We start from the raw sequence: 72,089 nt of genomic DNA, 5'->3' as shown, positions 1-72,089 counted from the left end.
GTAAGGCTGATGTAAGTTCTCTGTAGATGGAGGGACCATTCATTTGATTCCGCGTATAAGCTTTCAATCGGGCTAGTTCTGAAAGCGCCAGTGGCTAAGCGGATACCTAGATGGTGGACAGGATCTAGGATCTTTAGTGCGCTCGGAGCAGCAGAGTTATATACGACGGCGCCATAGTCCAATCGTGATCGAATTAGGCTCTTATAAACATTCATCAAACACTTCCTGTCGCTACCCCATGTTGAGTGGGATAGAAATTTAAGTAGGTTCATTGTCCTTAGACATTTTTCTTTAAGATATTTAATGTGATGTATAAAAGTAAGCCTGGAGTCTAGTATAATACCTAGAAATTAGTGTTCTTTGTTGATAGGTATTTGATGTCGACAGACTTGAACACAAGGATCTGGAACCAGGCCTCTCTTTCTAGTAAAAAGAACACAGGAACTTTTGTGGGGGTTGATTTTAAATCCGTTTTCGTCTGCCCACTTGGAAACCTTGTTCAAGCCCTGCTGTACCTGTCTCTCGCATACTGTGAGGTTGTAGGATTTGAAGCCTATTTGTATATCGTCTACGTATACAGAATAAAAGATGGCCGGTGGCAGTGAAGCACGTAGTGTGTTCATCTTAACGATAAAGAGAGTGCAACTCAGCACGCCTCCCTGGGGTACACCAGTTTCCTGCGTAAAAGGACGTGACAGTGCATTGCCGACTTTTACTCGGAACGTACGATTTGACAAATAGCTTCCAATAGTGTTCAGCATATTTCCACGGATGCCCATTCTCGACAAGTCTCGCAGGATCCCGTAACGCCATGCTGTGTCATACGCCTTCTCCATGTCGAGGAATATTGATAGGAAAAACTGTTTATGAACAAATGCATCGCGGATATTTCCTTCAATGCGCACAAGGTGATCGGTAGTCGATCGTCCTTCTCTGAATCCACACTGATTGGGATCGAGCATATTGGCGAGTTCAAAGAAGTGTATAAGTCTGCGATTAATCATTTTTTCGAAAAGCTTACAGAGACAATTTGTAAGAGCTATCGGTCGGTAACTTGCCGCCAAGGAAGGGTCTTTACCCTGCTTAAGAACAGGGACCACAATCGCTTCTTTCCATGTGGATGGGAGGTATCCCGCAGCCCACATAGTGTTGAAAAGTGTGAGAAGTGTAAGTTGTGTGTCAGTATGTAAGTTTCTGATCATGTCATACATGACTCGGTCAGGTCCCGGTGCAGTGCTTTTGCATGTGTTCAATGCAGCTCTCAACTCGGCAATACTGGATGGCTGGTTATGCGGTTCGTTCTCTCTGGATTTTCGTAAGATTGGCTTACGTTCTTCTATTTCTTTAAGTTTCAAAAAGGATTGGGAATAGTGAATTGAGCTCGACACGTGCTCAAAGTGCTCCCCAAGTGAGTTTGCCTGAGCTTGCAGGGTATCGCCTTCTGTGTTTACCGAAGGCAGTGAACATGTTTGCCGCCCTCTTATTCTATTAACCCTGTCCCAGGCTTTGGCCTCATCAGTAAACGAGTTGATACGCGATAGAAACTTTTGCCAACTTTCTCGTCTGGCCTGTCGGCGGGTTCGCCTACCTTGGGATTTTACTTTTTTTAAATTGGTAAGATTCTCCGCAGTGGGAGAAGCGCGTAGCAACCCCCACGCCCTGTTCTGATTTTTACGAGCGATCCTACAATCGTCGTTCCACCACGGGACACGCCGTTTGCACGCCAAGCCATTTACTTCTGATATGCATTTAGATGCGACATCTAATATGAATGCTGTAAAGAACTCGACTGCAGCATCAATTCCTAACGAAGACAGGTCAGCCCATGAGATACTAGTAAGAGATCGAAATTTCTCCCAATCAGCTGTCTCAATCTTCCACCTAGGAGCGTGTGGTGGATATTGGTTTTCTCTCGGTGATCTTAGCAGTATAGGGAAGTGGTCGCTGCCGTAAGGGTTGTCGGTAACTTCCCATTCAAGTTCAGGCAGTACAGACGAGGAGACTATGCTAAGATCTATGGAAGAATAGGTTCTGTTTGCAAGAGAGTAATATGTGTGTTTCTTCTTATTCAACAGACACGCACCAGAAGAAAAAAGGAACTGTTCGACAAGACGTCCTCGCGCATCTATACGAGGGTCGCCCCACAGGTAGTTATGTGCATTGAAATCGCCAAGAACAACATAGGGTTCTGGCAATTCATCTATAAAGGTCTGAAATTCATGTTTGCTTAGTTTATAATTTGGGGGAATATAAAGCGACGAAATAGTGATAAGTTTGTTTAGCAGAATAACTCGAACCGCCACTGCCTCAAGGGCCGTTCGTAGCTCTAAACGTTGACAGGCTATGCTTTTCTTAATTAAAATTGCAACACCGCCCGATGATGCGACAGCATCATCGCGATCTTTGCGAAAAGTAGCATACTGTCGAAGAAAGCTTGTGTATTTTGATTTCAAGTGTGTTTCCTGTAAACACAGCACTTTTGGATTGTGTTTATGGATGAGTTCTTGCACATCATCAAGATTCCTAAGTAGACCTCTGACATTCCATTGAATGATTTGTGTATCCATATTTTAAATTAAATTGGTGCTGTGTTTACGGAAACGGAAGGGATGTCTTACATTACAGAGCCCTTTCGAGGCCCTGTAATAGGGGTTTTGCTCTTTCTGAAGCGCTCGAGCGAACCTCGGCGCTCCTTAGGCGCTTGGTGCGCCTTGAGGACAGGTGTAGTGTCCATTGCCTCCTGTGAGACGCCGGACAAGCGCTCTTGCGAGCGAGATGTTTTCTGAGAGAGTCCTGCCCCGGAAGGCAAGACCCCTGCGCCCCCCAGCCCGGAGGTCGATGGGGCTCCCTGAGGGACTTGGCTGCGCTGGCCGTTGCCAGCGCCGGAAGGGGCCTCGGAGGTTGGGGCAGCCTCGGCTGTGCCCACCTTCGCGATCGATGGCCCGGTCTGCTGGGTTGGCGGAGCAGCGCTAGCTGCAACCGCCGCGGGGGCAGATGGCGTAGCTGCCGACTCACTGCCTGTGGGTCGGACAGCCGCCGGAGGCCGTTGTGACGCTGCCCCCTGACGCGCCACTTCGGCAAAGCTTTTCTTTGGCTGGTATGCTACCCGCCTGCATGCCTCCTTGAATGAGATATTTTCTTTTACTTTGATCGTTACGATTTCTTTTTCTTTCTTCCAGGAGGGGCACGACCGCGAGTATGCGGCGTGCTCCCCGTCACAGTTTACACAATGGAGAGCGTTATCACAAGCATCAGAGGTGTGTTCTTGAGCACTGCATTTTGCACATGTTTGACGGCCTCGGCAGCTCTGCGAGCTGTGACCGAAGCGCTGGCATTTGAAACATCGGAGTGGATTTGGCACGTACGGCCTAACACGGAGCTTTATGTACCCGGCCTCGATTGACTCGGGCAAGATACTTGATCCAAAAGTAATTATTAGGTGCTTCGTCTGAATCTCTTTACCATCCCGCCTCATCTTAATTCTTCTGACATTGATCACATTTTGTTCGCTGAAGCCCTCCAGGAGTTCCGCTTCAGTCAGCTCAAGCAAATCATCATCTGACACAACACCACGGGTGGTGTTCATTGTACGGTGTGGGGTTACTGTTATGGGGGTCTCGCCAAATGACACTAGTTGCGGTAGTTTCTCATATTGTTTTACATCGCGGAGCTCCAAGAGGAGGTCGCCGCTTGACATCCTCGACACCTTGTAACCTGGACCAAAAACATCAGTCAGGGATTTTGAGACAAGGAATGGTGAAATGTTCGGACTACTTTGTTTGGCTTTTCAGAATGAATAACGTGAAAGCGGGGAAAATTCTGGGTTTGGCGTCCAATAAACTTGAAGACATCTTCGGTGCGCCCTCGTTTCTGAGGGCGATCAGCAAGGGAGGGGAAAGAAGTTTCCATGGAAGAAATGTATGTATTCCGCAACAGCGCCGACCGCCCACCACGGAGCCCAACGAGGGGACGCGGCAGAGCTTGCACCCAAGTCTGCACGACGCCAGTTGTACGCCGTCACTATAACCGAATATGGTGTACCCAAGGTTGGATAGCCACACAGGGTTAACCCTTGCCGCCAGGAGAAAAGAAGTAAACAGAAGAGAGAAGGAGACAGGAAAGGTCAAAAAGTGAGTGATAAAGACGAAGATTCGAGGAGGGAGAGACAGGAAAAGGCGACTGCCGATGTCCTCCAGGTGGGTCAGTCTGGAGGTGCCGTCTATGTGAAGCCGAGGCCGAAGAGGTGTGTTGCCTCCGCCGGGGGGCCTTAAAGGTCCAAACACCCAGCATCGGCTCAACCCCCAGGATCCCCTTTTCGCCAGACACGGCTAAGCCGCGCAAGGCTACACGCGGGAGGGTCCAACCCTCGTGTGCTCGGGTCCGTGGTGTCGCAACACACCAAACGCCTGCTGACGCAGACGCCCCTGCGGGGAGGCAAGGTGGTGCCGTTGTGGCACTACCCATTATGACACAATCAGAAATAAATTTAGCCCTACGCTCGGCCTTCAGAGGGGGCGTAGCTTGGCCGCACGTTTGTCGATCCAAGCGGGAGTGGTCACGTTTGAGAAAGCTCACTCAGGCATCCTGACTAATACATATACTAATGGCATATACTAATGGGCGACTTTAATGCCAAGGTAGGCAAGAAGCAGGCTGGAGACAATGCAGTGGGGGAATATGGCATAGGCACTAGGAATAGCAGGGGAGAGTTATTAGTAGAGTTTGCAGAACCGAATAATATGTGGATAATGAATACCTTCTTCCGCAAGCGGGATAGCTGAAAGTGTACGTGGAGGAGCCCTAACGGCGAGACTAGAAATGAAATAGACTTCATACTCTGCGCTAACCCTGACATAATACAAGATGTGGACGTGCTCAGCAAGGTGCGCTGCAGTGACCATAGGATATTAAGAACTCGAATTAGCCTAGAGCTGAGGAGGGAACGGAAGAAACCCGTACATAAGAAGCCGATCAATGGGTTAGCGGTAAGAGGGAAAATGGAGGAATTCCAGATCAAGCTAACGAACAAGTATTCGGCTTTAACTCAGGAAGAGGACCTTAGTGTTGAAGTAATGAACCACAATCTTGTGGGCATCATTAAGTATTGTGCAATGGAAGTCGGTGGTAACTCCGTTAGGCAGGATACCAGTAAACTATCGCAGGAGACGAAAGATCTGATCAAGAAACGCCAATGTCTGAAAGCCTCTAACCCTACAGCTAGAATAGAACTGGCAGAACTTTCGAAGTTAATCAACAAGCGTAAGACAGCTGACATAAGGAAGTATAATATGGATAGAATTGAACATGCTCTCAGGAACGGAGGAAGCCCAAAGCAGTGAAGAAACTAGGAATCGGCAAGAATCAGATGTATGCGTTAAGAGGCAAAGCCGGCAATATCAGTACTAATATGGATGAGATATTTGAAGTGGCTGAGGAGTTCTATAGAGATTTATACAGTACCTGTGGCACCCACGACGATAATGGAAGAGAAAATTGTCTAGAGGAATTCGAAACCCCACAGGTAACGCCGAAAGAAGTAAAGAAAGCCTTGGGAGATAAACAAAGGGGGAAGGCAGCTGGGGAGGATCAGGTAACGGCAGATTTGTTGAAGGATGGTGGGCACATTGTTCTAGAGAAACTGGCCACCCTGTATACGCAATGCCTCATGACCTCGAGCGTACCGGAATCTTGGAAGAACGCTAATATAATCCTAATCCATAAGAAAGGAGACGCCAAAGACATGAAAAATTATAGACCGATCAGCTTACTTTCAGTTAGCTACAAACTATTTACTAAGGTAATCGCAAATAGAATCAGGAACACCTTAGACTTCTGTCAAGCAAAGAACCAGGCAGGATTCCGTAAAGGCTACTCAACTGTAGACCATATTCACACTATCAATCAGGTGATAGAGAAATGTGCGGAATATAACCAACCCTTATATATAGCTTTCATTGATTACGAGAAAGCGTTTGATTCTGTCGAAACCTTAGCAGTCATGGAGGCATTACGGAATCAGGGTGTAGACGAGCCGTATGTAAAAATACTGAAAGATATCTATAGCGGCTCCACAGCCACCGTAGTCCACCATAAAGAAAGCAACAAAATCCCGATAAAGAAAGGCGTCAGGCAGGGAGATACGATCTCTCCAATGCTATTCACAGCGTGTTTACAGGAGGTATTCAGAGACCTGGATTGGGAAGAATTGGCGATAAAAGTTAATGGAGAATACCTTAGTAACTTGCGATTCGCTGATGATATTGCCTTGCTTAGTAACTCAGGGGACCAATTGCAATGCATGCTCACTGACCTGGAGAGGCAAAGCGGAAGAGTGGGCCTAAACATTAATCTGCAGAAAACTAAAGTAATGTTTAACAGTCTCGGAAGAGAACAGCAATTTACAATAGGTAGCGAGGCACTGGAAGTGGTAAGGGAATACATCTACTTAGGGCAGGTAGTGACGGTGGATCCGGATCATGAGACGGAAATAATCAGAAGAATAAGAATGGGCTGGGGTGCGTTTGGCAGGCATTCTCAGATCATGAACAGCAGGTTGCCATTATCCCTCAAGAGAAAAGTGTATAATAGCTGTGCCTTACCAGTGCTCACCTACGGGGCAGAAACTTTGAGGCTTACGAAAAGGGTTCTACTCAAATTGAGGACGACGCAACGAGCTATGGAAAAAAGAATGATGGGTGTAACGTTAACAGATAAGAAGAGAGCCGATTGGGTGAGGGAACAAACGCGAGTTAATGACATCTTAGTTGAAATCAAGAAAAAGATATGGGGCATGGGCAGGACATGTAATGAGGAGGGAAGATAACCGATGGTCAATAAGGGTTACGGACTGGATTCCAAGGGAAGGGAAGCGTAGAAGGGGGCGGCAGAAAGTTAGGTGGGCGGATGAGATTAAGAAGTTTGCAGGGACGACATGGCGACAATAAGTACATGACCGGGGTTGTTGGAATAGTATAGGAGAGGCCTTTGCCCTGCAGTGGGCGTAACCAGGCTAATGATGATGATGACTCAGGCATACTATAGTTAATCGACATGAGATCGAGGCAGCACCGTCGCCGCCTGAATGTGGATAAGTGGCTGGCGGCATGCATTGAAATGTACATACAGTGTTTCGCTGTGACCAGAGAAGCGCGATATTATGGTAATCAAACGCGGTGGCTGCAGTGAACTGATAGTGCTCTGCCATTCAATTCCACATTTCAATCAATTCCGCCAAAATTCAATTTTGCCAAAAGAATCTTTTTGCTTGAAAGAAGCGTGACGGCCGTTCATCGAGGAAGTAGCATTCAGCCGAACAACGTTTGTTTCGGCACTTCTTTTACGGCTTTTCATGCGTGTTTCGCTGGTCTTCCGCCAGCTCTGCTAAAATTGTTCTGCAACCTATATATCACAGCATCCTCTGCGAATCTTGTACTGGTAATAAAGGAGTTAGCATCCATGTACAACGAAGTTAAAGTAGCAAGTAAATGCACATTTCCGGTTTTCTTTGTTTTTAATTCTCTACTAAACGCAAACGGTGAATGAGTTTAAATAACCAAGCTCGACCACTGCAAGTGACAGCGCGCAAGCAAGATTGCCATGTAGCTTCGGTCGAGAATATCTTCACCGCAGTAACACTAAAAACGCAAATTTTAAACACAAAGCTGCCTTTTAATGGTTACACGCAAAACTGTAATGTTTTGAGAGGCTAAGCGACTCAATTTCTCTATTGCATCTAGTAATGGCCGCTGTTTTTCGTCCAGCTAACAATTCCACACTGGAGAGCGAAAGGAAATTACAGTATCCGCCTTTCCACTCAATGTTCTGACATCCTGTGCCTAGATACTGCTGCTACCCCTTGCTCCTCACTAATGCCGTATGTTAGCTTTGCTTTTGTAGCATCGAGTGAAAACCCACAATTTACTTGCAAGGAGAAATTAACTCAACCTCGTGGGATCATAACCACATAATTAAAGGGCACCTCAGGCTGCCGCGCATCCACTAAGAGACAGTTTTGCAGTTATCATAGTTATAATGACGCAGTAATCTTAATATAAAGTGAATGAATCAATAATAAATGCGTAATGTTTTTTTTTTCTTGCTGAGTGATATTCACGCCATGTCGTGCCCGTTGCGTAGTATCACAAAGATTGCAGCGTGACCAACACGTCAGCAACAAGTCGCTGAAGCACGGCATTCGCGCACTACCGCAACGACTCAATTTCTTTAAAAAGAGGGGAACATGTGTTCTGTTGTTTGCTCGAGACAGATTGAAAATTAAATTGGTAAAATTGGGGCAAACGGTTGGCGTGACGGCCACACATCGCGCGCTTGACATGAACAGTCACTAATCTTACCACAGGGCAAAGACGACTGCGCAAGGCTAAACACTTCTGGGGCGCTATAACGTAAAGCTATTCCAAACTTTTCTATTTCAATTCTGCAATCAGCCCTCCGCGATTGGTCAAAAAATTTTTGCGCCACCCCCATTCGCCTGTATCTCACATGACGTCACGAAAACCGCCCTAGCTCCCCATCTGATATGACGTGTACACACTGAGTATGCATCATTGGAAGGAACAAAAGAAAAATAGTTATTTCTGATTCGACGCCTTTTTGCCATTAGCCATCGGCTATTGGTCAAAAGTTTTCAGGCGACACCCACTTCACCTGCCTGTCACGCGAAATAAAAAAAAACACGAAAACTCACCACGTCAAAGTGACGTGTAAACTGAATTTTCTTCTGAATAGCCGCAGGCTACCCCATCCCAAAAGGAATAAAAGATGGCTGCCGCCGATCGCTCAGGCACTGGTAACTCGCACCTGCCGGAGAGCACTGGTTTATTCGCATACAATAAAGTTTGTGGGGTTCTCGCCCTTGCTCTTGGGACAAAGGAACGACCACACAGTAGTGCAAACAATCACAGGGACATTTCTTACTCCTTTCATAGATCAGTGCCTGCTAGCCCATTGCTACCCACAAGATATGCCGATGGGTGCGCGACAAATCGCGGAAGTCCGACTCACCGCGACCGGATAACGAGCGAACATGTCCGCCTCATGCTGGACACCACCGCCTGGTCGTTCGCGCGTACGGTCACGCTAACGGTGGCACGTTCGAACGAGGCCTCGCGAGACGGGTCTCGCAGAAGCATGGACCAGCGCACGCGCGGGACGTCCGCGCCACTTGCCGAGCTCAAGCCAAAGAGGAAGAGCCTTCTCCTTTCCGCGTCCAAGTAACCCCGCCGTTAGGTTGCGCTAGCAGCACAACACTCGCGCCATCTCTCGTATTGCGCTGCAACCATACCGACTGCCTAGGGCACCAGGCAACGCGGCGAAGCCGGATTACAGGAGACGGGAGCTATGCGGGAAAACATTATATCAGGGGACGCGTGAGAGACGCGCAGCACCAGAAGTATTTGCGTGGCCGTGTAACGTTTTCGAGCACTTTCGGCACGTTTACGACTTCGTTCTGGCAACTCTTCTTTGCTAAGTATCCGTTTTAGCTGCATTCTTCACCTTCCGTTGCATGCCGCCGTGATTTTAGGCGAGCCACTACAAGTTAAGTAAGGGAAATAGGATCAATCACACACGCCGGCACCACCCTCTTCACCCGGTTATCAATTTTCAGTACACTGGTCAGCCCCAACGAATCCCCCTCCACTTGAGCGTGCTCCTCGCCTTTTCTCAGCCAATTAGATCAGACAAGCCGCTGAGTGTAGGCAATATTACTTGTTTTAAAAGCAAACAAAAGTGACCTCTTGCAAACGAGGAGAGCGTTTGATTGGACTGTTCCGACGACCTTGCTGCTCACCGCCCGATGCTTGCGTAGGCTGTTGCGCATATTTGACATCAGGAGATTGGAATAAACGCATATTGGAATAGTTTTACGTTATAGGGCCCCAGCACTGCACATCGTGGAAAAATGCTAACCAGCTTATACGGCAGTGCTGCAACCACCGAAGAAATTTCCTTTAAAAATGCGCACCCCGTACGCGTCCATGGAAACAGGCAGGGCGTAGTAGAGAACATGTAATAGAGGTCATGCGGTTACTTTGGTATCATTGTGTAGCTGCGCCCTGTGCCCGGCACCCCTGCCCCTCCTCGCTGGCTCGGCCTCTGATCAACGAATGATATAGCAAGAAATAGACATCAGTCAAGCAGTAGAAGGAACCCGATGGCGGCGCATTCATGTTTCGAAAATGACAGCGTCCGCACAGCACCTCTGAACTGGGCCCTTCGCCATGAGGCTCCTCCATCGGACTACTACGTTCGGTCCCTTCCGTATCACCGGGCGTAAACCTTTCAGTCGACGTGCTTCCAACGAGGTTTGGCATTGTATATTTGCACGAATGCTTACCCCCTATTATTTGCGTGAGATTCCAGGCACGTGGAACCATGCGGTACTTGAATGGTCATATTTTAAAACATCTAATGAAGAACGAAAGACAATACCAGGGGAAAGTGAGTTGGCAGGCAGACTCAGGAAAGTGAAGACGTTCGGCCAGAGACGACAACGGCCTGTTTTTCTAAAATCAGGTTGCGTAAAATTAACAGCAAGATTATTACACGCATGTATGATAAAATGTTCGATAGCAAGATAAATACTCAGCGCCTTAGGTCATGGATGTGCGTCTGGTGCGCACACTTCTATCTGGCGAGCAAAATTCAGTTGACACGACGCCAGATGCAATAGTTGGGCCTGGTTATTCTACACATTTCCCAGGCGTATGATAGTGAAGAATGCTCAACTTTATTAGACAAAAAGGCGGGGAGGAAGGAAAGGCAGGAAGTTTAAGTATACTTTAGCCACTCGGCTCTCTTACATGTGCTTATATCTTCTCACGGTAAAATGAGATCAACAACAAATGAAAGCTTGCTTCGTCGCCTACGTCACTGAGCAGACAGTACGGCAAATTTCGCAGAATGTCCGTCCGAGTGAGGGCACAGTAAAAATAATAAACTGAATTCTGAAGTTTTGTGTGCCAAAGCCATGATCAGATTATGAGGCACACCAACATGGTAGCATCCAGAATTATTTCGACACCCCATATGGTTCCGTAAAAGGAACCTGAACTGTTATTTGTGACATATTTGTGGCATTTTAGGATGCTGGTCACAGTCAAATTCCATTCTTGAAATAATTTGGTCAACCGTGCATGCCGCTGCGCGGCAATCGGCGATCGTATTTCCGTCGAGGCTGGGTCCCTTTCGCGCGGTGAGCGCAGTGGAGGAGGTCACGCGGTAAGAACAACCACCGGAAGTCTACGGAGGTGACGTGGGCCTCCGGCCCAGATCGCCGGTTTGGGAGCCGCCAGTTTGGCATATTTTGCGGGCCGCTGCACTAATCTATGACAAAAAGAAGTACGTGCCTAACGAACATACATATTTCTCAGTAATCTAACGCTCCACTCACATCGCAAGGTTGTGATGATGGCGTTTTACGCAGTATTCCGCTATGCACTTACCGGTGGTCGTCACTGCACGCTTCTTAATTAGACAATTTGAATAGTTACTTCGCTGAGGTGAAAAAGAGTGAAGTTAAAAACTAATAAAAGAGTAGGTCGTTGAAAGTACTTCGTTTACAGCTATTACCACCAAAGCTTACAGCTTGTGTAACAAAGGAGCACGACCGCAATTCAGCTTGGTCACAAATGGAGCCCGCGCAGCAATGCAGTGTGTCGTTACATTTTTTCAATCCTAATTGCTTTACTGACGACATTCAACGTGAGATGGGCTCTGTGGTGTTTTGCTATGACGTCATCATTTACGGAATTATTATTTCAGGTCCGGAAAGAAACACACAAATACTTTTATTTGCAAAAGTTCCAGTACATTTGCCCTATTTTATTTAGCTATATACAGAGTCTACAGATGTGAGCAGTGTATGCACTTTTATGAGCCCTGCACATTCGCTGTGTTTCATTTTCTATTTTTTCGGGGATTTTGTATGCGCGACAGATGTTCAGGGACTACTTAAAATATTTGCCAATTGGACCAAAGCGTTCAATACTTTTTTGCCTTTCTATCAGTAGAGTTTCTGAAATGTCACGCACCTGTCCACATTGTTCGTCAACTTGGCATGAATGTTTCTGAGTACAGTCAAGTTCTGGTAAGTTCGCGCAGGCTGTGAAGAACAATGCCAACACAGTGTGCTTTTCATAGACTTCATTCATACGCAATTACGAGAATAAACCGCAAGTGCGCATAAGATTTAGAACACTTGAGAATTTTCATGCTCTCGTCTCCTAATTCCCACTGTGATGTCCTTCGCTGTTAGGAATGCGCTTCGGTGGAATTCCAGGGGCACCTGTGCAAGGAAAATAAGAAAACGTAAGCTACTGGTCTCACGCATTTCCTGTCTGCAGTACTGCGTGCAGAAGCAGTAATCCGCTCCTTTTTTATTCAGCACACAAGGGAAAGAAATCTGTAGCAAGATATACGTTGCGTGCGTGCGGACATTTGCTTTGAAGTGCACAAGTCATATGCAAAATCTGTATACATAGGCTCATCCTGCGACAAACTCTAGAATGTGTAGCAGACTACAGTGAGTTAACGAAGACTGCGCAAGACCTTGTGCGAATTCATACGCATTCCCATGTCTCCGGAGCGGCCGCGCGCTTGTCCCACGTCGATCACGTGCCCGCTTGCGCAGGGAAGTGGGGAGAGGGAACGTTCCGCGGGGGCTCCCGCTGTGTTTCGCGCCTGGCCGCGACCGCCGACAAGGCACCCCGTTCCCTCCTTTGCCCTTTCTTTAAAACGGGGAGACTCCCTCTCCGTCGCACGGGAGGAGCGCTATTCCCCCGATGCGTTCTTGTCTTTCGACTGATAGTAATTTATTGTGTTGTTTAACGGCGCACGGGCTAGGTATGGCCAGAGTCCTTCCATTTTTTTTTCTGGTCACAAAACTACCGCCTCAGTTTCATATAGAGCCAGCGCCCGCCACTAGAGGCGCAACCGTGCATGAGAGGGCATGCGAACGCCGCTACCGCTGTGGTTGTGTGTGGGGCAGCCTCGATATTCTAGCTTTCTCAACTTCCTCAACCGCTGATTTAGTTTCACGTAACTATTTTTAACATTAAATATGCTTACATTACTGCCTGAGTGCGTCTTCTGCCATGATATGAGCGCCCGGGACGAAAAAAAAGCCGCTCATAACATGGAGCTTGCGGCGGTCTCAGACCAAAATTTTTTTTTTTTTTAATCTGGAATTTTAAGAGCCAGAACCGCGATACGATTATGAGGCACGCCGTAGTGGGGGACTCCGGATTAATTTTGACCACAGCTGGAATCCTTTAAAATGCACCTAAATTTAAATAAACGTAAATAAATTCCTGAATGAGATTTAGGTAGGATTAATGCAAGACAAACTTCGCTACTAAATGTCTTTAAATGCACCTAAAGGTCTGCAAAGCGATGCCATTTCTGAATGAGATTTAGGTAGGATTATTGCAAGACAAACTTCGCTACTAAATGTCTTTAAAATGTACCTAAATTTAAATAAAAGGGTCTTTTGCATTTCGCCCCCGTCGAAATGCGTCCGCTGTACACGGCCGGGCGGTCTCGGTCCAGATTTCTTCATCATCGCCGTTCGCCTCAACAGTTGGGTGGGCTCCGCTTTTTAATATTTCCCTGAAATTAAACACCGCGCATTCGCAACAAAGCGCCAGTAGTCCCACTTATCACCAGATGCAAACATATGGGCTGTTGCACCCCCGCTTACCCGTAAGTAAGCGCAAACTCTCCGTTGCGCATAGCGCCAGATTGTTCGCCGAGCACAGCTGTTCACGTTCTGTTAAACTGTGGCAGAGAAGGACTCTGACTGTGGGCAGTATCTTTTAAGGAGATCAAAAGAATGAAATTGTTATTGCAAAGGGCTGCTACCGTAGAATACTTAATGACAAAAAAAAGGAAATTGAGCTGCTCCGTGCCCTTAAGATTTCTCTGCAAAGCGATGCCATTTCTGAATAGGTAGGATTAATGCAAGACAAACTTCGCTACCAAATGTCTTCGGTGCGTCTTTTAGCAACGGATTAAGGCGAACGTGAAGTGTTAGGACCTGCACAGTTGAAACTAGCTGTATTGTAATTAGGCAATTGCCTTAGCAAGCCGTCGTTTAGAAGCGTCAGTAAGCCCAGCACTTATTCACGCTGCTCGTCGTTCCGACGCGGCAACGACGAGACTGGGTATTTTGGTTCTTAATGCGCAACTATTTACAATATGTTAAAAATTTTATAATTCGATTAAGAAAAGAAATAGAACGTGTTGGTGCAAGAACAACATACAAACACGATCATTTATTTATCATATAAAATAAGCGGAGCGAAATGCAGACAGCACAGAGGCGTCCGGTCCCGAATGGTCCACCATTCACAATGCAAGAAGTTTGGTAAAAGCATGACACTGATACAATAAGCATAAAGAAATAACATCAAACGTGCATTGGGGGGCAGGAAACAAACACCAGCAAGCGAATGGCAATAAATACTGAACGCATAATCGACTGTTTCTATAAACAAGAAAGTGTAAAGCATAAGCATTTCATAACACATGGCAAAACAACTCTCAAACGAACACAAGTAGCCACATCACAAATACAGCAATTTTTTTTCTTACATGGCTTTTTAGAGATAGCACCATTCTACTTCTTCAGCTGTTACTTGAAACACGTGTTCGGCATCGTTGTCCCACCCCGCCACTTCAACTAAACAGCCCCGCACTCGAAAAATAGCGCAACACATGCACAGAACGCACCCGATCACTCAGCTCTCCTCGCACTGCGCACGCGTTTCGGTACGCGAACGATGCCCTCTGTGGCACAGTGGCGCCGCGTCGCGGCACCTTTGGGCAGCATATGAACCTTTCCCATAGCGTTACGGCGGAGTTTCGTGACCAGAAAAACATGGAAGGACTCTGGTATGGCCAAAGAGCTCCATGTGAGTGTTAACGAGTTCGCAGCGGAGTGATGAATTCTCACTAGATGTAGCATTGCTGCAAAGGGGCCTAAATATAGTCGCTGTTAAGTGCGTAAAAACCACATGTAATAAGATTATGACAATGACAAATTACACATGCACACTGACGATGAAATGCGTTGCGAAAGAATGATACCATACACAAAATGTGTCAGACGCAAAACTTGCCTAGAAGTACTAAATCAACAACAAAGCCCTTGCAGTAGAAGGGTCTGGAGGCATATGCTACAGAAAACTACTATGACAGCGGCATCCTCTGGAAAGAGGATCTGCTAGGAATTTATGGTGGTAATATCATATAAGGCAACATCATTCGAGAAACCTAGGACTGCTCTGCTGTCAAAAAACGGTTCTGGACCAAGAAATATTACGGGATGAAGAGGGATGTGCTGCTAGTATGTTAGAGAAAACTGTTTCTCTTTCTCAACTTTTGCTTCCCGACACTCCAGGAGGGTGTGGAGGACGGTCAGACTATCACCACATCTACCGCATGTTGGAGGTTCATTAACAGTCAGCAAAGAACTGTGAGTGCCATATGTGCGTCCTCTTCTGAGACGACAGAATAGGACGTCAGTTCGACGTGTTTTCGTTGTGGAGGGCCAGGAACCTAACTGTGGCTTGATCAAGTGAAGCTTATAATTAATGGCCCGAGCACGGAATGGTACTCTTGTTTCTTGCGCGGCACTTCCGGTTCACCTTCTGGGACGACCGCGAACGAAACCCAAATTAATCGGAAAAGAAAGAGAAAATAGTAGAGTACAAAATTCATGGGTTTTATTATACATATATCAGAGCATAAGTTTAGTTATAATGGAGTTACTGAAGTATCTGGAATAATAAGAAATCACTGATTACCGCACACTGAAGCAGAGAATCGGAGATTTTAGAGACCTGCCACGTGAGCATGACTTCGCTGAAATTCCTGGAAACCCGGAACTAGAAAGGGGAAGTAATGACGTCACTAATGATGTCACACACAAGAATGTGGCATGATATAACGAGCTAATTAATGAAAAACATTTGCCTTTCATAAACAGTTACCTGGCCTAGCGCACCTGACGTCACTCTGTCTTCTCCCCTGCCAGCACTCTCCTACTCGCGAGAACGTGCGTGACAATGGAACACAGACCTCCGACGCGACAGGCGAGGGAGGGTCAGCGAAATACGTGGAAAGCATGCAGCGTGATGAAGGTTTAGCTGGAAAGAGCGGCACGTACCTTGAGGCCGCCACTCGGAAAAAGTAGGAGCACAAGGGACAATGCCCCTTGTCGAGTCCGAATCACACGGAAAAGGACAAAGGGAAGAAGGGCGAGGTAGGAGAGAGTGAAAGGGTGATTATCGCTGGCGACTCAAACCTGGCTGCGTGCTCAAAAACAATTGTGGAGAGGGTGAAAGGCGACAAAATAGTGGCGGTAGGGACATTTCCAGGGCGGACACTGGGTTCTATCATGGAGCAAGCAAAAAAAAAGCTCGCGCAAAATGCCCACGTGCGCAACCTTGTCATATTAGCAGGGGGGCTAAATGACGTCCTAAACAGGAAAGGGCCAGGTATAGCCCAGCGCTTGGCGAAGGGGGTGGACGACTTGCGCGAGCTATCCCCTCAGGTGCAGATCGCGGTGTAACGGTGCCGGAGGTGCCTGTACATGACAGTCACGTACAAAGAACCGTTGTGGCTGCTAATGAGGCAATATGGAAAATGAGCTTCGAGGTTGTCGAAGTAAACAGGGAAGTGAGAAGTTGTGGTGGTTTCAAACGAGACGGGATCCACTTCAATTACAGGCTGGCACGAGAAGTGGGCTGGCGACTTGGTGGTCACGCTGTTGCTTCTTTAGGGGGCCCGCGGGCGCTCAGGAGGTCAGAGTAGATAGTAATGTAGAAGGTCCCCTAGGGGAACATTAAAAGAGCATAGCCGTCGATAACAGAAAAAGGAGGAAAGCAAGAAAAAAAGCTCGCCATGGAATAGGCTAAATAAACATGCAGGGCGGCAGAAGAAAGGAAAAGTGGGCAGGGATTGAGGAGCTATTACATAGAGAAGAAATAGGGGTGTATGCGGTTACAGAAACGCACCTTAGAGACTCAGAAGAGCCGCCAGTTATTGAGAATTATGTTTGGGAACGGTGCAACAGAACTAAGTCGGAAAGAAAGGGAGGGGGAGTCGGAATGGTCATCCATCAGGGAGCTAAATGGAAAAGAGTAAATTCACAATGTCAACCGCATCTTTGGTTTTCAGGTACAAGGAGTGGGAAAGAAAATTGGCTGGGCGTTACGTATTTGTGGACTGGAAAAACTTGCACAGAGAAGAATAAAGAGTTAGTGGAATGCATAAGCGCTGATATTAAGGGTTAGGGAATGGTGCTGAAATTGTCCTATTAGGCGACATGAATGCCCACATACAGGATTTAGATGACTATACCGACAATAACGGGAAGTCAATGCTAGACCTTCGTGAGCAACATCACCTCGTTATCGTGAATACAGGGCCTAAGTTTGAAGGACAGATCACGTGGGAAGTGGGAAACCGGCATTCGACCATTGATTACTGTCTGATGACAGAAGGAATTCATGATAAGTTGAGAGAAATGGTCATCGATGACGAAGGGTTTAGCAGCATAGGGAGTGACCATAAACGCATCATTTTGAAAATGGGATATGTAGTTGGGAAAGAGAGCAAGGAGAGCAGAAAGGCCAGTCCAAAGTTGAACGCTGAATAAATAGCATATATAGTCGCTAGAGTTGAGGAAGAACTCGGCAAATGGCCCACTAAAGAGTGGGAATATGGTGAGCTTCTGAGTGTAATAACGACAGAAATACGGAAAGAGAAACATGTTCGTTAGAAAGGAAACAAGAAACCGAAAAGCTGGTGGAACAAGGAGATACGAGAAGCGATCGCCGAATGACAGAAATCATCTCGAGAGCACAGGCAGGCAAAGAAGGCGCAGTTGCCGCAGGATGAAGTAACCAGTAAATGGGAAATATACCGGGAGAAAAAGTCTTTGGTTCAAATACTGGTGCAAGCAAAATTAAAAGGTGAAACTGAACGTTGGTTGTCAGAAATACGAGGGAAAGAGAAGGCCGCACCTAGAATATTTTCGAACCACATAAATTTATTAGGCAGGAAGTCAACAACAATACAACATATCCTAGACGAAGATGAAAACAGACTGGAAGGAGAAGCGGCAACAAATTACACACGAAAAGTAACAGCCGAATCTTTCCAAGGCAATGACGAGGTTGTATTTGAAGAAAAAAAGAGCATGAAAGAGACCCAAGTGGGAAAGGAGCTGGTGCTGACAAATTTAAACTGGAAGTAAGCGGAAGAGAAAATTACTAAGCGCACAGCCACAGGGCTAGACGAGGTTCCCGTTAGGCTGATAAATGAACTAGGACCAAAAAGTAAGGAAGCTCTGGTGAAAGCAGTGGAAAAAACTTTAAAAGATAGACGAATACAGGACAGTTGGCGACAAAGTAGAATGAATTTAATTTATAAAGGTAAGGGCAGAAAGACAGTATTCACTCGTATAGACCGTTGACCATTACATCGGTAATATACAGGCTAGCAATGCAGCCAATCAAATTAAAGCTTCCAGCATGGGCAGAGAATAATAACATTTTGGGAGACCTTCAGAATAGGTAGGCGTTTGGATGATAACTTGTTTGTTCTTACTCAGTGTATTGAAATATCAAAAGCAGAAAGCAGACCGTTGTATGTGGCCTTTTTAGACATTACTGGAGCCTACGACAACGTAGACCGCAACATTTTGTGGGATATTCTGGAAGGGGAAGGCTTAGGTAACGATTGTCTACAGCTTTTGAGAGAGATGTACCTAGAAAGTACCGTTTGCGTTGAATGGGAAGGGATGAGGAGCGAGGAGAAAGTTCATATGAACAATGGACTGAGGCAGGGCTGCCCTTTATCCCCGCTGCTGTTTATGATGTACATGATGAGGATGGAGAGGGCGCTAGAAGGAAGTAATATCGGGTTTAATATCTCATACAAATAGGCGGGTGCAGTAGTAGAGCAGCAACTCCCGGGTTTATTTTATGCGGACGACATTGTGTTGCTAGCTAACAAGCAAAGTGATTTGCAACGTCTGGCTAATATCTGAGGACAGGAAGGCAACAACTTAGCTTTGAAATTTAGTGTTCGAAAATCAGGCGCTATGGTATCCAATGAAAACAGTGAACAGACAGTGGAGATACAGGGCCAAGAAATACCTCGGGTAACTGAATATAAATACCTTGGTATATGGATAAATGAAGGCAGTAGATATAGGGAAACACAGGAAGAAACCATAACAGTAAAGGGGAAGAGAAACACAGCCATAATGAAGCACAAAGCGCTATGGGGATACAATATAGGTACGAGGTCCTCCGAGGTATGTGGAAAGGTGTAATGGTTACAGGACTTACTTTTGGAAATGCGGTTGTTTGCTTTAAATTAGGGGTACAATCAGGACTCGACGGGAACCAAAGGTCAGTGGGTCGCCTCGCATGGGGCGCTCACGGGAAGACTACAAATGAAGCTGTGCAAGGTGATAAGGGCTGGACTAGTTTTGAAGTGAGGGAAGCTCGCAGCAAAATTGAGTATGAAGAACGGCTGAGGAACATGGAAGAAAGTAAATGGGCTGGAAGTGTTCAGGTATCTGTAAAGGAAAAACATTGATTCACAGTGGAGAAAAAGAACTAGGAAGCTTACCAGCAATATGCGGCCTGTAGGGTGGGCAACACAGCAACAAAGAAGGTCAAGCGGAAAGTCAGAGAGGCTGAAATAATCTCATGGGTGGTGGCAATGGAAAAGAAACCTGCCATGAGTAACTACTTGAGAGGAAAAAACGAAATCAGGAAAGCAACCATTTATGATAACTCAAAGGGAAGCTCATTAGTTTTCGAAGCGAGATCGGGATGCCTTAGAACTCGCACCTATAAAGCGAGATATAAGAAGGAAAAAGAACGTGCGCTTGCTGCGGTAAAGCTAGGGAAACAACGGAGCATGTTTTATTAGAATGTGAAGACGTCTACCCAGCGGTCGATTTAGGCACCACTGGTCTCCTTGAAGCCCTTGGGTTCAGCGGGAGCGGGAGCAGTGGTGAAGCAAACATGTCCGCAATAGGCATTAGTAAGAGGCGATTGGAGGATTGGTGGAAGAAAAGTCGGGAAACGACACAAGACGGAGACGTACAAAATCACAGTTCGCAATAGGGGATCAGAACATTTGGGAGTGTTAGTTCCTAGTGTTTCTTTTTCTTTTTTCGTTGTTTAACCTAGGTAGGACATTAGGCAGTATAATAGCTAGAGCTAGAGCTTAACCTAAAGAACACCAACGCCGAGGTGCAAGTGCCACTAAGAGACACCTAAGTCAAAGATTAGAGTCGCCTACCGTGTTTTCTTTCAGCGTCCCACAAGCATTACCAGTGGGTATGCAGTCTCGCAAGACAGGCTCCAATTATGTGGCAGGGACAGCAACTGCAGGAATAAAAGCGTGCGATGTTGTCGACGTGGCCATTTAGTCTGGTAGCACATTGCTATCGATGCCTCTATGACTAGGCACCGAGCATATAATGAAATGCTGCTGAGGCATATACGTTGTGCAAAGAACGGTATAAACCTCCATGAGTACCATGTTTATGTGTTTCCGAAGAGACATTAGGGCTTTTGTGACGCTTAGTGAGTGTGTGAATATAACTGTTTCTTTTTTAAGTTTTTATTTCTTTATGTTTTACAGGCGACAATACAGCATAGGTCTCCGCCGTAAAGATACTTGTTTCCGGGTGGAAGACATCATATTCGGAAAAGGATGATCCGATTGCTGCATAAAACACGCCTGCATGTGACCTAGAAGCGTCAGGGCACGAGTACTTCTACTCTATGCACAAGTAACCAGTACTTCGACTAAAATTCTACGAAATGCATTCAAAGATATGCCTATGAGGTGCGTTACGTCACCTCTACGAATGATGTATCTCATTCTGTAAGCTCCCACTGCCACGGCGGCAATGGCTTCGCTGGGACTATCAGGTTATGCTCAAGAATTGCAACTGCCATTTCCTCAGGAAGCTTTCTTACGCGCAGAGAGAATGGTTCTGTAGCTGCTGGTCGATTTTAATAATCGAGCGTCGCAGATGTCACGTCGGTTTGAGTTCATTTTCAGAAACTGGAGTATGACCTCAACAGATGAAGCGACCACTCATTAGCTTCAACGTTGAATCTCTCGACACGGCTTTCCCTGAAAGCGCCGGTCGCCAGGCGAATACCTAGGTGGGGCACAGGGTCCAGTATCTTCAGGGCGCTAGGAGTAGCTGATTAATAGACTATAGCCCCGTAATCTCGACGTGTTCGTATGAGGATTTTATAAAGATTCATGAGGCACTTCCTGTTACTGCCCTGCGTTGTATGTGAAAGGATTTTAAGAATGCTCATTGGTTTTGCATTTGTTCTTTACGTACAGGTAACTGTTGACCATGCAACGCAATATTGCGGTCCGGACCTATGCTTCTGTTCCTCAAAAAAGAACACGGTAGCTTTTCGAAGGATTTATATATTTTCTTGTGCCCATCTCGACACGCTGTTCAGACCAAGTTGAACCTGTCGTTTGCAGATGGCGACGTTACAAGGTTTATATTCCGCCTGCACGTCGTCTACATAAGGTGAATAAAACGTACTTCACTTAATAAATAAAGGTAGCGAATTCATTCTATTATGACAACAATTATATGGACACTACATGCGCATTTCTGCCGTCGCCGCGAGGTTCCGCATGAGTGAAAGCTTGTGAGGGTGAGCCGGCAAACGCGGTTCAATCTCGCGCGTGCGAGCGAGGAACGCGGCCCGGATGCGTGCCTACTGCTATGGCGCGCGAGGCAGGCGCGGGAGGACGGGCGTTCTCCTCCAGCGGCTGCTACGGTGCCTCGACGTCCTCCTCACCCACCGCTCCGTACAGCGTGGAGGCAACCGTGGCGTCTACTACGGCGTACGCCACGCCCATCGCGGACGCCTTTGACGGATGCCGTAGGGACTCGTTGCCAGCGCTCGTGTGTCTTGAAAGCGATCTGCGACGTGGCCAAAGTGCGCGCCCGCGTAGGCCACATACTCAAAGCAATCTGCCAAGTTTGCCGAGTGCGCGAAGTGGTGGTAGCTTCGTATGCGCAGTGCTTTCGACGTTTCGTTCGCGTTGAAGCGACAGATGCACGGAGGACAATTGGTTCGCGGCTCCTGCCGCGATTCCCATCTCCAGCGTATTCACAAATAGTTTCCGCTGTCATCGAGCGAGATGTGTTCATGTTTACCTGCGCGCACGTGACACCGTGCTGGTTAATTGAGTTAAAACACGTTGACGTGCTAGTTGGTTTGAATCCATGACAGAATGTGTAAGCGCGCTGAACAAGGATGTAGAAAGAAGCATGCACACAAAGACAGCGCTGTCTCTGTGTGTATGTTTCCTTCTACGTCCTCGTTGAGTAACGCTTACACATTCTATCATTGATAATTTATTTAGTAAGCGAACCTTTACAAGCTTATACGGCTGATAAAGCTACTATCCTTACTTCGTACAGGTATATACAATCGGTGTGTCACAATCGGTGCGTGATTTTTATAATAAAAAGGGTAGAACTAAGCGCTCTACCCTGTGGTATTCCAGTCTCCGAAATAAATGGTCTGTACAAAGCATTGCTTAGTCTAACACGGAACTTGCGAATGGATAAATAACTCTTCATTGCATTAAGCGTGTTGCCGCGAATACGCATTTCCGACAGATCTCGCGAAATTTCGTGGCGTTAGGCGGCGTTATAAGCGTTTTCTATATCAAGGAACACAGACATCAAGAACTGTTTGTGAAGAAAAGCTTCCCGAATGTATGCCTCAGCTCGCACAAGGTTGACACTCATCAATACACATTGATAAGCGTTGAGCAATTTGTTGGAGTCGAGAAAGTGTAACAGCCGGTGATTAAACATCTTTTTCAAACAGCTTACAGAGACAGCTAGTTAGTGATATAGACCGGTAACTTAGCTCAGGGGATGGATCCTCACCCTGTTTTACAATATAGACTACAATAGCCCCTTTCAACGCTAGTGCAAAACATCATGTTTCCCAGATAGTGTTGAAAAGAGACAACAAAACCATTTGTGTATCAGTGTGAATGTGCTTGATTATCACGTACCAATCAGATGAGTTCTCGGAGCAGACTTTTCACAAGCATTCAAAGCCGCTCTGAGCTCGGCTACTACAAAACGGCGGTTCTATTGTCCATTTCCACTGCACTTTCGATTCAACGCTTTACTTTCTGCTATATTCATGTACTTAACGAAAGCTTCAGAATAATGTTCTGAACTAGAAACAGGCTCGGAAGGGTCTCCAAGGGCATTGGCCTGGTCTTTCAGACTCTGGCCGTGATCATCTAAGGGCAAATGCTGAGAAGTCCGACCTATTAAGTTTGTTACACTATTTCATACCATTCTTGTGTATATGAATTGATTTACGAGATGTACTTTTGCCAGCTCTCCCTTTTAGCAATCCGTCGTGTTCATCTGCCATGTGATTTGATGTGCTTGAAGTTTACGAGGTAACCCGCCGTCGGAGAGTCGCGTAGAAACACCACGTCTTGTACTGCCTCCTTCGTGCTTCCTTACATTCCTCATTCCGCCAGATTGAGTGTGTGTGGTTTCGTGGCGCCAGAGCCGGATATGGCCAAAGAGTGCCAAGACAATGTTAGTGATTTAGCGGTGGAATGATGAGTTCTGTGAAGAAGATGTGACTTGGCTGTATATGGGCCTAAAAATAGTCGCTGTAAAGTGCGTAAAATCTACGTGCTATAAAATTATGGCGATGACTAATGACGAATACTATGAACACTAGAATGCATTGGGAAAAATGATGCAATGTACAAAATATGTGAGATGCTAAAATTTTCTAAGAGCACTACTGTTTCGCCAGAGCCCTTGAACCCAAGGGACGAGAGGCATGTGCTATAAGAAACAACTATCACAGCGCTATCTTCTATAGAGAGGAGGCGCTACGAACGTACGGGCTAATTACATGTAATACAACATCTTTCAGGAAACCTAGGACTGCGCTGGTATCAAAGAGCGGTTCTGCACCAAGTAACATAACAGGATGTAGGAGGATGTGCTGTCGGTATGCTAAGGGAAAATGTTTCTTTCTTTCATATTCGGCTTCCCGACACTCCAGGAGGACGTGGAGGACGGTCAGCCTCTCCCAGCATCTCTCACAGGTTGGGGGCTCGTTTCCAGTGAGTAAAAAATTGTGGGTGCCAAATGTGTGTCATATTCTTAGACGACAGAATAGGACATCTGTCCGGCGTGATATTGTTACAGGAGGCCAGAAACCTAATTGTGGCTTTATTACATGCAGCTTATTATTTGTTTCCAGGTCCCACAAGCGTTGCCAGTAGTTTCGCAGTTTCCTTCTTAAGAAAGGCTTCAGGTCTGTGACAGGGACTGCAGCGGTAGAATTAACAGTGTGTGATGCAATTGATGTGGCCATCTGGTCCGCTAGAACGTTACCCTGGATGCCCCTATGGCCAGGCACCCAGCATATAATCACATGCTGGTTAAATACATATGCTTTACATAGGACGGAATAGAGTTCAATTATTATAGGATTTTTGTGCTTACAGAACGATTTCAAAGACTTCACAACACTTAGGGAGTCCGTACATATAACTGATTTTTTGAGTTTTGATTTCCTTATATGCTTCACGGTCGACAATATTGCGTAGGCCTCAGCCGTGAACATACTAGTTTCCGGATGCAGTAAATCGGATTCCGAGAAGGATGGACCGACGGCTGCAAAGGACACCCCGTCGCGTGACTTCGATGCATCTGTGTAGAACTCCGTGCAGGAGTATTTGTACTGAAGTTCCCGGAAATGCATTTGGAATTCAATCTCTGGAGCATGCTTTGTGACTTGCACGAAAGATATATCCCATTGTATGAGCTGCCACTCCCAAGGAGGTAGCAGCTTAGCTGGATGCATTAGGCCAAGCTCGAGGAGTGGAACATGCATTTCTTCACTAAGCTCCCTCACACGCAGCGAGAAAGGCTGTCTTACGGAGGGACGATTGCGAAAGAGTGTAGCATATGTCATGTCATTTACGGTATTAAAGCAGGGATGTTGAGGATTTGAGTGGCCTTTCAGAAAATATGTTTGGCTGATGTTTGTTCTCTGCAGATGAAGTGACCACTCATTTGATTCTGCATATAAACTTTCAATGGGACTTTTTTTTTATTCAGTTACCCGAAAGGCTTTTATGGGCATTACATAGGGGGGGGGGGGGGTTAACAACAGGATATTTCAAACACAATTAGGGGGGGGGGAAGGCAATATAGAACACCGTGGTAAAGATAACCGAATACAACAAGAAAATATAAAAAGGAAAAAAGGAAAGAGAATTGCATACATGATGAAAACAACAACAACAACACTCCGTACAAAGCATGTAGATACACTTACAATGCGTCAAAGGCATAAAATTCTGCTTTTACCCAACATGCGTAAAACTGCGCTTCAAATTACTAACAAATGAGTCATGATCACGTATAGAAGCAATTTCTTTTGGCAGCTTATTCCAGTGATGAATAGCTAGAAAGAGCGGTGATTGTCGCAGGAGATTCGTACGTGCAAACATTGGACGCACTTTGAAGGGATGGTCGAGGCGGGGAAAAATTTTTTGTGGGGGTTTGATATGGGATGCTGTAAAGGATGACGGGGTATGATACAATCTGTGGGAGTGGGAAAGCAGTGCTAACAGTCGTCGTGTTTCTAGAGACGGTAATTGGAGGGACTCTTTGATAGCCGTGATGCTGGATGTTCTAGAGTATGTTTTAGTGATGAAGCGTGCTGCTTTATTTTGTAAAGATTCCAGCTTGTTTATTAGGTAAGTCTGATTTGGATTCCATATTATGGAAGCGTATTCAATCTTTGAGCGAACTAGAGCTGTGTAAGCTAATAATTTAGTTGACTCATTTGCTAAATACAAATTTCGCCTAATGACTCCAAGTGTTTTATTTGCTTTCGAAATTATTTCATCAATGTGATCATTCCATGTAAGGTTAGAAGTTAAATGGACTCCCAAATATTTTAATGTAGACACATTCTCTATGCATATGCTGTTCATAAAATATGAACTTAAGTGAACGTTACTGGTTCTGCTAAATGTCATTGTTTTAGTTTTAGAAACATTAATTTCCATTTTCCATTGCTCGCACCAAAGTGAAATTTTGTTTAGGTCGGCCTGTAAAATATTAGTGTCTTCAGAGGTGATAAGTTGTCTGTAAAGAACGCAGTCATCTGCAAATAATCGAACTGTTGAGGTCAGGTTGTTACTGATGTCATTAATGTAAATTAAGAATAAGATTGGGCCAAGTACGGATCCCTGAGGAACGCCAGATTTAACTTGTGCTAAAGCGGAAAAGTGATCATTTACGGAAACAAATTGGTAGCGATTGGTTAAAAAACTTGAGATCCAATTAATAATTTTACCATGTATGTTAAGCCGGCTAAGTTTCATCATTAAGCGAGAATGGGGAACTTTATCGAATGCTTTCTTGAAGTCAATAAATATGGCATCGATTTTTATGGAATCGTGAACAGCTTGATGAAGATCAGTTATAAGTTCAAAAAGCTGTGTTTCACAAGAGCGTCCTTTCTGAAATCCATGTTGATTGTTAGAAAAGAAGTTATGTTCAGATAAACATTTCATAACTGCGGAAGATATGATATGCTCAAGTAATTTACATGGAATACTAGTCAAGGATATAGGTCTATAGTTTGAGGGCACTGATCGGTCACCTGATTTATAAATGGGAGTGATACGACCGACCTTCCAGTCATCTGGTACAATTCCTGTATCTATTGATTGCTGGAAAAGGGCGGCTAATACGGGAGATATTATAGGTTTAGTCATTTTAAGCATCTTTGTGCAGATGCCGTCTGGACCTGGCGCTGAGTTATTCGAAAGTCGATCGATGGCCGATTCTATTCCCTCTGGTGTAATTATGAGATCATTCATAGATGAGTTAATTGAAGGAAACGTAAGGTCAGGTGTAATTAGATTTTCGTTTGTGAATACAGAGCTGAAAAACGAGTTTAATTCAGTCGCAGCTTCAGATGGTGAGAGTAGCTCACCGTTATTAACGATTGGTATAGTGGATTGAGAAGAGTGTTTAGGGTTAATTACTTTCCAAAACTTTTTCGGATTGTTCATTATCATGCTGACGATGTCACCGTTAAAAAACTTGTCTTTAGATGCTTCAATTTCAGCTTTACATTTATTTGATTGTTCTCGGTATCGCTGTCAATCACCATTCGAGTGGGACAACTTAGCTTTAGAGTAAAGGCGTTTCTTTTTATTTATTGCTCTCTTTACTTGGGACGTGAACCATGTGCTCTGGGTTGATGACGTTATTCTAATTTTGGGAACGTGCTTTTGTTTCAGTTCAATAAGCTTTCTTCGGATAGCGAGCCAGTTATCATTTGTATTGCGATAAGCCATGGTTTCCAAGAACCACACAGAAAAATATGACAGCTCTGTAAGAATCGCGTCGATATTTGCACGGGAGTAATCGTAAATAGATTTCGTTGCCTTTTCTGGTTTACTACTTTGTAATTGGTATTCCCAGTGTACTACGTTGTGGTCGCTAATACATTCAAGGACGTGAAGAAGCATATTTTCCGGTTCGGTTGTGAGAACTAGATCTAGAATAGCGTTTCCACGTGTTGGTTTGCAAACTATTTGATGCAGATCAAATGAACAAAGAACATCGAGAAATTCCTGGCATTCGCTCTTCCTTGCGCAACTTGTTCTGAAAGCTCCAGTGGCCAGTCGGATTCCTAGATGGTGAACAGGATCTAGCATCTTTAGCGCGTTCGGGGCGGCAGAGGTATATACTACAGCACCATAATCCAATCGATACCAAATTAGGCTCTTGTATAGGTTTATTAAACACTTCCTGTCACTACGCCATGTAGTCTGGGATAGTAGTTTCATTAAGTTCATTGTTTTTAGACATCTTTCTTTCAAATATTTAATGTGTGGAATGAAAGTGAGTCTGTAGTCAAGTATAATACCCAGGAATTTGTACTCTTTGTTGACAGGTATTTGGTGTCCACACAGTTCTAAGGAAGGATCCGGAAACAGGCCTCTCTTTCTTGTAAAAAGAACACAAGAGCTTTTGTGGGGGTTGATTTTAAATCCGTTTTTGTCTGCCCACTTGGAAATCTTGTTCAAGCCCTGCTGCAGCTGTCTCTCGCATACTGAGAGGTTACAGGATTTGAAGCTGATTTGAATGTCGTCAACGTAGAGAGAATAAAGAATGGCAGGTGGTAGCGCAGCACGACGCGTGTTCATCTTCACGATGAAGAGCGTACAGCTCAGCACGCCTCCCTGTGGTACACCTGTTTCTTGTGTGAAAGGTCGCGGCAATACGTTGCCGATTTTCACTCGGAAGATGCGATTCAACAAATAGCTTTCAATTATCTTCAGCATATTGCCACAGATGCCCATTTCCGACAAGTCTCGCAAGATGCCGTAGCGCCATGTTGTGTCCGTTCCTTGACATGCCATTCCTTGACATGCCTTCTCCATGTCAAGGAATATTGACATGAAAAACTGCTTATGTACAAATGCGTCCCGAATATATCCTTCAATGCGTACAAGGTGATCTGTTGTCAACCGGCCTTCTCTGAAGCCACACTGATAGGGATCAAGTATATTGTTGAGTTCAAGGAAATGTATGAGTCTGCGATTAATCATTTTTTTGAAAAACCTTACACAGGCAGCTTGTAAGAGCTATCGGACGATAGCTTGCCGCCATGGATGGGTCTTTCCCCGGCTTCAAAACAGGGACCACAATTGCTTCTTTCCATGCAGTTGGAAAGTATCCTGCAGCCCAAATAGTGTTGAAAATTGTGAGTAGTGTAACTTGGGTGTCACTGTGTAGGTTTTTGATCATTTCATACATGATTCTGTCAGAACCCGGTGCGGAGCTCCTGCATGATCTCAAGGCAGCTCTGAACTCGGCAATACTAAAAGGACAGTTGTATTGTTCATTCTTTCGACATTTTCTTATGAGTGGCTTACATTCTTCTATTTGTTTGTACTTGAGAAAGGATTCTGAATAATTTGTTGGACTTGACACGCTCTCAAAGTGCTCCCCAAGTGAGTCTGCCTGATCTTGCAGTGTATCGCCCTGTGTATTTACCAGAGGGAGTGAGTGCGTTTGTCGACCTCTAATTCTATTTACCCTGTTCCAGACTTTGGCCTCATCTGTAAACGAGTTAATACTCGATAAAAAGTTCTGCCAACTTTCTCTTCTGGCCTGCCTGCGGGTTCTACTGCCTTGAGATTTTACTTTCTTAAAGTTGATGAGATTCTCTGCAGTGGGGGAAGCGCGTAGCAGCCAGCACGCTTTGTTCTGTTTCTTACGAGCTATCCTACATTCGCCGTTCCACCACGGGACACGCCGTCTGCATGCCAAGCCACTTCCTTCAGATATGCATTTTGATGCGGCATCTATTATGAACGCTGTTATATACTCCACAGCCGCATCAATTTCTAAAGAAGACATATCAGCCCATGAGATGCTAGAGTTCGAAATTTCGCCCAGTCGGCTGTATCTATCTTCCACCTAGGATCTTGTGGGGGAAATTCATTTTCTTTAGACGTTCTCAGCAGTACGGGGAAGTGATCGCCCCCGTAAGGATTGCTCGTAACTTCCCATTTGAGTTTGGGCAGTATAGACGCGGAAACTATACTAAGATCTATTGACGAAAAGGATCTGTTTGCAAGAGAGTAATATGTGGGTTGTTTCTTATTGAGAAGGCACGCTTCAGAAGAAAACAGGAACTGTTGAACGAGACGACCTCGCGCATCGATGCGAGAGTCTCCCCACAAGCTGCTGTGTGCATTGAAATCGCCAAGGACAACATAAGGTTCTGGCAATTCATCTATGAAGGACTGAAATTCAGGTTTGTTTAACATGAAATGTGGGGGTGTGTAAAGCGAACAAATAGTGATGAGTTTGTTTTGCAGGACAACTCGAACCGCCACTGCTTCAAGGGCCGTTCGTAGCTGTAAACGTTGACACGCTATGCTTTTTTTAATTACAATGGCGACACCGCCCGATGATGCAACAGCATCATCGCGATCTTTGCGAAAAGTAACGTGCTATCGAAGAAAGTTTGTGTGTTTTGGTTTTAAGTGTGTTTCCTGTAAACACAGCACTTTTGGATTGTGTTTGTGGATGAGTTCTTGCAAATTATCAAGGTTTCTAAGGAGACCTCTGATGTTCCATCGAATAATTTGTGTATCCATATTTAAAATAAATTAGTGCTGTGTGTACAGAAACGGAAGTTATGCCTTAGACTACAGAGCCCTTTCGAGGCCCTGTAATCGGGGTTTTGCCCTTTCTGGAGCGTTCGAGGGAGCCTCGCCGCTCCTTAGGCGCTTGGTGCGCCTTGAGGATGGGTGTAGTGTCCATTGCCTCTTGTGAGGAGCCGGACACGTGCTCTTGCGAGCGGGAAGTTACCAGCGAGGGTCCCGCTTTGGAGGGCAAGACCCCTGCGCCCACCAGCCCGGAGGTAGATGGGGCTCCCTGGGGGATTTGGCTGCGTCGGCCGTTGCCAGCGCTGGAAGGGACCTGGGAAGTTGAGGCAGCCTCGGCTACGCCCACCTTCGGGGTCGATGGTCCCTTCTCCACTTCGGCAAAGCTTTTCTTTGGCAGGTATGCTACCCGCCAGCGTGCCGCTTTGAAAGATGTTTTCCTTAACTTTGATTTTGACTATTTCTTTTTCTTTTTTCCATGATGGACAGGACCGCGAGTACGCGGCGTGTTCCTCATCACAGTTCACGCAGAGGAGATAGTTCTCACAAGCTTCAGAGGTGTGTTCGTGGGCACTGCATTTCGCACAGGTTTGGCGGCCTCGGCAGCTCTGCGAGCTGTGGCCGAAACGTTGGCATTTGAAACATCGGAGGGGGTTTGGCACGTATGGCCTAACACGGAGCTTAATATACCCTGCCTGGATTGACTCGGGCAGGATACTTGAACCGAAGGTAATTATCAAGTGCTTTGTTTGGATTTCTTTACCATCTCACCTCATCTTAATTCTTCTGACATTGATCACATTTTGCTCACTGAAGCCCTCCAAGAGTTCAGCCTCAGTGAGTTCCAGCAAGTCATCGTCGGACGCAACGCCGCGGGTGGTGTTCATAGTGCGGTGCGGGGTTACTGTTAGTTGGGTCTCCCCAAATGACACTAGTTTCGGCAGTTTCTAGTGTTGCTTCTTATCGCGGAGCTCCAGCAGGAGATCGCCGCTTGCCATCCTGGTCGCCTTATAACCGGCTCCAAAAACATCAGTCAATGTCTTCGATACAAGGAAAGGTGAAATGGTGCGCACTGGTTTGCCGGGTTTTTCCGAGTGGACTACGTGGAAACGTGGAAAGTTGTGGACTTGGCGTCGGAAAAACTGAAGAACTACATCGGTGCGCCCTTTTTTCTGAGGGCGATCAGGGAGTTGAGGAAAGGAGCTATCCATAAATATATGTGAAATTTCGGCAGTAACGCCAGCCACCCACCGTGGAGTCGTACAAGGGGACGCTGCAGGGCCTGAAAAACAGGGCCTGCAAACGCCAGCTGTAGATTACCACTATAACCAAATACGAAATAACCTAGGTTGGCTATTCACACGAGGTTAACCCTTGCTGCCTGGAAAAATTGGAAGAAAAGGAAGCCAGAAGAAGACAGGAAAGGTGGAAAGTGAGAGAAAGACGAAGGCTGGAGGGAGAGCGAGACAGGAAAAGGCAACTACCGATTTCCCCCGGGTGGGTCAGTCCGGGGGTGCCGTCTACGTGAAGCAGAGGCCAAAGAGGTGTGTTGCCTCCGCCGGGGGGCCTTAAAGGTCCGAACACCCGGCATTGGCTCAACCTCAAGGATCCCCCTTTCCCCGGACACGGCTAAGCCGCGCACGGTTAAACGCGGAGGGTCCAACCCTCATGTGGTAGGGTACGTGGTGTCGCAACACACCAAACGCCTGCTGACGCAGACGCCCCTGCGGCGACATTCCGCCAGGGACTGCGTCGTTTAGAAGCTGAACCTTTAGTTTGACGGATACATACTGATACGGCATCAATTAAAAACGCTGCGAAGTACGCAACTGCATCATCAACACTGAGGGCTCGTAATTATCTCAGGTCAATTGTGCAAATTTAGACTTTCCATCTATGAACTTGTAGGCAGCATTTATCTGGTTTTGCTAGCTTTAGAAAAGCAGGAAAGTGATCACTTCCGTACGAGTTCTTTCTGACGTTCCACTCGAGGTATGGCATGAGAGTACCCAATGCTATGCTTATGTCTGTCGATGAGAACGTTTCATATGCAACGCTAGAAAATGCGGCTCTTACTAAGTAAGCATGTACCTGTGGAAAAAGAAAATTTTCTATTAGGCGACCCTTCGCATCACAACGTGAGTTTCCCCACAGGGTGCTATGTGCATTTAGGTCGCCAACGAGCTAGTAGTATACAGTAAGTTCGTAAATAAGGCTCTCAAATTCTGTTCTGGGCACTTGGTATCTGGGAGGAATGTAGACGGAAGTGACTGTGACTAGCTTATAGAACAGCAATGCTCCGACAGCAACCGCTTCAAGGGAGGTTAGGAGTTGTAATTGCTGGCAGGCAAAACCGATCAACCGACCACCCTCAGTCCCCAGAAGCTTCGGAGCACCTAACCAAGGCGTCAGTCACACCTGCAACGCAGCAGAGGGTGCTAAGAATCTCTGGACCCAGACAGGCCACCACTGGAAACTGACCCCGGCAACGTACAATACACAAACACTCTAGAATGAAGCTAGCTAAGCAGGACTGTTTGAGGAACTATCAGGCATTGTTTATGATATCATTGGCTTTAGTGAATTTAGAAGATCTGGTGAGGCTTATACAGTGCTGACTAACGACCATGTCCTCTGCTGCAGAGGATTCCCAGATAAGAAGCAATACAGGGTAGGATTCCTAATCCATAAAGACATAGCGGGCAACATTGACGAATTCTACAGCGTCAATGAGAGGGTAGGAGTAGTCGTAATAAAACTTAACATGCATAGAATAAAGGTAATACAAGCCTACGATCCAACCTCCAGTCATGATGATGATGAAATAGATAAATTTGATGAGGCTGTTGAATTAGCCATGAGAAAATTGCACTGAATACACTGTAGTAATGGGCAACGTCAATGCAAAAGTGGCCAATAAGCGGGCTGGTAAACAGGTAATTGGAAGCTACGGCGTCCATGCTAAGAACACTAAAGGAGAGATGTTGGTAGAATTTGCGGAAAGGAATAAGTTCCGAATAATGAACACATTCATAATGAAGCGTCGCAAAAGGTAGTGGACTTGCAAAAGCCCGAATGGGGAAACAAGAAATGAAATAGATTTCATACTTTCTGCCGATCCCAGCATAGTGCAGGATGTAGAAGCGTCAGGTAGGGTAACGTGTGCTGTGCTCATGCGTAAGTAAGGGCTAGGAGTTACCTCAATTTGAAGAGAAAGAGTAAAATTGGTCAGGAAGAAGCAGGCCAACCTGGACGCTGTAAGGGTAAAAGCAGACCAATTCAGGCTGGTATTTGCAAATAAATAGGCAGACTTAGAACGAAGAGATGACGATGACGTAGAAGTAATGAATAAAACCGTGACAAGGCTGGCTTCAGAAGCAGCACTTTAAGTGGGAGGTAAGACACCAAGGCAATAAGTAGGTAAGCTCTCCCAAGTAGCCAATGACCTACTAAAGAAACGACAAAGGATGAAAGTGTCCTAGTCAAGAGATCAGATAGAATTCGCGGAACTGTAAAGACTGATCAACAAGGAGAAAATAAGGGATATTAATGTTTCGGAAATTTAACGTTTCGAAATGGCCGATATTCTAATTGGCATTAAAGAAAGAAAGGGGCTGGCCAGGTCATGTAATGTCTAGGTTAGCTAACCGGTGGACCATTAGAGTTACAAAATGGATGCCAATAGAAGGGAAGCGCAGTCGAGGACCGGAGAAGACTAGGTGGGGCGATGAAATTAGGAAATTCACACGCGCTAGTTCGAATAGGTTGGCGCAGGACAGTCGTGCAGTGGACAATAAATAAGATGATGACGATGATGAGAGCCATACCTTCAGACGGGGCGAAAGCATTGCTGCGGTCTTTCCGAAAAATTGCATAATGTCCAAGAAAGTTTGTATGAATTTTAGGTGTGTTTCTTGAACACACAGCATTTCTGAACTTGGTTTATGAAGAAGTTCTTTAACTTCGCGTAGATTGTGTAGAAGTCCACTAACATTCCACTGCAATAGTTGTGTGCCCATATTGCAGAAGAGATGCGTGCTGTGTGCGTAATGTAGGAAATACAACTTAGATGGCCTTTTTCAGGCACTGTCATGCGGGATTGCTCTTTGTTTTTAACTCTCGAGACATCCTCGACGCTCCTTAGGCGCCGGTGGGGCCCTTTGGCAGGAAGTCACGTCCATTGCCTCTTGCGGGGCGCTGGACAGCCGCTCTAGCGAGCGGCGCGTTCCCCTCGTAAGCCACGTTTCCGGAGACGAGACCTTTGACGCCATCATCCCAGAGGTTAACGGGCTCTTATTGAATGGCGGAGCAGCGGCAGCTGCCACCACCGAGGGGGCAGAAGTAGCTGCTTCTGGGGCACGGTGTGTGACTCGGAGAGCTGCTGGAAACCATTGCCGTGAAGCCCCCGTACGCGCCGCATCCGCTTAAGAAGCTTTTAGAAATGAAAATGAAATGTTTGCTTTGTTTGATGTTTGATTTAATTCTCTCTCTTCCACGCAGGGGCGAGGGCGCGAGTACGCAGGGTGATCTCCATCACAGTTTGAACAGTGCGGCTCAGATGTGCGATTTTCGGCTGCGTGTTCATTAGCACCACAGTTTGCGCAAGACATTCGGCCACGCCAGCTCTGTGAGCTGTGACGAAACCTCTGACACTTAAAGCACCTGCGAGGATTAGGATATTGCCTTACACCTATTTTTAAGTAACCTGCTCGTATATTCGGCGAGCATGGTGGAGCCAAAGCTGAGGATTAGGTGCTTTGTCGGTATTTCTTGGTCATTGTGCCTTATCTTGATTCGCTGCGCTTGGACAACATTCTGATCTTTCAATTCGACAAGAAGTTCATTTTCGGTACGATTCAATACATTACATTCTGTCGAATACTGATGCCTAGTTCATACTCACAACCATTCTTTCAGGGTGCCTTCATTTTATTTTCATTGCCATACCATTAGGTCTCTGTTTCTGCGTTGCATATACATTTGAATTAGGAAATTACAGTATATTCGTCCCGTAACTTACGCTGTTGCTTCATTAGTTGTCAACAAGGTTATGTTACAGTGCTTTTCTTTTTCATGAAATTTATGCACATGTAATTCTTCAATCATGTAATTCATACTAAAACCTGTAATACTTCCATGTTCACGATTTGTTGAAACTGCTTTAAATTGTGTTTTATTACGTTTACTTTGTAAAGAAGGTCCCATTGCAGTCTTTGACTTCTGGACCTCCTTCTGTATATTAACATCTTGTAATCTTTCTAATCATCTCAATCAAAATAGATCCTGATTCTGATACCACACCACGGAACGGATTCAGGAGAAACTCACCACGTCAAAGTGACGTGCAAGCGTTAAAGATGCATTAATATGCCGAACAAAACAGAATTATTTTTCTGAATAGCTGCAGGCTGCCCCAATCCGAAAAGAATATAAGATGGCTGCCACCGATCGCTCAGGCACTGGCTACTCGCACCTGCAGGAAAGCATGGGTTTACTTGCCTATAATAAAACTTTTTGCGTGGCCGTGTAAAGTTTTCGAGCATTTTCGACACGTTTACGACCTCGCTCTGCCAACTCTTCCTTGCTGAGGATCCGTTTTAGCGGCATTCTTCCGCTGCACGCCGTCGCGCTTTTCGACTAGCCACCGCAAGCTAAGTAAGGCAAAGTGGACTAATCGCAGTCGCCGACACCACCCTCTTCATCCGGTTATCTATTTTGAGTGCGCTGGCTCTGCCTCATTGAATCCCTCTCCACTGAGCGTGCTTTTTGCCTCCTGGCAGCCAATTACAAACGAAAAATCGCTAAATGTAAGCTATGGTATTCGTTTTGAAAGCAACGAAAAGTACCCTCCTATAAACTAAGAGGGCGTTTGATTGGGCTGTTGAGGCAACGCTGCGTGTCACCGCCCGATGCTTGCGCCGGCGGTTACGCAAATTTGACGCCAGGAGAGTGGAATAAAAACATATTGGTACAGTTTTACGTTATAGGGCCCCATGTTCACTCTTCCTGTTTGGAAAATTGGAACTAAAAAGAAGAGAAGACTGGGGAGACGGAAAGTGAGCAAGTCAGAGGTTGGAGGGAGAGAGAGACAGAAAGGCAACCTCCGATTTTCCCCAGGTGGATCAGTCCGGGGGTGCCGTTTACGGGAAGCGAAGGCCGAATAAGTCCGTTGCCTACGCCGAGGGACCATAAAGGTTTGCAACACCCGGCATCGGCTCAACCCCCAGAATTCCTTTTTCCCCGGGCACGGGTAAGGCATGCGCAGTTAAGCTCGGGAGGGTCCGACCCTCATGTTCTCGGGTCCGTGGTGGCGCCACACACCAAAAGCCTGCTGACGCAGGCGCCCCTGCGGGATCTTTCGGCTGAGGAGCTTGCGATTGGCCGCCACTCAATTCAGCCGCGGAGACCGCCTCACGTCACACCCGTACCGCACCCGGTCTTCGTGAGCAACTGATCGTCCCAGGGCCAGAGCACGGATCCGCGCTAGGTGAGCTGAACCCTTATCAGCCTCTTCTGTGATTCCTCTACTGCGCGGTTTGTCGCCCCAGCCGTGCAGAACGCTCCGCAGCCGTAGTTTTGTCAGTTTTGTTTCTTGTTGCCTCGGTTCGTATATGAACCTAAAGTGAATAAATATCTTAAGTTAAAGGCTTGCCCTGTCCCCCTGGCCTGAACCAGCCGTGGTCGCAACTCACTGCGAAACGCGGATGAGGGTTCGAAGCTCTGACGCGAGTGGCTGCCGCTCCACTGGCGTGGTGCTATCCAGGGAAGGGTCATCTGCGCAAGCGCGAACTTGAGTAATAGTTCCATAACCTTGAATAGCCTGAATAGCACAGGTGGGTGTTCCGTAGTCAGTTGTTAATTAAAATAAATTATGGGGCTTTACGTGCCAACACCACTTTCTCATAATGAGGCATGCCATAGTGAAGGACTCCGGAAATTTCGACTCCCTGCGGTTCCTTAACGTGCACCTAAATCTAAGTACACGGGTGTTTTCTCATTTCGTAGTCCGTTGTCGCCTGGCAGTACCTGCAAAAATAACTTCATTTTCACTGGAACGCCAGTCTGCAGAGGACTTCTTTGCTGCGGGAGTAGTGTGAGATGAGGTGAGCATTATGCCCGTTAAATCAAGAACTAGCTCGGAAGGATCACTGACAGTTGTCGCTGTAAAGTCATACGACTCAAAAGTCAGATTACTCACTTTTGTCTTTTCAGTTTGAACCAAACGAACGTTGTGAATGGTGTGCAGCACAGCGAGGTTCACAGCCTGCAGCGCAAAGCGCATGCCAATGCAGTTGCGAGGTCCAGCACCAAATGGGAGGTACGTGTAAGGCAGAACGGACGCAGCGTTCTCGTCGCTAAATCTGCGGTAAAATTGGAGAGCTGCATATATCTCTTTGCGCAACTGGCAAATAGCAAGCATAAAATCGGCTAGTCACAACTTTGCGCTTGATGATCAGTAATGACTGAAACCAGGTGAGTGCAATGATCAGACTGCGGGGATAGAAAAAAAAAGTAAACAATCGAAGAAAGATGGCCAGCTCGGGGAGCGAGTCCATCAAAATGTGCTAGATCTTCCGGCCGGAAAAATAATTGTTTACTATTGAAAACGCGAGTCGTACTGATGTAATTCCTTTTTAATATGTGACTCACTTTTCTATGTTATCATTAAGTTATGGGGACACTCCGAAAGTTTGGTGCCAACGCTGGTTATGCAGGGTGCCCAACATAATTTGAGCCAAGGAATTAAAAATGAAATGCGCGTCGGAAGCGAATTCAACCCAACGCGTACTATTCGCCATAACCTATAGTACCTCAGACAATTTTTTTGTTTTCCCATAACTCACCAAATAAGTTTTATTACGCAACATTTTAATTATTGGCTGAGGACCCCAAATAAGATACGCAGATTTGTAGAGCAGCTTCAGAAACCACCGATCGAGTTGTTTCCTTTACGATACGTCTCACGTATTCTTTTTTTTCCGGGTTGCAAAGAAAGCTCGCGAAATATGGAAAAAGCCACGCAATGGAACACTTGCGCAGTGGTATCGTGCTGCTCTCAAGCGTGTGTTCGGTGAACATGGTCGGCTCCCGTCGGATAAGGGCATATATGCATGCTGCTGGCCGAGCGCTGCCGATGAGATAACACCCTGCCGCTTCCACGCCGCCAGTCACGATGCAGCCGACCTTGTTCACCGAACGCACGCTAGAGAGCAGCACAATACCACTGCGCAAACGCTCCGTCGCGTGGCTTTTTTCATATTTCGCGGGCATCCTTTGCAACCCGGAAAAATGGACTACGTGAGACGTATCTTAAAGGAAACAACTCAATCGGTGCTTTATGCAGGTTCTCTACAAATCTGTGCATCATACTTGGGGTCCACAGCTAATAATTAAAAAGTTGGGTAATTAAACTGAAATAATTATTGAGTTATGGGGAATACAAAACATTGTCTGCGTTACTATAGACCATTGCGAATAGTACACGTTCGGTTCAGTTCGCTTCCTACACGCCCTTCCTTTTTAAATTCTTGGCTCAAGTTATTTGGGACAGCCTATATATGCATTTGTTCTTTATTTGTTCAAGCCCACGTTTGGTTCACTTACCTTTCCGGGTTGAAGGTTGATGGATTGCTAAAATATCGGGGGTCATGGTGCATAGAGTAAATGGGAACTGCAATGACGTCACCTTTCTTCACTTTGACACCAGTGTGGCTTAGAATGTAATCGCTGTCTGCTGTTCGCTGAATTCTGCAGAAGGTAGTAAAAGGGCACGAAATGAAACCCAGCGATTCTGTTCGGCAGGAACGTGTTGGCGAATAAAGTGCATTCAAGCTTTAATAAGGGCGTCTTTCTTTTGCCTGTTTCCCTTCTGCACGAAATGCTGGTGTTAAAAAAGCACCACACATAGCCTGATAGATATAGTTTTCATATTTTGTGCCTGTCAGCAGTATATCCGTCTCTAATTGTTAAATATCACATTATCAACGAATGAATGAAAGTAGTTGTCAACAACAATTAGGAGAACACGGGCCAAGTTGAAAAGTAACAATAATGTTGAATTGCAACCTCATTAGCAACAGTGCTAAACTTGGCAGTTCTCCTTCACGAAGAATCCGGTGGTAGACAACTGAAATGCTTATTGCTCTTATCAGAAAACCTAAAGATAACTATTACCACACGCCTCTGAGTAATGTTTGTTTGAATATGCGATGCTACTTGCTTACTTTTAATTATTATGTTCAAGCCTTTATCAACAAATATTGCATATATCTACGTTATTATAGAAGGAGGTCCCACTGACACACTGTCTAAAACACTGCGTGCGAGTGCGGAAAAGAGATGCAGGTGTTAGCCGCCAAACTTTAGCAGTATATTGGATAGAGGAAGCAAAAAATAACACAGATATGCAGTACACCTCATCAACTATCTCAATTTATTATGAAGCTATACGTTATAAGCTTATGAATTAGCAGTACAAATAAAGACAACCTAGCATAAGCAGAGAAAGAGTTTAACAAAGGAGAATTCTGAACACTTGGTGATGGTAATGTTGTTTTGTGGGGTCACATTTCCTGACTATGATGCAAAGAGCAATATACTCAGGGACACAAGGAGGCACATTAGGCGAAAGTGGAAACAGGGTAAAAAATAATACAGGTGCGATCTTCTTAAACCAAGTAACAACGTTGTCACTGTAAGAATTAAGTTCACTATATATTTTTTGTCCCTCAGGGAATATTGTGTCGCCAGCTTATTAGATACAGTGGCAAATATTGAGCTGCAAGCAGGTCAATATTTAACATCGTAAAACAAGTGAGCCAAGAATGAATCCTTGTGAAGCACCATGATTATTTTTCAAGCAATAGAATAAATACCAGCGTATGTTAAACACTTTCGCGCTACTAACACGCTAGCTTTTCAAATGTATAAGAGATGGCCAACAATTTCCAATGGACTGCAATTTAGAAGGAATTGCATGCATTACACCTAATAAATCCGTTGTTGATGTTTATGAACGTCATATATATCAGACGTGCTTCTGCCCACAAAACACTATCAAAATACTGTGTCGTCAGTGCAATCAATCAAGGCTAACTCAATTGAAAGAACTGGAGCAAAAGCCAAATGTTTGGGGAAACATAAGGTTAAGTTTTATTGGGTAGCTTTGTAAGGGCGCGTTGCAAAAGTCTTTTCGGTTACTTTACTCAGAGAAGGAAAATAAATATGGCGTGGTAGTTAACATGTTTCGTTCTCCTTTTTCACGTATTGGTGTAACATTTCCCTGCTTTGGAAGTCTGACAAATAATGCTTGTGTGAAAAATAGATCGTTAATTATGTCAACTAGAACAAAAGGCAGCTCGTGGCCGACCAGCTTCATTTTGGAAGAATATATTAAATCCGGTGCATAGCGAGCTAGTTTTACAGGATAAACAAATGCGTCAATAGTCCGCGCATCAACACAATGCGCCAGTCTAAGCACAAGGTCATTCGTTTGCCTGTGCAATTTCCGACTGAATAAGGAACTTGTCTTGGGCATGTGATGTATGCACACGTATATTGCCGGTCACTGAAATCGCAGGTAGAACTCTGTATTCAGAGCCTGCAGCTCTTCATACATTCTACGATTCCCACATCATTTTTTTTTCTCTAAGCCGCCTGACCGGCATTTTCGAAAGATATGGAAACACCATAAGTAGGCGAACTCACTAGTGGCTCGACTCAGTTTTACTTAGGCTCAAATCGAAAAATATAATTCAGGGTGTTTGTATGAGATAGCCTAGTGAATCATGTGGCTGTAAGTCAGAGAAATCAGAAGTGAGTTCCATTTGTTGATTAAATGATGAAACCGCGGGAATGAAAGCAGCCGAACGGCCACCTATCTCAATCATCAAAAATAAACTCCAGCTACTAGGAAGTGTAATAAAGAATAATGAAAAGAAACAAAAGCAAAAATGAAACATAGTGCACATGTTAACAAATTTTGCCGATATGCCGCTAATGTCATGAAAGGCGCAAGCACATTGGTATGAAACGCGAGCTCACCTCGTTGATGGAGGGTAAATACGCAATGATTCCGAAACAACGCAGTGAAGGTACTTCAGCTTCAATACGGCATCCAAGCTTGGGTGTTCGCCCTGAAAAAGGAGGAGGCCAAATTCGAAAGTGTGGAGCAACGCTATAAGGTGAGACAAGTACAAAGACGCAATTACAGTGAACAACCACAATGTTATACTCCATATATAACGAAAAACTATTTTGTATAGGTTTCCACAAAACCACTTAACCTTCACAATTTTGCGAACTTCATATTTCTACTTCGATACTCACACCAAAAAATGAAACGCGCTCATGCGACATAGCGATGCGTCGCAGGTGATGCACAAGTTTCACCAGAATAAAGGCGGAAGAAACAATGGGCCCCATTCTTTTATTGAGAGATCAACTCTTCCTTGCATCTAAAGGTTTGTCGGCATCATATAGGACAATAAAGAATTATTCGTGAACGCAGTTTCACGTGATACCTACATCACCATAATCTATAATCTGAACGTTATGTTACTGGTCTGCATAGTGAAATTACTGGCCAACATTTCTCTCAATTTTCCCCGGTCACACCGGCGAACCTGCTCTTGTTTAATGCAGTAAGTATTTCTTCAAAAAGAGACAGCCTAGCTTTTAATGGCTCGAAAAGCTCATGAAATACTATGCGTCTGAAGACAGTGCGTGTTTACACGGTGTGTTTTCAAACATACTCGTGCACTCATGTCAAAAAAAAAATTGATTGTCCTCCTGTAGCAATCGGTTGCGCCCAAAGCTATATGCGCATTGATACAAGTCACGTGATGGCTCGCTCAATGGAAAAGGTGTTATGATATTCTTTTTTGATACACCACCCCAAACCTCGGCCTCATGGTACCCAGGAACTAGTTTGAACTCTATATCAACCATAAGGAACATATGTTTAGTCTCACACTGTTACCTTTTCGCTAAGGAAGTTTATTGGAGCTTATGGTGCAATTGACTTCGCTTATCTCCTTTGGCCGCTGAAGGAAGTAGCCACAACCCACGATATACAACTTAAAGTTTAGGACAACGGTATAGTGGCCGAGTTGGTATTCGTTGACCACCGACGGCCTTGCTATTACAATGGTGAAGCAGGTTTCGTCTACACCTTACGCCGGTTACGCGAAATGGCGCTGTAAATGTTCGCCTTTAACACACCATGTCCACAGGGAGGCTTACGTGCACGTTGAATCTCCAATTACTTAGCAGCAGAGGACCTTGACGACCCTGCCGCTTTCGATAACCCGGCCGCTACCTTTTATCTGATGGCTTGTCGTACAGAATTCCAATCCATGATCTCAATTGAAAACCTGACAGGAACCGACAAAGGTGCGGTTGCAGTTCGTATTAATGATGATGTTCCGCTGACGACAAAGTACGCCGTTGGGAGAAATAGTATGCGACATTAAGGAAGGAAATTGAGAACTGCAGCGCCGTAACTGTCCCTCGGTGTGAGGACGCATCAACAGCACTTGACAGGGAGGGATAAGGGGAATAAAAGAAGAGAAGAGGGAAGGAGGCCTCCACAGTCGAGCGGCACGGCCAATCGCCCGAGGAAGCCCGCGTTGCAAGAAACACAGCGACGACAGGCCGCCATTCTGAGAAGTCTTGAAACAGTGAAAACACCTCGCAATGAAGTCATCACAAAGCGACGGAACAGCAGCGGGAGAATGCGACGCAGCTGTGATGCAGTGCCTGTACTCACGTCAATGCAATGAGATACACCGACCCCGACAAGCTTATCGACGACTGCTTATCGTCGAATGACTGCATAGAACGGCCTCCAAGTTTGAACAGCTGAAGGTCACCTCATAACGCTGGTTGTAATCTACACATGAGTTACGGCTGTTAATTTAAACCCCCCTGAGTGAAACTAAAGGCAGCGGTATTCCTTCATCTTGCCGCCCGAGCCGGTGAGCGAGGGCAGGCGAGGATGTCCTGTGCTTATCCGCGCGCGTCTCTGTTCGTGGAGCGGAGTTAACCACCCTCGCGCCGTTTCCGCGTAAAGCCACTTACAAGGAGCATCGGCGCAGTGCGAGCTGCGCCTTTTGTTTTCTTGGTTTTATTGAGATAGCAATTATATGGACACTCCGGGCATATTTCAGCTCTCGGCGTCGCCGTGACGTTCCGTATAAAGTCCACGGGCGACTGATTCGTCGCCGCGCGCCGTAAGGTGTATGCGCGAGTAAAAGCGTGCAAGGTGAGAAGGCCATCGCGGCTCAATCTCGCGCATACGACGACGGAAAGCGGAGAGGAAGCGCACCGCCTTCCGTCGCGCGCAAGGCTTTAGGAGGAGGGTAGGGGGTGAGGGTGTTCTAGTGGGCCGGGCGGCCCAGGCGGTTGCACGCGCATCCGTCCGGACCGTTGTATCTCGAAAGCCTTCTGCGACAAGTAGAGTCCGCCCTGCGCTGTGTTTTCAAGGCGTATATAGTTCGCGATTATGCGAGCGGCTGCACGAAGGTCAATTCGCTCGCTGCTGCTGCCGTATTTCCTCACTGTAGCGTTTTGACAGCGGGTTTCCGCGGCCATCGAGGGAGATGTGCTCATGTTGGCTTGTGCGCGCGTGACACTATGCTTGTTAATTTCGTTATGCTCGTCGACAACTTTCTGTGGCTATGAAGGGAAAGCTACGGAGCCAAATCGTGCACAAGTCAGAGCGCTTCAAAAAAGAGTCTCGCCTTTTAATACACGTTAGTTTAGGCTGAGAAAGACAAAACATAAACGCCTTATCAGCAACGGTTATATAAGACAGAGCACATCACTGAGTGTAAAGGTTTAAATATATTGCGGATTTTCCCTTCCGCGTCTGGGGAAACGCGAAAACATCCCACGGGGAAGCTGCGTCGATTCAGCGTCTGTCTGAGCAACCAAAAGCACTGTCAAACGCTGCCGGTCTACATGTGCAGCAGCCACACGCCCGTAGCTTTCCCTTCATATCCACAGAAAGTTGTCCGTGAGTATAGTATGCCTATGTTTGCAAGTGTTTAAGGCCGATAAAACTACTATCCTTACTTCGTACAGCTGTCCATTAATTTGCTAACGCAAACGGTGCTTCGTGCCCTTCGGGCGAAACTGCGACATTTATTATTATTTGCGCTTCGAACATCTCCCGTGCACGGCCGTCCCTAGGACGGTATAATATCGTAGTTTTTTCCTAGTAGCGGAAGGCACACCATAACCTCTTTGTCTCTTTTTCACAAGCCCTCCAATGTTTTGGTATACGCAGGAATACTCGGGAGATGACCAATCCTTAAAATGTTCCTTTATTAAACATGTTCCTATGGAAGGGCAGCGCAACCCGGACAAAGACAAGGGGAAGTACACGATACCTGTATAGTGTGCTTCCTCTTGTATTTCGTCCGGGTTGCGCTGCCCACCCATAGTAACACGTTCAATCACCAACTCGCCCAGCTTGCCATGTTAATGTTAAGAAATTAGATGTCGCGTCCAAGTGGAAACTGTTGCAGGTCAAAGCATTAGTTACATGACGCCTCCAGTCAGCACCACTGCTCGCACATTTCGACAAAACCACCGCTACCGGAATCCACACCGACGCAAACAGCGAACACCCCGAGGTAGTCCAGTGAGAAAACGAACTGCCACCGCCAGATTCCCTCCTATTAATATCTGCTCGATACGGTGAGGTCTGAAGTGCGTCCATTCTTGCGCGGCTTACGTGGAATACCAGCTGCGACTTAAAGCACAATATATGGAGATTCTCTTTAAATCCCTGTACTCCGAAGGTTTACAATATTACTTTCCTTATTTACTGGAAACTGTCATCGTGAGGGCTATAGAAAATATCGGCACAGTGTATCTGTTTCCGCCAACGCGCAGGTCCACACATATTGTATTAGGAGGCAGATGGAGTTTTGTTGTTACGTTAGTCACAAAGCAGTCGTCAACTTCTTTCCTGAGCTTCTCCTGCACTTCAGGGTGGATGGCCAGCAGATAGAGGGTGTGGGCGATCGCAGTGGACACCGTGTCCTGGCCGGCAATTAGAAACAGCACACACTGGGCCACGGCTTCGTCTTCGGTGAGTGCTGCAAGGAATTGTGGACATTAGAGAACGTTACATAGTTCTGCTAAGCATTTGTAGCCCACTGCGGCTAAATGCGTTTATCCTTTAGTGGTGCGTACAGTCGCCAAGCAAGGGCGTTACAACGCGTGTGCCAGCTGCAGCTCATGCTTACAGCGAAACGTAATATTTACTCCGTTCGCGATTCTGACAAGAACTCTTCGAGGCTTCTCGAAGAGACGCACAACTATTAGGGGGGAAAAGTTTGAGCAGTGCTATGTTGAGAGTGACGTCACTGCTGGGGCAGAGACCGCTCAGATTAGCTCCCCTGCTCCGTTGCGCTGGTTCGTGCTTTGCGAAAACCATGTCAGCCACTTGTCGCAGACACGCTTCCATGAAGTTTGGTTTACGACTGTGTGTGAGTTTTTGAAGTGTTCGGCTTGCATATCTGCAACCAGTGGTCGATAACTAATTTAGAAATACAGTCTCTGTATATTCCGCAAGTAAATTGTTTCGCCATGATGTTTCGCCCAAACGCCGCCGCCTAATCTGACACACAACCGCAACCACACAATTACTCCTCAACGGTATAAATGCGTACACAAAACAGATCTAGCCCGAGAGGTATATAGTAGGTCGTTCTACTGCCTTTATTGATTGTTATATTTATTTACTTCCCCTACCTATGTAAAATAATTCTGTGATTGCATCTACAAATTAACAAAATTATTAAATAAATAACTAAATCTCTTGGCAACCTAATAAAAGCATGATGTAACACTTTGCGCTTACTCTTATTTGGAGTCACCGGGGCAGTCAATCTCATTTCCGAACCAAGGTTGAACAGCTTGTCCTCTCGTTCCGAAACATTTTCTGCTGCTGCGTTCAGATCGCTTTCCTGCGCGTCCATCATTAGTTGGAGAAAGTCATCATGACGCTGCAAAAAAAGAAAGTAGTGGTTTAGCACACCACGCAGCAGGAAACGCAGTGACAACCTGGGCAAAACGTTCAAGCGCCTACTTACTTCCTGCTTGTCTTGTCGCTTTCTGATAATGGTTTTGCAAATCTGTACAAAGTACTCAAACGAGTCAGAGATAGCCCGCTGAATCCCAAGCGCTTTCGCTATTCTTGGAAACGCAACTGTAATGTAATAACAAAAAGATAATAAATACGGGAACTTGAAGAGCCTTGTGGAGAAAGCCTCCTATACAGCCATCATAACAAACAACCTAGAAGTATCCTATCCCATTGTTTATTGGTGAGTATATCGCGCGATAACAAATCTGTTCCATCTACAACATCAAAGACCCGACCATAAAAAATTCACCTACGGTTACGACACTCCCTAATGCGACATGTTAGCGCAGCTGTATGCGTGTTTTCATATCGCGATATAATGGCTGGCGCGGACAATCTATCTCGTGGGGCACGCTGCAAACGGAGCTAGTGAACGGTCGCGCGACGGCCTCGCTATCCGGAGATCACGAGAAGCAGCGCGTGTGTAATGTGTGGGTGCGATTTACAGCAAGCGCCGCTGACAGAACTCCCAGACGACGCGCGCTACTCTGGCGCCATCTCGTAGCCATCGTCACCGCAGTGCACGCCTTGCGTGGCACTATGCTTCTCACGCTTTCTATATACCCTCCTTCTTGCGCTCTCTTCATTCTCGGCGCTTTTGGAGCGCAGTTCTTAAGTTCCCGTTCCTGCGTCGAGCGTCGGCGTAACGGAGCGAACGCGGAGCGCTGCTGGGGATGAGAAGGAGATTCTTGATGATGTGAAGGAAAAGTTGGGGTAAAGTGCAGCGCAGTAACTGTCTCTCAGCAGAGGACACCTCAACCGCGCTGCACAGGGGGTAGGGAATGAAAGTAGGGGGAGAGAAAGAGCACCAGAAACAGCAGCACGCCGCGGAAATGGGATGGAGCTAAAGGCGGTCGGCGAGGCCGACAGCCTCGGCGAATGTCAGGAGCGCACGTAGAAGTGTCCTGTCTCGTGAAGGGCAGCCCGAGGGGTGCAGGAGTTCAGTCACGGTGTCGCACGGCAGGCCGTGCCCCCGGTAAACACGGGCAAGGGACGCGCGCGCGAGCGAAAAGTTCGGGCACTCACATAGCAGGTGCTGGAGTGTCTCGATCGCGCCGCAGTCGCCGCAAAGGGGAGAGGGGGCTCCACGCAGTCGATGCCGCCGCTCGGCGGGCCACACAGAACCGGTACGAAGGCTGCTGGGGATAAAAAAAAAAAAAAGTAACGAGAGCGAAAAAAGTGCGAGGACTAAAGCGGGGGAGGAGGGTATGGTGAAAGCGTGAGAAGAACAACATAGGGCCGTGAAAGCACAGCGTGTGCGGCGACGATCGCTACGACATGGCACCACAGTAGCGCATCATCTAAAGCCCCTCCATTACAGTGTACTAGAAGCGGGCAGTGGCTTACTCAGCCGCTCCTCCGGCACAGGTAGCGTCCCATCCAAGAGGTAGCGCAACAGACAACTTCGATGGAAGCTTTACTTGGAGAAGTAGAGTGGCCCTAGCAGAACCTTTCATTTTCCTTGCGCTGCTGTTGATTTCAGTACGAGGCAGTTCACACTCTTATTACTTTTGAAATACGGCACACTTGAGATTCTTTATATATGCTTAGCAAGCGCTATATTTGTTTAGGCCACATAATATTTGCTGCAACAGTACCTTGTGGAAAAGGACGATGCCATTTTCGGCGATTTGCTGTCTGTCCTAAGCGCTAGACTTTTTATGCAAATAGGTCTTTGCCGACGGATACCAGGGAATCGTAAAAACTTAATTCAAAAGACAATCTTCTTGAATTAGAGGGTTGGTGATCAAATAGACGGTTTCATGCCATGTCGACCTAACCTAAAATGATTTTGCATCAAGATTATGTCCGGCAGCCCACCAGTGGAACTAGTCAAAGAACAGTGTACGCATACTTCCTAGCCGAGTTATAAAAATGCAAGTACGCCAGCGAGGCTTGTACTCTGCTTACCCAAAATAAAATTTCACGGCTTAAATATTTCCATGTTTCTTAATAGTTATTGCATGCGTAACAGTAACCTTCTGCATTTATTATTAACCATCATTATGCAGTTACATTTTTGTTTTGCTTATGTATATAAGGGTTTTGTCAATGTCGCGGCATGGCTCACTCACTGCAATACATACTCATCTCTTGCATTCTGTGTGCAACAAAAACACCGAAAGAAAAAAAATGACAACCATTCCACTCTGTGAAGATGGAATGGCAGCGAAAGCTGACAACAGTGAAAGCACTCAAACGAAAAGCAAAGTGCTTTCGCTGCGATTCCACCTTCACAGAGTGGAATGGCTGTCATTTTTCACGTTGCGAGTCTGGCATCGTTGCTCATTCGGTGGTGTTCGGTTTCCCGATTGTCATTTTCGTTAACATCACGGGAACGTTCTTCGTCAGTGGTCGTTTCGCGCCGGAACCGCTTACATTCTTTATTGTTGTTCCCTGAGGTGCTCCTCGTACGCATGTTGTTCTTCGGGTGTACGAACCATACGTGTCCCCCCTATCAATAACGCAGCTGTTTTTAGCGTCGATACCTTTCCTGGTTATATACTGCGATAACCTTCACGTTACGCTATTGTCCACGGCGAGCGTTCGAATCTGTTCCGCATTCTGACATCTGCGCCGCCGCACTGCACCCGCATGGGCTCGTTAGAACTCGCTGAGTCCGTTTCTGTTGCCGGGCACTGAAAAAACTACGGAAGGTTAGTCATATACAGCTTCCACTGTAAGAAATCACGCAAAAACTCCTCTGATAGTTGTCTAAGTCTGCGTAAGCATTGTGCCACTTGCTTATCTCCACGCACCCCCGGCGTCACTATCAATGTTATGGAACTTGATCTGACCAGTATAAACCTTTATCAACCCTCATTGGTCGTTCGCTCATGTTCGCCTATGAAAAATGGCGCGTATTCTTCGAACGCCCACCTCAGACAGGTAAGGGATGTTACACGCGTTCAGGCAGACTGAGGGCCTGCTGAAGGTAATAGTTGTATTATTATGCACGACGCCTGGGAAACTTAACAGAGAATAAAGGAACTTTTGCGCCCCCCCCCCCCCGCCCCCCGAAAAAAAAATGCAGGGGGTATGCAATGCGTTATTGACGGCTTGGATGCTTGTTTTGACCTTGTTCTTTATTGAAACGTATGCTGTTCTGTGTGTTGTATGGGTGATTTCATGAATGTATGCACTGTTCACTTCACTTTGCTGAGCGCTTGTAGCCTCCGCCTTACGTGGGTATAGTTATTGCATTTTTTTTTTTTTTTTTTGCTTCCTTACGGGGGTATGAGCCATTGCTTAAGGGGGTACGAGCCATGAATTGTCTTACGTAATGGACAAGGACAGTAGCAAGTCAGCGCTCGTCTGTGTCGTTTCTCCCTGCTTGTCCCCATCAAAACCGCGCTGTGCGCCCGCAGATATCTTGCGTGCGCCCGCAGACTTTCCAAGGCTGCGTAGTGTCCGCTGCGGGCTCAGCGGCCTTTGCGGAACGTCTTCACATTCTAATTCACATTCTTCCCCATATTGCTACAGAGTGGCGCCATCTATGGGCAGTCGACATGCTGGCTTGGGCGAGCGCTCCGTTTTGAATGGCAGCTATACGCTCGGTGGTAGCTCCTGGCGTTTGTTTTCGCGCTCGTGCGGTATGTTTAATATGACGTCGTGTCTTCTACGTGGTAAACGGTCCTGTGAGGCGTGCTGAAGTGGTTTAAGTCTGCATGGCCAGACTTCCTGCTGGCGTTGGCGCGGACGGAGCACCCAGCGCACATTTGAGCCTACAATCAGCCTCGGAGATCAATTGTGTATTTCTGAATGTTCCATTCACTAATGTGACGTTATTGCAGTATTATTCTCTAGTTCTAAGCGGTTGTTTAGGATCAATGAAATATGCGCGATGATCGTAACAGCGTGGGTACCGTTGTGCTGCGATAGGAGCTGTGCTGTCATACTTTGACAAGCGTTCTAACAATCAGCTGCAGAATAGATTGCGTGACTGCTTAGTTCGGTGGACGACGTTTGCACCCATGAATAGAATAGTTTTGGTTAGTACTAACACCATACTTTACAGTGTGAATTAAGCTTGTCCAGCAAAGCGACCGTTTACGAACTGCGCGATATAGGTGCAGTGACAGCAGTGAAGAAGTGATAGGTGCTGGATTACACATATATTTGTTCTATATAGCGCATGGTCTGAGCATGCGGCATCAACGTTTAAGATGTCTAAACGTTGTGCGGCGTGACTATGCGAGGTCGTATTGCGGCGCTAGCCCGTTTTCTTTCTTTTTCGAGAAAGAGGACGATAACCGATTTTTCTTTTTTTCGGTTGTGCTAGTTCGATTCTCTACGACGCACCCACACGTATTACGAAAATCCTGTCTTCAAAATAGCCATCGCATTCTCTTTATGCGATCCCTCTCATATATTATGGCTTTACAGGGCAAAAAGGCAATGCCGAAGCACATGGCTCATATATGTATCATGCTGGTTCACCAAGCGCAGTGATCACTATGTTGAGCAGCGCCATCGGGCTCATTCAGGAAGGATAGCGTAGACATATAGTGATTTCAAGCCTACTAGACTTGAAATGCGTGAGAACGATGCCCGTGTATCCCAAATATTTGATAGCGCCTGCCGCTTAGGTGTTTAATGGTAGCCTCAGGTTGGCATACACGAGCATGCGCTCTTATGTCTTACTCCCTACGCCAAGCGATCAGACAGTGAGCACATTCACCACGTCGTCCTGGTAATACAGAGACACCGGTTCTCTTCGTTGAATTAAAACCGATATACGCAAAATAGTTCGCAACACATACACACACCGCGGTTGATAATGCACGCCACGTGTTTGCGCCCCCATGAGATATTTCCGCGTACTGTAGTTACCAATGCACCGGAAGGCTTCCCTGACGACCTTATATGAACGGATATTGCGGAAATTTCACAAAGTACGATACAATTTAAATCATCTCGAAATCGTTCCGCAGCACGCGACAGCAATACTTTCAAGCAGCGCCGCGCCGGATCGCACAAGCCAGAGAGTAAGAAAGGCTCGCCGCGGTACCCTTGCTTCCTCCCACGACGAAAAGGTCTATACTGGTGAACAACTTTCTGTGGGTATGAAGGGAAAGCTACGGGGCGGAGCTTCTGCACGTGTGTTACCGCGCTAAATAGTCAGCCAGCGTTTGACAGTGCTTTTGATTGCTCAGAACAGACGCTAAATCCGCGCAACTTGCACCTGCGAAGGTTTCGTGGTTACCTTGTGGCCGAAGGGAAAAATACGTATATATATGCTTTTGCATTCAGTGGTGTTTTTGTCTCATTTAACTATTCTAACAAGTTGTTTCCGTTTTCCCTTCCCCAGCTTGAACAAACGTGGATGAAAACGTAGGACTCTTTTCAGAAGCACTGTCACTTTCGTGCGTCTTGACTCTGTCGCTTTCCCTTCATAGTAACAGCCAGTTGTCCGGGGGTATAGTACACTGTACCTCCCATCATTCAAAAGTACGCCATTCCACGTCGCAAGAAGTGCCGGCAGCCATGCGCTCTTATTATCGCGTTTCAATTGCTGGGCATTGTTAGTTGGCCGCAAACCGCCAGTATAACATTCATTTCTTTTGCGGCCGGGTGGAATCAACCGTCGAGAAATTCGATGCCGATCTGTCTCGATCGGCGAAAATGCACTGTCTGACAACCGTATAAGATTCCCGTACAAGATAGCATTCTCACAATGGGAGAGGGATCCCCACAACCTTATTCCTCCTGTTGGGCTCTTCTTTTCCTCTCCCGCTACACCAAGTGGCCTCTTTATAGCGAAGTCCGACAACGACGGCACAGGGTCCCCAAAGCAGCTTCGTTATAAAACGCGTATGCAGCTCCACTCAAAGTTCGCAATAACGAATATCGTAATCGTCAGTGAATCTTTTTTTTTTTTTTCATTCCCGCTGCGCTTCGCGTTCGCTCGGGTATGCCGGGAACGCCGACGCTCGACGCAGGTATGTTTTAGACCTGCTCTCTAAAACGTGCAAGGTTTTTTTGAACTTACACATTGTTCTGGAACTTCATTTATCGCTGATAAATAGACAGATTTAGTTGTGCGTCCGCAGCAGCTCTGCGTACGCAGCAAACCAGCGGAGGCGTCAGTGCGCATGCGCAGTACGCAGGAGCACGCACGGTATCTTGCGTGCGCCCGCAGCTTTTCCAAGGCTGCGTAGTGTCCACTGCGGGCTCAGCGGCCTTTGCGGGACGTTCTCGCATGTCCACGAGAGCGCATTTTTCGATATCGCTATTGCCGAAGATATGGTACCGGCTTGTGGTTTGACTTCGTGGCGGCTGATATTGGCTACACAGTATATATCAGAAGGTGGCATATCGCGGCACTGAGTAGCACACTACTGGATCCTACGCGTGCGAGACAGCAATCCCCTTGTCAGCTTTTACTTCCGGCCAACTATTGCCGTATCGTGCGCGCGCGCTACCCTACGCACGCACAACCTCGCGCCCTGCGCACGTGGGTGGCTGCGGACACCCAACTAAAGCTACCTAATATCTATATCCTAGCGTTCACTGGTCCTTCAGATGCGCTTCCAAGACTGGGCATCTTCCGGTAGGTATTTCGAGTTTCCGCCGAGTAACTTTACTAATTACGCCAAACCTAACAAACCTGCATCTGGTAAATTATCTGTTGAGTCGCGTGTCCTTCATCGCAGAATTGCGCCGCCTACGAGCTCCACACATATTAAAATTCTCTCCAGTGAATCGCGTACATCACTATTAAGAACAGTAAATTAGACATAAATAAAAATTTATTTCTGCATCAAATGCCTCCTGCCGGCGAACGAAAAGGAGTTCAATGACCACAGATGAAATGTTTAACTTATTTTGCATTTTACATAAGAAACGCTTACAGTATTCAGTGAACGTGTTTTAATTGAGGCAGTCAGTGCCTGAAAGTATAATTAGCCGAAGAAGTTAAATTGTGCTTATGCTACGGGTGATTTTTTTACATTCTTTATTGTTAAAATATTGACACGTGTACATATCTTTATCGGGCGACCACGTTTCGCCGCCTAGCAAGTGTTATCGCACAGCGCGGGACGCGCCTGCATGTATCCGAAGTTTCTGGAAAGTTATCGATGCTTCTACCCGGCTGTCTGTTTTCGCCGAACGTTATGTTATCTGATTTCATCGCCTGACGCGAATGGTGTAGAACTTTGTGGAAGGTACGCGGGTCCCAACGATTAGTCTGGAACATTCGACGACTGATGTATAAAAGCCGACGCGCTTGACCCGCTGATCAGATTTTCGACGATCGCCGACCGTGTTCGCCGCTATCGTTGTGCTGTAAGTGTAGCCTCTTTTTGTGGGCACAGGTTCACCCAATAAAAGTTAGTTTTGTATTTCACAGTATTGCTACTGTGTTCTTCAACGTCACCACCACGTGACATCCGCTATACGCTATATATATATATATATATATATATATATATATATATATATATATATATATGTCTGTGTGCTTTATAGCGGGCACCTAAACCAATCCACAAAATTAGCTCGAGTTACGTCACTACATTTGAACTACCTGCACATGAGGACGTCATTTGCAAGAAAAACAAAACCAATCTGTTCACTAAATTAACTAATTCCGATAGTTGTGTTTCACGAACTATACAAGCTTATTGTGGCGAGTCGAAGGAGGAGTCGTTATGAAACTGTAGTTACGGGTTTTTTAAATTTTGAAACAGTGATGTACAAAAAAAGGTGGCGTCAAGCAAGTTTTTCAGTCCACCTGATTAAGCACGCAGCACCGAGAAATGCGGCGCGCCCTGCAAACTTATTGCGAGGCCGTAGGGCGGCGGGACCGTTGGGGAGCCCCGCAATGCGGCACTCTAAATCAAGTCATGGGAAGAGTGAAATGCGATAGAAACATATTCTTGTAAATGCCTCAATTCTTCGCCGTGTCTCTCGGTCAGCGCACTTTCAAATTATCGCAGTGTCACCAAACAGAGCTGCTTAACCACACTTGTTACAGTGTTGAACAATGCGAGAGAGAACGTTACTGCTCACTCAGTCCTGGTGCGCAATGAAACGCGTCTCACAAGTTATTCTTTGTGTTACAAGGAATGTGTGTTGCCTGCCGTTGTCATGTGAATCGGCGCATGACGCACAGACTGAAAGGTGCGTAATAGTGCGTTCCTTCTTTTTTTAGGAATCACCGCTTATACCATTCAAAACACGTAAAGCTCACAGGAAAAGAGAATCCGCGGCGAGATGCGTCCAGAAAAGGACTCCCTTGTCTTTGTCACAAATTCGTTTGTGTTGTCGCTGTAAGAGTCCAACTCCGTGGCGAAGGCACACCTCGCAATTACGTCGAGAGAGTAGTTGCCATAGAAACTGGAAGTAGAAATAAATAAACAGATAAGACACCTTGGCAGATGATAGGACATGCGTTAAACTTCAACGGGTATAACTGAGCACACCACATAGTATCGGAGCGTTTGCACCATCAGTTGGCTCAGAGTCCAGTAGCATAAAAGTGGACTTAATTGGTTCTTTATATTTATTTTTTCTACTGCTTTGCAAAACCATTTGCCAAAGAACAGTGCGTGCCATACGTTTGAACAGCTGCTCTTTGGAATCGCATTGCGTACCGCTGGAATGGCGAAGCTGCATGCTCATAAAAAGCACATACGCAAGAGAAAGTTTTTGTCCAAATGCGCGTAACGCGCGCCTTATTTCAATGGAAGACGGGGGGAAGGGGCGTTCTGCACGTGATAAATCGGCACAAAGTGACAAAAACACATGTGGTGTCAAGAACATGTAACTACTCGTATAGCGGCAGCAGTTTCTCACCGAATTCTATTAACTGCGGCAGTGTAACTCTGTCGTAGTGAATTTGTCGTCGTGAGATGTGGACTGCTGGGTGAACAAATGTATTTTGCCTAAATCCGCGAAATTTTTTCATCCACAGAGCAATATTGCAGGCTATATGTATCCTTTTTTTATTGCGAGGTAGGCGGCCTTAGACGTAGTAAAAAAATAAGTGCAACACGGTATCGTGCGGAAATCTGTAACGAGAGTCAGCTTGAATCCACATGCTCAAGTGAACCGGCGCGTGTTCATTTGGCTTCTTACTGACGTTTTGTATAATCCTGGCTAGAGCTGTTGGGTCAGCGACGCTTTGAAAACTGTGCGGTGCACGTTCCAATTTCTGGAGCGGTACGAACATCTATTCATTTCTGAACTAGTTTTCCCTTTTCTTAAGGCGTTAGCATTCTTAGACTGCTCCACGCACTTTTCGAGGGCTACGTATATATATATATATATATATATATATATATATATATATATATATATATATATATATATATATATATGTGTGTAATGTGTGTGTGTGTGTGTGTGTTTGTATTTAACCATTTTCCCACCTATTGGGTCACTGGGTAGCCCGTGGTCGAAAGGGCAGCGCTTCGGGCTGCTTTGCTGAGGTTACAGGGTTCGGAACCAACTATCGTATACCGACTTGGGTGACTGAAAAACGCATTGGGTATGTGCCGCTTTCCGTTACCGTCTTTCAGTTGTTGCCACATATCGCGAAGTTGCGTTCTCACGCACCAACATGCCACGCATTTCGGAGGCCACGCGCAGGCTTGGTGGCCGCGCTTGATGACGCCGAGTTTTCATAGGAAAGCGCGAAAGAGGAATCCCGCTGCAGTACCCGCCTCATACATAATTCCTTTTAACGGCGACAATACGTCGTGTCGCTATACTGATTAAATGCTCAACGCGTTACCATCGACAGTCATCGCGAGATGGGTACCGCCGAAGTTTGTCATTTCGCCCCCATCAAAATGCTGTCGCCGTGGCGGGGAATTGAACATGCTGTATCGTGCTTAACAGCGCAACGCCGTAACCGCTACGCCATCGCGGTACGTGAAAGCACTTTCTGCGAAAACTGTATGAGGGCTTTTCTTTATTTCTTTTTTTCTTGCAGAGCGTGCTGCTTGGCTTAGGACAGCGTTCCCTTTTATGAACCGATTGGCAGTATCACTGTAGCAGTAGTGTGTAGAAAGAGAGAAATGTCGATATAATGTCCTCATCCCACCGACCGTGCCTCGAATGAATTTATCTACTGAGAAGTCGCCTTAGAGGACGCTACATTAATGATTAAGTGGCCACGCTCGTCAAAAATTCTGTATAATGACGTTGAGTATGCCTGGAATCGTTTACGTATTGAGCTGACGAGAAACACCTTTGTTTCTTGATGATTAATAGAACAATGCTGTGAATTGACTTGCTCCCACGAAGACGGTGTACGTAGAACAGAATAATTACCGGAAATCATCATTTCAGATTGTGAAGAAAATGAAAAGGCTGTACTGTTTGAGCTCGATATCCTCTTCGTTAGATGCCGCCTTCTTGAGATGACGAAGTGTAACATCAGCACATTTTTCAACCAGTGAAGTCATCTGCGTAGAACATAAGAGTCACAATGGTAAAATGTCCTGTAGTCAGTGGGAAATTTGTTTATCGCAGCGTACTCTGTCTTTTTGTTGCTGTAGCAAGTTTTAGGTAGTGAATCACTTGGATGAATAAATGGCACTTCTATTTCGGGAGTGCCTTCAGCATCCCCTCTCATTTCGAAAGCAACAGATATTTCAAACTGATGTTTGATCCAACCGCTTTCCCACATCCGCTCTCTGGCGTATCTTTCCTCTAAGTTTATCAGGTTGATAAAGCAAAGCGAAAGTCATCCGTTCACATAACGTGGCTGTACTGGCTGTGAACATTCACGGCATAATCAGTGAAGACAACCGCTAACCGAAAGTAATAGAACTAGGGCCCTATAACGTAAAACTATTCTAATGTGCTTTTATTCCAATCTCGTGACGTCCAAATTGCGTAACCGCCGACGCAAGCATCGGGCGGTGACCCGCAGCGTTACCTCAGCAGCCAAGTCAAGTGCCCTCTTAGTTTAAAGGAGGTCACTTTTCTTTACTTTCAAAACTAATGACATTACCTCGATTGAGCACTTTTTCGTTTATAATTGGGTGCCAAGAGGCGAGGAGCACGCTGAAGTGGACATGGTTTCGATGGGGCCGAGCGGCGCACTGAAAATCGATAACCGGATGAAGGGCGTGGTGCCGGCGTCTACGATTGGTCCGCTTGCCATTACATAGCTTGCGATGGCTGGTCGAAAATCACGGCGGCATGCAACGGAAGCTTACGAATGATGCTAAAACGGATCCTCAAGCAAGGAAGAGATGACAGAGCGAGGTCGTAAACGTGCTGAAAGTGCTCGAAAACGTCCCACGACTACGCAGAAAGTTTTTTTTTTTTTTTTACGCAAATAAGTCCACGCTCTCCGGCACGTCCGAGTAGCCAGTACCTGAGCGAGTGACTGCAGCCATCTTCTATTCCTTTCGGAAAGGGGCAGCCTGCGGCTATTCACAAAAAGAAATATACATGAAGTTTCTAAGTTTCTTTCGGCATATTATTGCATCTTTAACATGTACTCGTCACTTTGACGCGGTGAGCTTTCGCGATTTCGTGACGTCGCGTGACAGGCATGGGAATTGGGTGCAGCCCGAAAACTTTTGACCAATAGCCGAGGGCTAATGGCGAAAAGGGGTCGAATGAGAAATAACTATTTTTTTTTTGTTCTGTCCAATCCTGCATAATCAGTCTGTACACGTCATATCAGATGGTGAGCTATCGCGGTTTTGGTGACGTCGCGAGACAGACAGGCAAAGTGGGGGTGGTCCAAAAAAGTTTTGACCAATCGCGGAGACCTGATTGCAGAATTGAAATAGAAAAGTTTGGAATAGTTTTACGTTAGAGGCGCCCCTAGTTTGTCTGTACTTGCTCTGGCAAATTCGCATTAATGCTCTAATACAACGCAGTCTTGATTTCGTCTATAAGAAAATTTGATATTGCTCACAATATCTAGGTAGACCTCAACTATTTGTATTAGTTCTGTATCTTTTGACGTTTTCGGTTGCCTTAGAGCGAAGCTGTTAGTGTTACTAGGAGCGCTCGAAAACGTTATAGCACCTGGTACACAAACATTTCGAGCGGGGAGGAAGGATGCGGATGTAGGGCACATGCCCGGAGCCTCCCTTCCCATCGACACCGTTTTGTAATGTGCGCCCTGTGAGGCATGATAAGCAAGAAAGAAATGAAATGTGTGGTCTACTTTGGGACTCATTGAAAATTACCATACTTTCGTTTACTATCTGTTTAAAGCCATAATCAAAGTGCGTAGAAAGTTCTCCCGATGTCCTGGGATAAGGAAACCCGGCAGTCACTTTTCAATTGGAGGGGACCTGGTACATATCATGGGTGACATGTGGGCCAGGTTAAGAGTCTATGATTAAATTGCCTTCTTCAGCAAATTACTTAGTGTAGCGCTCAAAAGCGTTGTTTACGCGTCTAATGAACCACCAAGAACGTTTGCCCATTGTGCTGCGATTGCTAGACTTGGCCATAACTTCACAAATTATGAAATAAAAGGGACCTTACAGTGGGAAGTACGAGTAAAATTCAACTTGTGTGAGTCAATTGCACCTTTTACAGAAACTTGCGGAGGCTTTCGTACAATGCAACACACATACGTTTTCTCAACCATCCCACGCAACATGCGGCTGCGGGAAGCGCCTTCCTGCTTGCACAGCAGCTGTTCGCGAAAACATTTTCAGGATTCACTAGGCGGCGCTATATATCCGGGTATCACACTAATTTGTATTTTATCTGTCATGAATCGCCTGTACTGCTCCTTGTCGTTTTTCAACCTGTACACTTAACCCCTCTGGAGTGCTTCTGGCGAGAATTGAGGCTGAAAGGTTAAGCATGCATATAACCATCGTTTCTATCTCCCTTACGAAAATCCCCAATCTAAGCCTCGACCAATCATCTAAACATATTATTCTCGCTCATTTGTAAGTATCGCGTAACTGCAGACGTCCGACTCGTCATTACACTGCACAATACAAAGAGTTTCCCCAATGACAATCACAGTTGCCCTCCCAACATCGTGTACACCTGCCTTTCTTAGCTTCCCGGAAGAGAAGGCTGGGCTTGCGGCACGCCGAACCTTACGCCACTGCTCTCCTCTAGCAACACTCATCATGTTGCTCAGTACAGGGTCGTCAAACGTTGTTTCCTGCGCAGGGAAATAGGAATACAAACAGGTGGCGTAGTCGCAGCAAAAGTGTCACGGCTACAGAAACACGAGCGCATGGGGTAGCCGGGCACGACCCCGTCTGGTGTGATAGTGGGATTTCTGTATAATACATCACCTTCGAATGCTGTCCGCAGTGGAGACAGCTCCGAACTATCTCCAGACTCCTGTGACTCCGCAGGTTTGATAAAAGCCCTTGTTTTTGCCACTAATACGCGTCGAAACTTGCTTCTCAATTAAGAGACCCAGAAGGCACGTTCGTATTGTTGCCATCATCAGCCCTGATGGGCAAGCCCCAGCTAACAAACGCACCTAATGAAATATGCACACTTGTGCTAATGAAGATGAACAGTGGTCACTGACATGTCAGCGCTTATGCAAGAAAGAACATTTTCGTTCGATACATTCCTTTCAATGGCATTATTATTCGCATTACAGCAGTAAGATGTCCGCTAATTTTGCATGGCTTAGAATAGGCGTGCACGAAACTATTCGCATTCTTATACCATTATGTCGAAATGTGCATTCCCGCAATCGTCACAGCATTCTCAATAATGTTACTGCTATGGCAGCTGCATAACGCTCGAAATCAGGGCTGCGTACGTCGGGCCTTTTCGCAAAACATTTGTGATCGCGCCGCCGTCATCGTATTGTGATGGAGCCACTAATAGAGCTTATTCCATTTGTGGTAGGAAAAAAAATACGACCCAACGCATCTCGCGATGCCTGTCGACGGTAATGCAATTAGCATTTCTGCAATGTAGCAATGCACACGTATTTCGGAAGTCACGTTTCTTGCCGTCTGTGGTGTCTATGCTGAGACTACTGTTTATTTTGCTCCATGCGACATACTCCAATACCGTCTTACTTTGCTATGGCCCTCGCTTACCCAGGCTGCCTATAAGCATGGCGACACGACGACTTTATGACGCCGACGCAGTGAGGATGACAGATTGACGAAGAGGGAATGACTGCGACGGAAGGACAAAGGTCTTATGACAATGGGGCACAACGGCATTGAGATTATTAATAAATGAGGACCATACTATAACGATGAGAGTGAGTGCGACCAGATGCCGATAATAGGACGATTTTGTGTGGTGTTGATGACGCAAGGGCCAGCTATGGCCAAAGAAGCGCTATGCCTTATCGTAATGAATAGTCTTGACGATAATGGCATGACGAAAAAGCGCATGGCGATGACCGCATGACAATGCATGCATGGTAGCGACTGTCCGACGACGACGGAAACAGGACGATGGCATGGCAATGACGCATACTAAGTAATAAATGACGACAGTATGATTACGACTAAATGACGAAGAAGGAATGACTTGAATGGATCAACGAAGGCTGAATGAGGACAATGGCAGGATGTTACTGAAATGATGACGATGGAAAAATGACATCGTGAGGACAATGGCATGTCTAGATTCGGATGGAGACGTTAGAACGTCCACGATGGACAACCGCGACGCCATCACGTGACTGTATGACAATAAGCATACGACGACGACGCAATGACGAAGATGGCGTGACAACTGTATGAGGACAAAGTGATGAAGACGAGTGTAAGAGAGTGGCGAGACGACAGCTGTATTACGATGCCTGTACGACGACAATGGTGTAAAGCTGATGGCGCGACGAAAGTGAGATGACAAAGCTGGAGTGACGATGATGGCACGACCACAACGACGACGACGGTATGACAACGAATGTATCACAGCGACTGCCTGACGACGGTGCAATGAAGACGAAAGCATAACAACGGCGGCACAATCACGATTGAATGAAAACAACACGATTACAGTAGAATGAAGAATTGTTGTTTTGTATGGAACGAAGGAGACGGTACGATGACACGACATCACGACAATGGGATCATCTTGCTGAAGTAATGACGATGGTAAAACGACTGCGTGACTAGAGTGGTATGTCGACGACTGTGTACCGACGAGGGCATGAAGACAGCGGCATAACAACAGTCGGATGACTAATAATGGCGACGATGGAACTATACCAGTGTGGCATCAAGACACCTGTATGCAAACGAGCGCTTGACGACTAAATGAAGACGACGCAATGATGACAATGAAATGGCAACCGTATCAGGACAATGGGATTACGACGAGTGTATGACGACAATGACGTGATACCGAATCTATCAAAAAGCCTGTATGACGATGATGGCATTACAAGAGACGGATGACGACGCTGAAGTGACAACGATACAACGATGGAACAATCACGAAAGCATTATGAGCTCATACCTAGTGGCCCAAGCTAAAGGACAGGACAATTACGACGGCATTACACCGAGCATCTACCTAGCGGCCCAAGCTGGTAGTCAACTTGGGTCGCTGCGTCGGCATAAGAGGACGGACTGACAGACGGACGGACAGACAGACAAAACGGCTGAAGTAGACAAAGAATGCTAATCGCATTAAGAGAAATTTGTCCAGTACCCGCACTCGGAGAGCGAACTCCAGCCCCTACGATAATATGCGATTTCTAGCCAGGGAAAACCACTGAGGTATTTTCCAGCCACCACATTTAGAAATTTGCGCCGAAGTTTCGCGCGGTACGCTTACATTGAGAGTTTTGGCATTTGCGCAAGTTTTTCGGAGGATGCGGCTCCCAGCAAGCGATAGCCTCATACGCAAACATAACGTTTCACCCATCGTGAGGAAGTGTTTCCTCAAGAGATGCCGGTTCGGTCTGTAATGTTTTGCTGCTGTTTGTAGTAATACTGAGCAGATCTGATGAGTTCAGAGCAGCAGGAATGACCAATATTTTCCGATTTTATTAAAGGACCCTACAGTTAGAAGCACGAAGTGTCAAGCACAATGCACAACTTTCATAGCAAAGCAAGCTTGCGCTTAAGTAGACTTTTACGTACCATCCTGTATGGCAGGGCCGCGAAATCTTTGACTAGAACTTGTTTCAGAAGATCAGGCTCTGCGACAAACAACACGGGTTTGCCTGCCTCGAAGGCGCTGTGGGTGCGAAGAAAACGAAGTATAAGATTCTGAATTGCCTAGAAACAGAGAGCGCTCAACTACTCAACTACCAAGATGACTTATGGGAAGATCCGATTTTTTAGGTTTTAATAATCACGTGATTCCTACAGTCTGGTAGCACAAAAACTACTTCTACCCTGCTACATAAACCTTCTTGCCAATTCGTCTCATTTTTAAGATCTCAGAGTAAGCGAATGAATATTCGAATATGTAAGAGAAGTTATGGTGCTATCTGTAATAACTTTTTTAAGATGTCTTTTTAATATAATAAACAGTTACGTGAGAAAAAGCTTTCAAAATATGTTCTGTAGTTAATGTGTTGCTCGTAGGCCTCCGTGGAGATTGTTATTCACACAGCGTTCTTTTGTTTGTTTGTTTTTGTTTTTCGTATTGCAATACATTTATAAGGTACGACATTGCTATTAGCACAGTATTACTTATAGCATTCACAACACGTAAGATAGCATATATTTGCATGTGGACGTTGCACTGAATAAGCTGCAGGCGACGTGCACAGCGTAGGTACAAGTCTGCTTGATAAGCAGCATGTCAACAAACTATAACGACAGCTTGGCTACCACGACAGCTGCGAAAGTAGGTGGTTGTCGTTGGGTTGAACGAAGCAGCTCACATCTTTGCAGAAGGGTGGGTGAGGAGGGGGCTGTACTCTGTAGGTGTCCACCTAGTGGACGTGCCCATTTCGTCTGCATTGGAAGTGCTGTTTGGCTCGGGGCGCCTCTATCCTATTCACGCGTACCCCAGCTCAGCCAATCAGAACAGCACACTTATCGGCATATCAGCTGACCGTGCAACACTTCTGGAGACCCCACTACTGAACCCGGTGTCACTCCCATAGTATATGTTGCTGTATTATACTCTAAAACCTCGCTAGCAACCACAATACCTGCCTCGATCGCGCCAAAGAGCATATATTATCGCGAAATTTCACTCATCCCCGTCGCCTACAACACAGCAACGAATGCGTCGCTCACAGTTCAGTGGTTCTCCAGCTTTTCAGTGGCTTCGGAAACGTGTGAGGCGAACCGTGCACTCGATGCACGTCAGTAACCAAGGATGCAGTAGTACAGGGTGTTTAAGGGGCCCTGAACCACTTCTTATCGAAGTCAAGAAACGCATTTGAAGTTAAATTAGACTATATCAGAAATACTGGCCTCAAAAAGTGCTTCAATGCGTCCAGCAGAACCTGTCACACGACACGTGTTAAGTCATTTACATTAAACGACATTCATACCGAATATCATTGCGGACTTGCGTTCCCTGTCTGCGCGTGTATACAAAATGGCAATCGTGATTGATTGCGGCGTTTACGGGCACCCTGCGCACGCAGGCACTTTGCAATCGACATGCATACTTTCAGGTTGGGCTTCGCCCTGCTCAAATCCGTGAGGTGGTCTACCCACAATGTCAGCAGCGCGCGCGTATCGTCGTCGGTCCGGGGCGCTTTTCGCTTCTCATTGTCCGCTGACGAAGCTGCAGAGTTGGCTTCCGTGGTTGGTGGATAGGCTTTAGCGCGGCACCACTTTGAAAACAATACGCACAAATGAAAAAAAAAAATAAACAGATGAGCGTTTGTAAACATGGCCGACATGATGTGCTAGCGTCCAATCGGAGAGTGGGAACAATATAGCTGCACAAACTCTTTCAGCTATCGTTCTGTACTTCATAAAATTAATAAAAACTTCATAACAGCAATTACGACAAGCTTCACTCTGATTCCCCTTTGTTTTAACTTATCGATTTCGCAATTTTAGGCCAATCCCCTGTCGTCGAGCTAGCATGAGTTCGGGAAACTCATTCAATGGGCGAATGCCATTAGCTGTGAATGTCATTCACTATGCCCGTGTAGAAGCTACAAAAATAGCATTAAGACGCAATCGCATTCGATGCGAATGTCATTACACGCGCCGTGTGACAGGGGTATTATTGGCAATCAAACATCGCGTTAGTGGTGCTTCAGTTCCTTCCTCAATGACTTGCACTGCTTGTACTGTGACGGCTACGGCGGCACGCTCACAACTATCCGCCTATAGACCAGAACACGATAGCCTTGCACCCAGACTAACCGAACGCATACTCTCGCACCCGGGTTGCCCGGTCGACCGGCGCCATATTGTACTGGGCTGCCAAAGTGTGTGACATGGCAAGCGTTAGCTCTAGGACTCCAAAGTGCGGAAATGTGCCCGTTCACGCGGATCCAAAGTACAAGAAGTCATCTGGGCATCATTGCGTCGTGTTTGGATGCCAAAACAACTAGCGCAAAAGGAGCAGGTTGCTTAGCGCTGTTTGCGAAGAGCACAACACACGTAGGGAATCGTGTCGGTGCGGTGTTTTCAGCCTGCACCGATTTCCGTCCGCAACGAAGAATGCCAAGCTGCGCCACCGGTGGATAGCTGCAGTGAATAGGAAGAACTACCAACCCCGTGAAAATGTACGAGTGAGTATTCGATCTGTGTATATTTTGGTGCCACGCTCAACTTTGCGCCCTACGAACGCAATATGCGTAACACGCAGGTTTGCTCCGAGCACTTTCTGAACAACAAACCTACGGAGAAGAATCCCGTGCCGGTGCTTCGCCTTGGCTATTACGAAAAGGCAAGCCTTTTCTTGTTTTCAGTAATGCAGAGCTCTCAACAGTTAAGCGGAACAGTTGAGTTTGCAGTTAACGATACTTGCAGCTGGTGCACGGCACGACCATTAAGCGTGAACGACAAGTTGTAGGCAATACAATGTTGCCCTGCTGGTGAGCGTTATTGCTATGAAAGTGAACTGAAGTCTGCTCGTCACGTAGCACGCGTGCTCAAAAACGTAAACGACGACTGCTCGTCGCCGAAGGTGTTCTTGCAGCGCGCCTGTCTTTGCGAGCTGGTGTTGCAGGTGTCATTCGTAACGAATTCATTTGAGCCTCCTGAGCTCTAAACTGCGTGCGGGCTGTTATGCGGGGCAAAGCGCAAGATTTTTCCGTTTTTATAGCGAGGAAAATAAGGTTAATTATTGTTGTATTTTGTAACAAAATTTTGCTCGTTCCCGGCGGCACGCTTTTCCTTCTTTTCTTTTACCGTTTTCTTTTCTAAGGGAGCGCCAACAATCCGATATGGCCTCGCACAAGCGAGACAGGTCTGATACCAGGTAGCTGCAGTTGGTGGGGCTAATTTCTTGGAAAGCAGGTGCGGTTGTCTTGTACCAAAGGGGTCCCTGATGATGCAGCTTTAAGTATGGATGGTAATTTTATGTGCCCTGTCATGGTTTGTGCAACAACTGTACAACACCTGCACCTGTCATGCTCACCCTGTTATAGGGGCTTTGACTGCACACGTAGTTTAACATTATAACTACTGTAGTTCCTCATTTTACAATGAGTGCAGCTTTCGCATCATATATGCTGCTTGTACGAGTGCTGTAGGCTTGTGTCCTGAATGTTGTACGATAAATTGCGCGTTACAATTGGCCTGGTGTATTTTCTATTTCATTTTGAGAGGACTTTATATCTTCGCAACAGTGATGGCTTGGGAAAGAACTACAGCCCTTCTTACTATATCATATATTTTGTTTTCAATGCGCAGGTGGTGAAGGGCAGGCGTATGCTAATCAGGCAGGCTATAAGCCCAGTCAAACGACCTCGCCAGTTGGTTGCCGAACGCGGCCAACCCAGTAGTGACCATGACAAACAAGACCAAACTGAAAGTGCAGAGGACAATGTTCTGCGTGCTTTAATAATATATGGCACCAACACAGTGCTGCATATTCCTTCGCAGGTTACGTGCCAAAAATGCGGAGATATTACAGCTCACACGTGTTCTAGCATATAGCGCGCGGTTTGTACAAACGTAATGGCGTACTTGCCCGATTTATTCGCTTCTGCAGTCTGCACAGCACTCAGCGTGGCCATTGCGGACTTGCATGAGGTCTTGAAGTTTGATTGGATCGAGACAGCGAAAATGACAGGTTAGAAAAAACGCGAAACACGCCTTCCGCCCAGCTAAAAAGCCCAAGTTTCGCTTTTGCGCCGGGTCGCATCTCCCGGCGTGGTAGCCCAGACCTGCTACTTCACGGCGCTTAGAATAGATGGCGCGACCAGCGCTCATCAATATGGCGGCGCGCTTTGAATTCTTGGTGTTCTGGTGTATAGATTTCGCGTGTTAACGTAGACGCCGCTGTTTCCTGTTTTGGCTCCTACAACGCGTCAAACGTAAGCCAAACGCGGTTGTCCTCAGCGAACCGCATTGCGCCCAGCCAGCGGGCTGATCGCGGCAACCCGCAGCGGCCCCGCTATCTGCGTACCCTATAGCAGACCGCAGCTATACATGCAACTGCAGTGCGTAAGCGCAGCGTTTGCTTTGTGCACGACAGGGCTTGAGAGCCAGCCCGCTCGCACTCATATGCTCCAGTCTGACCATGCTACGTGGTGCGGACCGGCTTTGTCCTGCATCACCTTGACCAGCTTATTCCCGGCGTCTTCTTAAGCCGATTTGTACAGCCGAAAGCAACGCGCGATTTCACCATTGCTTACTGAGGCGCTGGAATGCTCTAGAGAAGCATGCCACAATCATTAAATACCATTACAACAGTAGTCCGGCAGCACACTACGTGTGCTGCAACGACGACTAAAGACATCGGCGCGGGGTTTCGCCCCGAGCAAGATGGCGGCGAGCAGCTTCACTTTCACTGAGCTGTCTCCACTCCAGAAGTTTTTGTATATAACCTCCTTGCCGCAGACTCCCTCCGTCTGCCTCCCTCCCCCACTGCGCGCATGAAAAGACGCGCATTCTTCCCGCTCTCCGCCCATGCGCACGCCAGATGAAGCCACCATGCTTCCGTGCCCACCCTTCCACGCTTTCTCTCCGGCCCACTGCATACGGCGCGCCGCCGCGGCCGTACGGAACTTCGCGAGGACGCCAACACCTATGGTTCTATATAATTGTATCGCAATAAAACGCTATCTAAAACATCTCACTGTCGCAGTTAAATGACCTTCAAATGTATGATTATTTTTAACAACCAAATCGCTTTTTATAAACATGGCACTACTCGCTTTCACTGACAATCGTGGTCGATGCATTCTGCGCCATTTTTTACAATTGCCTCAAGAGTGTCCAGTATCACAGGGACACCAAAGATCTGAATTCATTTTTCTAAGCAGAGCTTACGCAAACTGGAATACCGTTCTGCCTCTAATAGCTAATATCCCTGTTCCCGCCCTCCCACTCATTTTCTTCTTTTCCTACTGCGAAAATACCCCAGAAAATGCATCAACGTTTTACTTGCGAGATGCATTGTGTATACAACTGCTGACAAGATGACCTATAGCTATATAAACAAACGCTACAAACAATCATTCATTTCATTTTGCGATCTGTAGCACGCGATAGTTACGGACTTCTTCAGATTATGTCTGTATTCAATTGGCATGTACGATTATCAGAGGTTAGAAGGGTCACAGGGACTTTACTCACCCGAAAAAGTTTCCGTATTTCATGTATCTCTCATGGTCAATCTTGAATTGGGGCTGGAAATGAAATAAACCTACGTCTTAAGTTCACACATTTACAGCAAAACGTTACACTGATTCAACCATACTTATTAATCAAATTTGTGGCGTTACAGAATGAAGGCGCCATCCGCAAAAGGCATACAATCCATGCTATAATTTGTGATTGCTGATGCGCCCCGCCTCTCAAAGCCAAAGCCAAAGCCAAGCCCCTGCACAAAGCGTGCGGTACTCTACGATTAAAGCAAAGGTAACACTTCTAGTCCCAACATTTTTGTTGGGCATTTGTGCTCATGTATTGATAGTCTTGCCCTAGGAGTGTTAGCCGGCGCTGCTTGAGTCCATACCGACGTATGCAGAGCTTCCATTAAGTAGCGGACAACAAATATTCTGCGTGTTCGCGGGAGCAGACAACTGGCCAATGAACCATCGCACGCCTTTATGCTGCAACACTGCCAGAGACAAGAGGCTAGCTAAGCAGTAATATTGGTACCCTCGGTTTGTATTATTATTCTCACTCATTGCTGCTATCCAGAAGAACGGAAATTAGGCATTGTGATGGAGGACAAAGAGACTACATTAACGTGATGGCTTTTCCTGCACTAGTCTTGAAACTCGGCAGCGTCTTCTCAGCGAAACAGCTACTCCTCAACGCAAGATCCCTATAGAAGGCAAAATCATGACAATCAAATTGGTACGGATGAAGCCCTCTATGCTGTGAAACCATACTCGGTTGTGGACCTGTCAGGGCAAGCAACTTTTGTATGATGGAAAATAATAGGCACTTGGCTAGAGTAGCAAGAACTCTTGTTACAGGCTACAAATTATTTTGGTTGCATTGCTATGCGCTGTGAGCGCACTAACGTTGTCGAATGTTGATGTACACCAGCACACTCTGTGAAGTACCACAGCCTCCAGAAGTCCCAAAGCTCTGCATATGGCCTCATTGTGGTTGTCACCTTACTTACCTTGAATAGGAGCTTCAAAGTGGGGCCAAAAATGAGAGAAAATGGCTCGGAAGGAACATTCTGGTTTTTCCAGTAGTGGCGACGTCTTGAGGCGTAGCTGCACATAAAGCAGGAAAGCGGAAGGAAAGAATAAAACAGTATAAATAATTCGGCCGTAGACATCGTCCACTGCCAGGAAGTCTCCTGCGATAGGATGGCTAGCACGTACAAAAAAAAAAAAAAAATCAGGCACTTTTCCCTTTTTGAGGCAATTATGTATCTGCATGATAACTATTCTACAGGTATACATCGTGATCTTTTTCACGCTACGTTCACGCCATACAATAAGTAACAAAGACAAATAAAAAGCAAAGAAAGCGTTTTGTGGGCGCTTTAGTGAAATGCGTACTGAAATACTCCATCATTCCTCGCCGTCTGCCAATTTTATCAAATTGTCTTGAGGCCTGTTAGTTTAAGTTCATAGAAACCAGAGAACAAAAGAAAACGTAATGAAAGCAGGGGACGTCAGGTTGTGTTGATTCACTATCGGGAAAAAGGAAGAAATGTTAAGATGAAAATAAACAACTCTAGTCTATATTGATACGTGCAGTCATTTATGCTTTTCTCGGGGCTGCACTTCGTCCGCTAACAACTTAATGCTATCGCTCAGTGCAAGACGCGCCTGTATAATTTGACCTTACTCGAATGTTGTTGATTATATCTGACGTATATGCTTTTGCTGAACCTTGCGCAATCAGATTGTACGCGCGACACGAACTGCGTAGTACTTTCTGCAACTTGCACACGGTGTTAGGATTCGGGTTTAGCATTTTTGTACCCGGCATCCCTTCTTGACGACAAATGCTTCATCGGCAAGCGTGCAGCTGCGAAAGGCCATTCATGCTGCATCGTCGCTTCCTCAAGACCAGGGAGCTGGCGAATAAACAAAGCTGGCGGGCGAAACGCGCGCCCGCCTGGACTAGACTAGACCCGATACACACTGTGACACGCAAACAAAGTACCTTCGTGGAAGCAATAAATACCGTGAAGGTTTCTCTACCGGAACCTGACCCTGACAAGAGCACCGTCAGGAACAGCTCACTAGCTTATAAAAGGAGCCAACGTCGAGGACTTCCGTAGGAACGACTTCGTCATTAAGTTCCCAGTTCGTCACGTCATTGCCTTGCACGCGGGGGCAAACATGCAACATTGGAGGCCGAGGCCGGTGGAACAGTGCGACGTCTTGGCGGGATTTTGCGAACGCTTTAACAATTGTGGTTGGCGAGAAAAAGAACAGTGAATTTCCCCCGACAAGAGAAAGCCGGAAAATAAGTGCATAAAAAGTGGATCTTGAGTGTTGTGCCGGGGGAGGGGCGTGCTCCGATTCGTACTGTGCTCACGCTCGTACGGGTGCACATGCTCGTACTGGTATTCGTACTCGTGCTCGTATATGTAAACCATCGCCAGGTAAATTTGAAAATAAAGTGTTTTTCTTATCTATTGGACGTTGCCTCGGACCTTTCCACCGCCCGGCACTTGGCACATTATCAGCCACGGACACGCAATGGCTGCTCGGACACCGAGTCGCGACAACTCGATGTCAGCGGTGAGATGCAACCTGCGACCAACGCCAGTCGTCATCACCTGATTTGGGAGCGACTGGTTTCCAGATGATGTGATCGACCTCGCTTCATCCTGGCAAGAACCAACGTCTCTGGATAAAAACTTCGAAAGCAAGGTGTCAGGATTCATTACTGCATAAGGTGATCGAGTGTATGCCTTTTCTTCACTGAGATTCACCTGGCTTTGCCTATTTTTCGGGGGAAGCACATAGCAGTCATTTTGTGTAACCGTTGAAGGAAGCATTTGGAGTACGTCAAGGTTGTTGTAGAGTGAAGAGTAGGCAGCACTAAGGGTAGCTATGAACATGAAGACACTAAAGAAGACCGAATAGTTAAATTTTCCGACACAATTGGGCCTCCAAAATTGCCGAATCAAAGAGAAAGCCAGAGATCATTGAGGCGATCGAAGCAATCAAGGCAGACGACGATGAACTCGAGGAATTTCTGGTGAGCACAACGGAAAGAGAAGAGCGTGAGCGTGTAGCGCTTGAGAAAATGGAAAGAGCACATAATTCAGACAGAAAAATGGAAAAGGAAATCCAGAATCTTGGAGGGCAACAGGTACGGTCTAGCTGCGTGTACTGAAAAGTCGACAAAATATAGAAAGTTTTCTTGCCCTTTTCGAGAAGGCTTGCGCGTAGGTTGAGCTTGACCGTGAAAATTGGACATTTGAGCTGTATGGCGTATTTCTCGTTAATGTGCCCGACGTCTTGCCTCGCTTTCTGATGACGAGTTCCGTAATTACTATACAGCTAAGAGACATTTATTACGGCATTCCTGCGTTCTGGTTGAGAGCGAGCGGAAGCGTCAATGGGACAAACAGAGTTCTTGCTCTTGAGGCAACTGAGCGACAAGCCGCTGTGGAGGTCGCGTCAGTGAATGGAGAGCACGGAAAGTGTCACGTAATATAACCGTAATAATTTCTTTATCTAAGAAAACACAAGTTTAAAAAGAACAGGAAGCATGAGTATATCCTATGTCAAAGTATTACTCAAACACGTCTATATAGCTTCAGAGACGAACTTCTACGGTGCGACCTTAAACAAATTTTAGAAATAGATAACGTCGAAATCGCGTATGGCAAGCTTATTGATGAAGTTTCTCGAATACATAAGAACCATTTTCCAGAAAAAAAAGCTCAGGCTCGGTAAAAAATTACGGAAGCCGTGGATAACCCCCGAATTGCTAAAACGTATTAATTATATCTATCACAAGTTCTATCTATCTATTATGTCTATCACGCGCTCTATCACAAGTTCGTCAAGACATAGGATCCAAGTATATTAAAGGAATACAAGTCGTATAGAAACAAGCTAAATAAGGAACTAAAATCCCATAGCAAGTCCTATTTTCATGCAGAATTCGAGGGTTGTTTGAACAAACCTGATACCTTA

General features: G+C 46.2%; 1 protein-coding gene across 1 annotated transcript; it reads right to left on the bottom strand.

Moving 5' to 3' along the window:
* Window positions 1–12,148: 12,148 nt before the first annotated feature.
* Window positions 12,149–56,905, bottom strand: LOC126524136 (cytochrome P450 3A2-like). The gene is made up of 9 exons (XM_050172490.2): window positions 56,801–56,905; window positions 54,669–54,814; window positions 46,419–46,534; window positions 46,187–46,331; window positions 45,259–45,419; window positions 41,356–41,447; window positions 38,917–39,060; window positions 37,511–37,673; window positions 12,149–12,307 (listed from the first exon to the last, which is right to left on the bottom strand). The coding sequence occupies exons 1-9, from the start codon at window positions 56,887–56,889 to the stop codon at window positions 12,212–12,214; spliced, it is 1,152 nt and encodes a 383-aa protein (XP_050028447.2). The 5' UTR covers window positions 56,890–56,905; the 3' UTR covers window positions 12,149–12,211.
* Between the last annotated feature and the right edge of the window lie 15,184 nt (window positions 56,906–72,089).

The sequence above is a fragment of the Dermacentor andersoni genome, chromosome 3 (assembly GCF_023375885.2).
Source record: "Dermacentor andersoni chromosome 3, qqDerAnde1_hic_scaffold, whole genome shotgun sequence".
In the NCBI taxonomy this organism is placed as follows: Eukaryota; Metazoa; Arthropoda; class Arachnida; order Ixodida; family Ixodidae; genus Dermacentor; species Dermacentor andersoni.
This window is presented reverse-complemented; position numbering and strand designations above follow the sequence as displayed.

What these genes read in the sequence shown, in the direction of transcription:
- LOC126524136 (XM_050172490.2), bottom strand. Translation starts at nt 56,889, where the DNA reads ATGACTTCACTGGTTGAAAAATGTGCTGATGTTACACTTCGTCATCTC. An exon ending in GAGGATATCGAGCTCAAACA is followed by an intron (nt 54,815 to 56,800) that starts GTACAGCCTTTT and finishes TTCTACTTCCAG; the next exon opens with TTTCTATGGCAACTACTCTC. An exon ending in ACGACTGCTTTGTGACTAAC is followed by an intron (nt 41,448 to 45,258) that starts GTAACAACAAAA and finishes CTCCTTTTTCAG; the next exon opens with GGCGAACACCCAAGCTTGGA.